The 72089-nt window shown below is 37.2% G+C and overlaps 4 pseudogenes; 3 read left to right on the top strand and 1 right to left on the bottom strand.

The window, feature by feature from the left end:
- Positions 1 to 9332: 9332 nt before the first annotated feature.
- LOC143386237 (transformer-2 protein homolog beta pseudogene) lies at positions 9333 to 10042 on the bottom strand (annotated as a pseudogene).
- A 31701-nt stretch (positions 10043 to 41743) lies between these two features.
- Positions 41744 to 42229, top strand: LOC143386225 (stathmin pseudogene; annotated as a pseudogene).
- A 10566-nt stretch (positions 42230 to 52795) lies between these two features.
- LOC143386215 (adenosine receptor A2b pseudogene) lies at positions 52796 to 53896 on the top strand (annotated as a pseudogene).
- A 4105-nt stretch (positions 53897 to 58001) lies between these two features.
- Positions 58002 to 69733, top strand: LOC143386203 (trafficking kinesin-binding protein 2-like; annotated as a pseudogene).
- The last annotated feature ends 2356 nt before the right edge of the window (positions 69734 to 72089 follow it).

Below are 72089 nucleotides of genomic sequence, written 5' to 3'. Positions count from 1 at the left end.
ACTGGTGCTCTTCAGACTGAGACTTTCTGTATCAGCAATCTCTTTCACACATATATAAAAATGACACATGTAGTTAGAATTTTATTTATATCATTTAATATTTTGTAACATGGTAAAAAGAACCTGTCATCAATAAATTTTGTATGACATTTTGTGTTATTCTTTTTGGAAGGTAATAAGTAAAGCCCAGTTTATTTAAAGATTGAAAATGTAAAACATGAATTCATTTTGCCATGTTCCCCCCAAAAAAGTGGTTAAGAGATCTCTAGTTTTTTAAATTCAGGCTTCAGATGTAATGTTAGATGTAATGTTCAGATTGTGTTAACTGCTATCCGTTAAGCTCAGAAAACAATATTAAAATTTTATGAAATAATATTTAAGAAAGAGGAACAATCAGTTTCAGAAAAAAAAAATGACCTAAGAATTGTCAAGAGGACACCTCAACTGAGTTAAGATTCTGCTTCTCACCTTATTCCATGTCAGGATGAGTCCAAAATACACTAAAATTCAGTTAATTTAAAGTTAAGTTCAAAAAATAGATTTTTGTTATACAGATTACTGTGGACTAAAATATACAGGGAATATTATATATAATTAGTAGAAGTTTGTGACTACAAAATATTGTTTTTTGGTTCATAGCTATTATACCAATTAAAGATGCATTTTCTCTTATTAATTTTATTTTGTATTTTCCTTATAACACTTTGGAACTGCTGTCTGGGTGCTTTAGAGAAATACAACTTCTTATTCTATTAATAACCTGAGTTAATTTGAGATAATAGACAATCACCTATAGGACAGATAGATAGAATATAAGGCTGACTTCCAGTACTTATATTGATGTCAATTAAATAGAAGGGGTAAGTTACTATAAAATTATACACATTGTTTCAGTCTGTTTTTTTTCACTGCTGTGACTAAGTACCTGACCAGAACAACTATAAATGGGGAAAGATTTATTTGGGGGCTCACGGTTTCAGAGATTTCAATTCATAGACAGCAGGCTCCATTTCTTGGGGTTCAAAGTGAGGTTGAATGTCATGACAGAAGAGAGTGGCAGAAATGCTGTAAACATTGATGTGGCTGTGTCACTATTCTATACTGATTTTAACTCCTTTGGGTATAGACTGAGGAATAGGATACTGTGTGAAATGGTGGTTTCATTTCAGGTTTTCTAAGTATTCCCCACACTACTTTCCATAGAGGTTGCACCAATTTGAAATCCCAGCAGAAACATATGAGTGTACCTTTTTCTCCACATCCTCACCAACACTTATTATTGCTTTTATTCTTTATAATTGCCATTCTGATTAAAGTGAGATAAAATCTTAGAGTGGTTTTGATTTGCATTTCTCTGATTATTAGAGAAGTTGAACATTTTCTTCATATATTTGTTGATCCATTATATATCTTCATCTGAGAAATGTCTGTTCAATTCCTTAGCCCATTTATTGATTGGATTATTTATTTTTGGTGCTAAGTTTTCTTAAGTTCTTTATATATCCTGGAGATTAGTGTTCTATCTGATGTGCATGTAGTAAAAATGTTCTCCCACTCTGTGTGTACTATCTTCATGTTATTATTTCCTTTTCTGAGAAGAAACTTTTTAGTTTGAATACATCCCATTTATTAACCTTAATTTTATTTATAGCACTTTAGGGGTCTGGTTAAGGAAGGCAGGACCTATTCTGAATTGATGAAAATTTGGGCCTACTTTTGTTTCTATTAGGTGTAGGGTCTCTGGTTTAATTCCTAGGTCGCTGACCCACTTTGAGTTGAGCTTTGTGCATAATGAGAGATAGTGATTTAATTTCATTTTGCTGCATATGGACTTTCAGTTTTCCCTGAAACCAAAATCATATCATCTCATATATGATTCATATACGAGAGTTTACCTCATATATGAATCATTTCAATCAAAACAATCATTTGTTGAAGAGGCTATCTTTCACCAATGTATGTTTTCAGTGCCTTTGTCTAATATGAGATAACTGAATTTATGTAGGTTTGTATCTGTGTCTTCTATTCTTTACCATCATCCTATATGTTTGTTTTGGTGCCAATACCATGCCTTTTTGTTACTATAACTCTGTAGTATAGTTTATGTTCTGGTATTGTAATGCCTCTTGCTTCACTCTTCTGGTAAGGGTTTCTTTGGATATTCTTGGTCTCTTATTTTTCTAAATGAATTTCATGATTGATTTTTCTATTTCTATGAGGAATGTTTTGGGGATTTTATTTGAAATTGCATTAAATCTATATAATGCTTTTGGTAGTATGGCCATTTGGACAATATTAATTCTTTCTATCTAAGAACATGGGATATCCTTCCATCTTCTAAGGTCTTCAATGTGACAGTTGTATTTTCAATATTTTATAAAATAATTACAAATTGTGCAATATACTTAAGGAAGAACATAGAAGACATTGCTGGAATGTATTTAAAATAACTAATTAATGGGAATAACTGTCATCATATTCATGGAGTTTCCTGGATTGGCAAAATACTGTTAAGTCATCATAACTACCCAAAGGGGCATACAGAATCAATTTAATCTCTATCAAATTCCTTATGTCTTTTTATGCAATGTGGTTTTGACAGAAAAACTCTTTCCAATGTTAGTATAGAAATTCAAAGGCTCCCAAACAGTCTAAACACTCTTGAAAAGGAAGAACAAGTTGGAAAACTCAACTTTCTTATTTCAAAACCTTCTACAAAGCTTCTATAGACAAAAACTATCAGATGCAATTTGTCCTTGATAGAGTAGTGCCTCATCTTGTTTTCTTATCTTTTATTTTGCTTTCTTTTACCCTCTCTTCTTTTCTCATCTTGCCTTTTTTCTTGTCTTTCAGCATACTGAGGATAGAAGAGATAATGAGTATATTCTTTTTAATCTCCTGGGCCATTCTGTCTTGGTTTCTCTTCAACATCGCTTATGGGTGGATTTGTGTCCCTGGATAGACATGGTGAAGTGATCAAAACCAGTACTTCAAAGTGGAACATGTGTGGGTTAGGGTCATTGTGGATGGGATTAGTTAAAATGAGGTCACACTAGAGCTAAGTGGTTCCTACATCCAGTAATGGAATCTAGCAGGACTCACAAAGACTGTGTGAAGATGAAAGAACAGAGAACACATGTGTCAAGGAACAGCACTGAAGAGCTATAGCTGCATCCAAAGAATTCTTAAACTTTACTGGAAGTTAAGAAGAAGGAGACTACTTCCCCAAAAGATTAAAAAAGATGGTGGCACTGCCAACACCTGTATTTCAACTTTTAACATCCAGAGAGATGAAAGAATAGATTTCTCTTGCTTTAAGCAATCCTGCTTAGGTTTATGGGTCTATAAGCCCTTGGAAATGTAAATAAGGGCCTTAGGTGTTTATAGACCTCTCATTTCAGTTGCCATACTGATTTATAGGGAATAACAGGGCAGAGAATAAAGATGATTTGCATCTCCTAAATACCTCCTGAAATCAAAGATAAAGGGAGAAAGTTAGGTGTGAAAGTTACCAAAGAGAGAGGTAATAAATTTTAAATTAAGCAGAGAGTGGATAATGTTAGGAAGATGAATGGATGTGTAATGTGGGGAAAGACTTGAAGGAGGTGCAAAGAGATTTGGGGAAAAATGGTACCAAGAGATATAAGCAGCTTAATGGAAACAGAAAGCATCTTGAAGCCAACAGGTGGCATGTAAGCAAGGGCAACAATAGTCCCAAGGGAAAGTGTGAAAGTCCCAGATTAGGAAAGGCTAGATTCAGGATGCCCATCCTGTACTTGTCCCACCTGCCAGTCATCTGGCTGCTACTGATTCAGTTGTCCAGAGAAAACTACACCAAATGGACGAATCCAAGACAGCATCATGATCTTTGTGTGCACCGCTTGCGAACAGAATCTCCAAAGTCCAAGAGAGCCATCCAAGAGCCTCTGGGACACTCAGAAATGAGGTGGCCTGATTGCTGCCTTTCTGCACTTCTCAATGGCTGCCCTCAGAGAACTGAGCAACTAGAATGGTGGTCTGGACAGCAAGGCAAGTTCTTACTGGGTGCATGTGCTGAGATTACTCCCTGCTATAGTAGATGCCTAACATTTGAGCTTTTGTATTTCACGTGCTTGGATTCAAATGGTTTCACTGGGAATCTCACCAGTAGGAAGGAAAGACATGGGATGAAAAGTGCTCAGTATCCTCACCTGGAACCCAGTATGAGAAGGTGGGTATAGGAGGAAGCCATTGTGGAGGTGAAGTATCAGAAGAAATTTGACATTAGGTGGGGCTCATTTCCAGACTGGGAAAGACTGGGCCAGTCAAATACTAGACCAGCTGGATATTGGGCACCTGGAAGAGCCATCTTTAATTGAGAGGAAATGTAACTATAGGTGACATGGTTAGCAGGTTTTCAAGACTGTTTGTGCCCAAATGTACTCTGAGACCTCTTTTTGAGGTCCTATAATGAGGGGCAGAAAAGGTTTTGCATTAATTTGCATTTAATTTAACTCCTGGTCAAGAAAATGGCTTGTCACCTATCATCATATGCAGACTTATCTGTCCATTGTTTGAATTTGGTCTTGTAACTCTGTTGAGAAAATGAATGGATGAGAAACAAGAGTGTTCACTGACTAAAGACAGCATTGAAAAGGACCAGAGAGAACTAAGCTTGACCTTGCCACCATCCTAGCTGAAGATCTGAATAACACTTTCAAATATAAATCTGAATGAATTGTTTTTAAGAGTTAAGAACTAAGGAAAGTTCAATTTAAGGATAGTATTTTAATCTTTTTCAAGTCACAGGGTAGTATTCATATACAAGAGTTTACCTTAAAACTGGCAAGGACAGATTTTCAAGGGAGATATATTTATTCAGTTCAGTCTATGCTAAATTCTGAAAAGCCTAAGTAAATTACCAATCATGTCTTATTTCTGCTGTCCATGCTATAGGTCTTATATAAAAAATGTATGATATACACAATAACATTTTAGAAAATATCAGCATGTCCTACATTTAAGTGCCCCCTATGTGTAGTCATTAAACACAGTCAGTACATTTACTCCCATCCTACAGCACTAAAAGCATAGTTGTTTACCTGCATTTTTCATCATAGTTTAATTTGTTTTGTTAAGACTTCTTGGAAACATACTACAATAACATTTTCACTCTAAGAATAAAATATTCCAGTGATTGTAGCATGAATTGATAATTTATACTTTTCTGCCAGAGAAGTCTCTTGTCCTATTTTATGAATGGTATAATTGCATCAATTTCCCTTTAATCTCCTCTACCTAGTGATGATTATAAAACCCTTACCACCTTAACTCACATAAACACTTTCTGTACATTGCCCACCACCAGGTACCTATGAAGGTGACAAAATACATTTACTAACCTTGTCAATTTAGACCATCTTAACATAATCACAATTCCTGTAGTCAAGTCAAAGTCCCTTTTCTGATGCTATAGTGGATAAATAATCCAGCTTGAATACAAAAATGAACTAAGGCACTCTGAGAAAATTACTGCTTGGGAAACCAGGCTGGCTTTCCAGGAACTTAATTGCTCCATTCACTCTTACTTTTTGGATTGTAAAGGACATTCCCTAGGCCCTAACTACTTCCCTTTGAAGTGTAAATGCCCCTGTAAAGTCTCCTTCTCCATGGATAGAGAGACCTTGTAAAAGGAGCCTCTTTTCCTTGATGCATCTTGCTTTAGTAAACACACTTCCTACTTGAAAACTCTTACAACCATATATCTTTTTTTAAAACCTTGTACACAACTATGTACCATTTTAGACTAGAAAATTTATGACACTAGACAGCCTGTAAATGTTGTGAAAAATTAGTAAAAGATGCTCAGAATCTGGAGTGCTGATATCCTCTGGGCCTACCCACATAAAATAAACTTTGGTTTCTCCAACTCTTTGAGTGTCCTTTGCCACTTCTTGCCTGATTCCCACAACATTTCTGGTGCATTGGCCAGGAAGCGACAGTCATGGTGGTTTAGAGCCACTGGGGTGGGAATGTGGTCCAGCCAAGTCCATGGTGTCCCTCAGACCAAACAGGAAGACACCATCTGAGAATTCTGTGATCTCCTTCACCCAGAGGGCCTGCATCTCTGGAACAGCTGCTGGCACCCAAACTTCCTGTAGAGTCGGACAAAACTCCTGCGCAGTATATTGAAGAAGGTAAGGTCCCGGGACCCAGGATCATAGACAGGCCTGTCCCTAAGGACAGAAGGAGAGACTAATCACCTTGCACAGCCACCCAGGACAGTGCAGGGACCCTTGAGGGAAGAAGGGTGGGGGAGAAAATGCTTTAAACTCTTAAGTGTCTGTGTTGGTGGGAGTGGAAGTGAGACTGTTTATGGCTCCTTGGCTTCGGATTGCAAACTCTGAGTGAGTCCTCAACCTGCACGTTCCATGGTGACTTCATAAGACGTAAGGGCAATTCACATTCTATAATAGGATCTCTGACCAAGCTTGGGGTTTATTCAGGTAGCCAAGAAGCACACCTTTCCTTCAGGGACAACTTCTCTGACGTCCCTCCTTGTCTCTTGCAACACCAATACAGGGTGGGACGTAGGAGGAACACAGTCTAAACCTATAGTCCTGGACTGTGTGATCAAGAATTTTAAGAAGGGCTATTCTAAGGATTACTGTATTAAACTGACAAAGAGCCAACTCCGCACTCTCTGTGCCATTGAATGGCCTGCTTTTGATGTCAATTGTCCTCCAGAAGGCACCCTCCATGTCCCTCTGTCAGGACAGTACACTGCATTGTCACTGGGACCCCAGATCACCTATATCAGTTTCCTTATGTAGACTCCTGGCTCCAGATTGCTAAGACTTTGCCTCCATGGATGCAATTCAGCCTTAAATCCAAGGGTCAGCGTGGGGTTATGTTAGCCCCAAATCCAGCAACTCCAAAGCCCGCCAAGCACACCCATTAAGGGGATCCTGAAAGGGAGCCACTGCCTCCACCACCCTACTTGCCCACTGCTTCACAACTGGCTCCCAAACAACCAGCCTCACTGCAGGATACCCTGTTGCCATCTGTCTTGCGGCTGCTCCCCCCCACCCCGCCAATGTCTGTGGATTCTGATATGTTGGTTTTCATGGGTAACCTAAGTTAGAAATGAGTAAATTAGTTTTAACAAAACTAGGATTAATCTTCATAAATGTGTTTGTGAAAGGAGACATCTAATAATTTGAAAAGTTATAATATTAAAACATCAACTAAGTGTAAATTTAAGTACTTTTGGCTTCTTGAATTACATAGGGTCATATATATTGGGTCTATTCAATGTATTTTTATAAATTTGGTATATTAAAAGAAAAGCTTAAGATTGCTTGTTTCTGGGTCTTAAAAGCAAGGTTTCTAAGAATTTAAATTCTAGCAAGTGTAATTCTATATGCAAGCAAAAAGTTTCAGCTGCGTTTTGATTAAAGTACTGTAAAGAGTAAAATATTTTATTAAAGGAGTACACTTTGTTTAAATGAAAAAAGGTAGATCTCTCATGAGGGGGAAAACTAGCAAAAGGTTTTTCCACTTGGGTATACTAGTCTGGGGTCTTACAGCTTCTGAATGAAGGCACTAACCAGAGTCTATATTAAATAGACATTTAAAAAGTGTTGGGGCTAACAATTGGAATATATGCTGTACAGGCAGAGGAGGATACAAAGGCTATTGAATTGGCCCATGATTTTCTGAATATTTTCTTTTAGCCTTGAGTTTAAAATTTTCTTTCACTTCCATTTAGGTCCACTCCAACCTCCATTTTCTCTCTGCTCTAAGATGGAGAAATTGACTGGAATTTTATAAATTTGGTAAATTTGGTCTCCAAGGATGACTTTTACATTCAAAAGGAAACTTGATTGGGGCTATTACACTGACTACCTGAAAATGGGCTAGCCTGTCTTGTTGGGTGGTGGGGAATGAAAGCTGCTGGCTCAGGAGGACTTAATAAATTTAGCACTCTTGGTTTGTGACTTGTGGATGAAAATGGTGTTCCTATTTAAGGGTCTGATTGGACACCTCATTTTGGCCAGGGTATATGCAACAGTGGGGTAAAGCAATTCTGCTGTGACAGTATCCCATCAACCTAAATCTATGAGGAGACTAACAAGATTAACAAAAATACCCAGAAAAGAACAAAACAGAAACTGAAGCCAACCTGTGTTTTGTTGGCAGCTTCTACAAAAGGGCCTTCATGCTGTTTTTGTTACTATAGCTCTTTAGTACAATTTAATTTGTACTGGTGTTGTGATCTCTCCTGCTTTATATTTCTTGTTAAAGATCGCTTTAGTTATTCTGAGCCTCTTATTTTTTCCAAATGAATTTCATGACTGCTTTTTATATTTGTATAAAGAACTTTATTGGAATTTTGAAGGGAATTGCATTGAATCTGTACACGATTTTGGTGTATGGCCATTTTGACAATATTAATTCTGCCTATCCAAGAACATGGGAGGTCTTTCCATCTTCTAATGACTTCTTCAATTTCTTTAGTGTTCTGTAGTTTTTATTGTAGAGATCCTTCATCTCTTTTATTAGATTGATTGTTCATCAATACTTAGATTGACTTCTAAGTATTTTTTGAGGCTATTTTGAATTAAATAGTTTTCCTAATTTCTCTTTCAGCTGATTCATCACTGGAATACAGGAATGCAATTGATTTATGTGTGTTAATTTTGTATCCTGCTACTTTGCTGAATTCATTCATGAGTAAAGCCCTGGGTGTAATCCTCTATAATACAAATACACACACACACACACACACACATACACACACACACACATGAAAGGCACTAGTGACAACTTAAAATAGTTATAAGCACAAATAAGTTAGAAGGAAAAGCAGAAATAAAATTGTTTATATTTGCTTTCTTCCTTTGGCAGCATTTTACACACAGGCTTTGATCTTTAGAATACACTGTATTCTATAGGAAAATTTTTTAAGTGAAATTTTGTACAATAGAAACCTCTCAACAGTCAAAACTTAGACTGTAAAATCATACTTGCAAAATATACTTTTCTGAAAACATTTAACAAACTACACCATACTACACAACTGCAGGAAAAATACAGCCTTTCAACTCTACCAAATGTAGTTCTCTTAAAAAGTGGAAAAGTCCTGCCTTCACTAGGCACTGTCACCTTTTAAACAGGATGCAATAAAAAATATCCCAAAGTATTATCCAAGTTCTATGGCAGATTTCAGAACATCTTCAACTCTATGTTTAATAGCAAGGATGTAAATGAGATCAAAATCTGGAATGTGACCTGTATTATTCATGACTATAGTAGTGAAAGGTGGCCCCTTCTGTAAATATGATTTCTTTCTAGAGCATTTCTCCTCCACTTCTTCTTCTGTATAAAGTACTGCAGTTATAATCATTATAGCCTCCATCATATCCTCTGTCACATAGTGAATTGCCACAGGTTGTTTTCCATGTATAAATTCCTGGTGTTGTTGTATGTGGTCTTTTTGTTATAGAGAAATTAACTGTGATTCTATGTCCATCAAACTCCATTCCGCTAGTACATACTTTAGTTTCCTTAGCATCATACATTTTCAACATATACAAATGCAAATCCTCTTGACTACCTAGACACATCAGCAATAGGTTCATATTTAGAAAACACTTCTTTTAGATTTCTTTCCATAGTATACCAGTTCAACCCAAACACTCCAAGACAACAGTTTTGGTCAGGATTTGTTGGATTGTCCATGTGAGGTCTTCCAGAAGACATGGCAGATTGACTGTGACTGTGTCTTCTGTGATAATATTGACTGTAAACCTGATAGAGGAGCTTATTTGGGAGTTAAATCAAGACTATGGCCTTGCATAATGCCTTTGAAATCTTCTTCTGAATCTAGACCTAGATTCAGATCTGACCTGAACTTTGATCTGGAATATCTGCAAACTACCTTGGACTAAGATCATGCAAGGGTCTGCCTTACAGGTTTCCCTGATCTATGAGCACTTACACTTCTGGAAGGAGAATGGGATTCATGGTGGCCATAGTTCTGCTCTCCACTGTGGATCATGACCCGTGACTGACAACACAGCTCACTGGTCTTCAACAGAAACTGCCAACCTCTTGCATCCTCTAAGGAGGCTCCACTCCACTCACAGGAGATACTGGTTTCCTAGACACTTAAAGCCTAAACATAAAACACCACTTTTGCATGAGCTCTAATTCTACAGGAACCCAAATACCCTTCAGATATTGTAACAGGTTCTTTGGGCAGTGTTTAGGCAGTTCATTGTCAACTTTGCATACAATGTTGATACCTAGATCAGATAGGAGAGGGACTCTGATTTAATTATTTCAGCATGAAACTTAAGCAAGAAACTTAAGTTTTCTTAAAACCTTTCTAAGGGAATCAAATGTGCCTTAACACTGAAGAATCACTGGTCGTATTTACTACCTCTGTTGGGTGTGGAGAACTTGGACTGATCCAAAACACAGATTATGTTATTGAGGAATAGAGTTCAGATTATTGAGGATGAATCCATTGGAAAGTTACCTTTTTGTAATATATAGTTGTAGGTAAAAAATACAGTGAGTGGTTGAAGAAACCATAATACATTCATATCATGGAATAATAGTCATCCATAAAAAGCAACCAAGTGTTGATACATACTTGTGATAATTAGGCTGGGTGAAAAAAGCCATTTTTTTTTTTAGGCATGAGTTACTGGTGACTGAACTCAGGGGCACTTGACTTCTGAGCCACATACCCAGCCTTATTTTGTATTTTATTTAGAGACAGGGTTTTTTTTAAGTTGCTTAGTGCCTCATTTTTGCTGAGGCTGGCTTTAAACTCCCAATCCTCCTGCCATAGACTCCTGAGCCCATGGGATTACAGGTGTGAACCACTTACCCAGAAAAAAGTCTATTGTTAAAGGATAAATGTTGTAACCTCTACTAAATATTCTTGAAATTATGATTTTATAGTAATGGAGAAGCATTTTGCCAAGAGCTAAGAGCCAGAGGAGGCCTGAGGAGCAAAGTAGGTGGGTCATGAGGATTCCTCTGCTATGGATGTAGTATTCTGTCTTGATTATTGATTATATTATTATCAATATACTAATTATGATATGTACAGTAGTTTCCTAATATATTACTATTGGGAAACCCTATTCAAGGGAAACACAGGATTTCTCTGCATTATTCCTGACTTCATATTTGTGCATCTACATTATCTCCCAAAAGTTAACACAACAATTTTCTCAAAGTCCTAAGAGTCATAAGGATGGACATGAGCTATTTGCTATTAGTCTCAGACAAAGTTAGGAATAAATGGAAGATAAGAGGGAGTTGAAATAATATTGGATGTGACATGAAAGTTCATAAGATTTTCCCTTTAAAAATAGTGAATTCAAATGTTACTAAAGTATTCCTATAACTCCAATGAAAAATTAATATATGTGAGCTCAGTTTCTTTTGTGTATTAAAAAATATATACAGTTAAAGTCATTCACAAATGGCAAAGGGATGAGAGCGTATCTCTTCAGATTAGGAACAAACCAAGAATGCATACCTAATGGCTTGTATTCATCAGAGTATAGTAAGTCCTAACCAGATCCATCAGTTAACAAAAGACATGGGGGAAAGGCTTGAAAATTGGAAGAGAAGGTGTAAAATATTCTCTGCCTGAAGATGATACAAGCTTATCTATAGAAGAAATTGAAGATTAATATACACTTAGTACTTATAAATAATTTCTATAAATGGGACTAAATTACATTTAAAAAATGGTTGCCAGTGAACTTCCAAAAACAAAATGGGAGTAACACCTATATTTTCAATATAAAAATAATTGTAAACTTTGGAATATATTTGAGAAATGTATAAAAGATATAAAAGCTGAAAGATATTCTAAAAGACATAAATTAATGGAAAGAATTACTATCATATTCATAGAGTTTCCTGAATTGGCAGAAGACTTAATATTGTTAAAATGTCAGCACTATCCAAAGGAGCCTAAAGAATAAATGCCATCCCTATCAAAATCCCAGTGTTATTTTATGCAATGTGTTTTTGACAGAATAACCCTTTCTAATGTTAATATGGAATATCAAGGGCTCCCAAGTAGAAAAAAGAATATTCTTGTAATGGAAGAAAAAAATTGGAGGACTCAACTTCCTATTTCCAATTCTTTCTACAAAGCAATATAATCAAAATAGTTGGGAATAGTATGTCTTTGACACAGTTATTTGCTTTGCTTTGCTTTCCCCTCCTTTTCTTTTCCTTCCTTTCAGCATATATAGAGAGGTAGAAAAGTTAATATAGTGACTCTCCTGGGCCATTCTGCCACGGTTTGTCCTTAACATTTGTTATGATAGAATTGTGTTCCTCAATCTGTGATAGTAGGAGCAAATGTGACTCCATTTTGTTTTATGACTTCATCTTGTAAAACAACCATGCCAAGTAGAAGAGTCATGACTGGAGCAAGATGTTCTTTTCCTTTTGCTATAGAAACCTTTAAGAACACGGAACTACCTAATGAGGTATTGTTTCTGAAACTAGGGTAACGGAGCCCTGTTTCTGTAACTGGAGTGACTGGACTAACTGTGATTGGTTAGGATTCCCTCCACTTGACTGCACTGTCCGGCTTCTGTAACCAGACCCCCTGAACATCCCTTTTGTGGTTTTCAGGCTTATAAGGAGTACCCTTGCAATTGTTCGGGGATGATCAGGGGAACAGCTTTATGTTCTGGTCAGCCGCCACCGGTGCGCTTCAATAAAGGCTTGATTCGATTATACGTGAGTGGTCTGGAAGTCAGTTTATGAAACCCTGGGACGAAGCTTTAACTATAACAAATCAACATATTGAAATCATAAACACCAGTACTGCATCATGGCACATGTGTGAATTGGGGTCATTGCAGATGGTATTAGTTAAAACGAGGTCATACTAGAGCTACATGGGTCCTACATCTAATAGAGTGGATAGTGAAATCCAGCAGGACTCACAAAGACTTGTGAAGATGGAAGAACAGAGAATAGCATGTGTCAAGGGGTACCGGGTTTCTGTTCTGACAACTAAAAGGCTCAGGGGTCACTCCAGTTGAACTGGGCTAATTGGGGTGCACAAAATAACCACATAAGAGATACAAATACCTTTTTTGGGGGCGGGGGTCACTGTGATGGCACACACTGACCCCTTTTATTGAGGAGAAGCTATTCAAATAAGGCAAGGGGTCAGGTTTCAGGGGGCTGAGTCTATCTTCATGATGTCCACTGTCAGCAGGTTGACTGACATCTGGGTAGGCCACACCCAAGGGCACAGTAAGAGAAGGGAACACATACCAGGTACTTCCATGGAAGATTCTATCCTAAACAGGGCAAGGGGTTATATTAAAAAGAACAGGTGAGTGTAGCTTCACCCATGGGGCTGTAGCAAGACATACTAATGCACGAGACACCATCCCTCGAACCCAAGAAGGGTGGGGAAAGCTCTGCCACATTTCTGTGACTGAGCGCCTCAGCACCCAGCCAGGGAGTGTGACTCAGTCACATGCAAGATTGGTCTCCCACAAAGGGGCAGCACTGAAGAGCTACAGCTGCATCCAAGGAATCCTAAAACTACACTGGAAGTTAAGATGGAGAATCCTCCACCAAAGTTTTCAGGAACATGGTGGCACTGCCAACACCTGTATTTCAACTTTTACCATCCAGAATGATGAACCCCCTGATTTCTCTTGCTGCTAAGTCCTCCCATTCAAATCTGTGGGTCCATCAGCCCTCAGAAATGAACAGAAGGGACTCAAACTACTCTAGGTGCTTATAGACCTCTTACCTCAGTTGTCCAACAGATTTAAAAGAAACCCTGAAACAGAGAATAAAGGAAATTTGCATCTTCTAAAATATTCCAGGAAGCAAATTTTGGATGTTTCATGGAGGAGAATTTTTATACTTTATATACCATTTAAGATTGTGAAGTTTCTCTACTATGCTGTTTTCTCATGTTTTAGTTATGTGCAAGGTACACATGGCAAGGGAAAGCTGGGAAATAGTCACATGTCCAGGTTGAAACTCATTGTGAGCATCATGTTTGTACTTACACATATGAAACTTAAGGACCCAGAACACTGCTTTTGATATAAAAAAAAAAAAAAACCTGAATTACAGTATCCTGAATGAAGAATCTCCTCTCTGAAACATCTATCATTTATTGATCATTATTATTGTGAAATAATATCACCTCCTCCTCTTGTTCTCAAGGAACAATGTAAAATAGTTTGGGCAAAGCAGGACATTCATTTCAGATGCTGCAGTACATTGTAAGCAGTTTTGGGGTGTGTGCCCTTACCATCCTACCATTCTGCCCATTCTCTGCCTAGTGTTCTTTATGAGAGACAAATCATGATCAGGATGCTTTCCAACACCCCAGGATGCAGCTAAAGTCCATATCCAAGATGAAGTTAATGACTGAAGATCCTGCCTCCCTGTCTCCATCTGCAGCAACATCTTGACAATTCTCATTACACTACCTGCCCTGCTACCTTACTGACTCATGGCTAGTTGTATCCATGCTGTGCTGTGTGCTCTTTCCTGTGCCTTTCTCCTCTTTTTCTTGAATATCTGCCAAGATCAGATTGAGCCTTGCTTCTGTTAAGGAAAAAATTTCAGATTCTTTTCTCTAATACCCATTGTTTCCTCTGTTTTCCTACTGGCAATGGTGGCATTAAACAACACCCCATTTCCTTGGGTTGATTTCTTTCTCAAGGATGCTCTACTGATATCATTGCATTCATTTTTCTTTTACTCATCAACCTCTAACATAGACTGAGATCTCCTGTAACTTGAGAATAGGGTTCTTGGCAGATAAATAATTGGTGCTCACAACACGCTACTAAAAGAAATCACACCTGATGAGGAAGTTTTTGCAGCTTCTGGAGTGAAAGGAGTATGCAGTACTAGAACATGCTAAAGAGTAAAAATGCACTGAGTGCCCAGGTTAGTAGAATTAGATACCACCAAGATTTTATTATTAAAATTCTGTGACCTTCATGACAAGTGCAGAAAGGGTATAGGAAGATTAATTGTAAGGTGACTTATCTCTTTGAAGAGGGAATCTGTTGCCCTCTATGTGGGTATAGAGGAATCCACAAAAGGATTGTGGATTAGAATGCTGGGGAGTAAGATGCAGGAGGGGGTTCTGTATTTGGTAAGAATCCATGGGTACAGGGATTAGAGATGTTAGAGATGCCTGTGGAGCTCCTCCAGGGTTATCATGCTTAACTCCTCCCAATACCCACCACTGTCAAGTGTTTTTTTTTTTTCTTCAATCTTTGTTCTCATTTTAAACAAGGGGAAGCTATTGCCCCAACTCCTGTATTCTTCTGTGATTTGAATATGCATGTCTCCAAAGGGTATATTGTAATTAAAGTGTTGGTCAACAGGTTGCTGCTGTTGGAAGATGGTGGAATCTTTGGGAGTTGGTATCTAGTGGGAAGCCAGTAGGGGCATGAGTTATTTCTTGTGGGATTCCTTTGGTATTTCTCTTGGCAATTCTCCCAAGAGGATTGTTATCAAAAGATCAGTCCTGGATCTGCTCTTCTTCTTTCTCTGTGCTCCTGTTAAAATTGTGAACTCTTTCTTTTACCACAGTGCCCACCATGATGTGCCTCCATCTACCACCCTCAACAGAGGCCAAACAAATGGGGATGGCTGATCATGGACTTTGAACCTCCAAAACTGTTATTCAAATAAAGCTATTTAAAAAAAAAAAAAAAAAAACTTTTTTCAAAAATAAGTTAGTTATCTCAGATATTTCATGGTATTAATTCAAAGCTCACTAAAACACATTCTTCCTACTCTAGAAAAGGGGAAAATACTATATTGATAGATCTACATGTGTGTGTGTGTGTGTATGTGTGTGTGTGTGTGTATGTGTGTGTATGAGTGTGTATGGGTTGATTGCAATACAAATGTTGAATCCAGGATCTCATACCTACTAGTCAAGTACTCTACCACTAAGCCACACCCTAGTTAGGCAGGAGGACCACAGGGGTCTATATACAACTGAATACACAGCTTAACTTAACCATTATCATCTCAATGGCTTGCTGGTGTCACCTCTCAACCACTCCCTTCTGGCAATATGCCATGCTTCATCCTAACTCAGCTGTGGCCCTCAACAAGGTATGGAAATGTTCATATCAAATAGAATCAGAAAAATTGTAAAAATTTGCCTACACCAAAATATAACCGTTGCCTTAATATAATTAAACATCAAACAAAATCAGAAAGCTTCCTAACACTTAAACAATTAAGGTGACTTACAGTTGGGCAATTTGAGGTGTTACCAACATTACCCTGTCCCCTCTGTGGATTTTTCCCAATATCTTCTAAGTGCTTATACCATGGCACTTTTGACTCTCCCTTACACTATTTTGATTGGTAATTTCCAACTGAAATGTGCACAGCATTGGAATTGGGAGATTTACTTTGTAATTACAAAATTCTCCAATAAGAGATATTTAGATAGTTACAGAAATCTATATATGTATATTCATATCCATATCTATATCAAATGTTATGCATGGATATCAGAAGTACTTTTTTATTTTTCTTACTAAATTTGTCAATATTTTCCAGGCTTTAAATAGGCATTTTAATTTACTTACTCAGAAAAGGGTAAAATTTAAAGAAAAGTTATAGCACAATTGATTTTTCTTCAGTTTGCATGAAAATTTTTCTTAGGTCTATTGTATATTTCCTTCATCTTATAGGTGAAGGAACAAAACCAATACAGGTTCAAATGAAAGTGTTAATTGAATAGGATAAAGTGAAGGGCAAGTTCCCATCTCTCTGGTCTCTTTCGATGCTCTCTTTAGTCACCATACAAGACGGAATTCAAACATTTGAAAATAAACATCAGCCAACAATATAGAAAAAGTAAATTTTATTCATGATGTAAATCCTGTAAAATGGAGAGGTATTTACTGTTTAAGATGACTTTGGTAGTCATCCGTTAATGACTTAATGTAATGTATGCATATAGCTTACAAAATGTAGCTCAGGATTTACACATTGCCTATGCAGAAACTGTCACTTATATTAAATGTAAAATAATAATTGTTCATTTATCTTGATTTTGATGACTAAGTATGAATTATTAGACTGAATAGAATAACCTCTGTCTCTTTTGAAAGCTATTCTTGCCAGTTTCATTTAATACAGCCTCCAGTTTATGAATACCCTGTGATTTGGAAAAGCTTAAAAAGTGTTCTGGAATCAAACTGTCCTCAGACTTAAAAAGACAAAACAAACAAATAACAACAACAAAATCAATACAGGTTCAAAAGAAAGTGTTAATTGAATAGGATAAAGTGAAGGGCAAGTTCCCCTCTCTCTGGTCTCTTTCGATGCTCTCTTTAGTCACCATACACACTTGTTTCTCATCCATCCCTTTTCTCAATGGAACTACAATGGAATTCAAACATTTGAGAGGCAAGACTTTCTCTGTGGGGGAAATAAATAAATAAATAAATAAATAAATAAATAAATAAATAAACAAACTAACTTTTAAAAAAAGGTAAAAATAAAAGGACTTCCTCAGTATGATGGGCCATGGCCCAGTGTCTCTACCAGGAGAGTTATTCAATGCAAGGCCTTTTCTGTCACTCATTGTAGGATTCTGACAGGAGATCTCAGAGTGCTGTCCCCCTTCCCATTAAGGCATAAAAAGGCTTGGAGATGCCCACTCCAGGTGCCCATTGGTATTCTTCTGGGGTCTGAGGCTGAGCTCTACTTACTGCTGTTCTTGAAGTGGTGCTTCATCTCCTCTGTGGCATCCCCCCCTAGTCACTCTATCAGGCTGATGCCAAGGTGGAAAGATCACCTAGCACCTCTCTTCCCTATCTTTTCCTCCCTCCAGTGAGACCCCAGGGATCCCTTCGAACACAAGTAAGTTACAAATCAAAAGCTCAAATTTTAGGCGTCAGCTGCAGCAAGGAATAAACTCAGCGCCAGAGGGAGGTCTCACTGTGAGTGATCCAGATGCATATAAATTGGTCTTCCTGCCTTTGGTAGCATGTGATTAGCAAGGTTCCTTCAAAAAAAAAAAAAAAAAAAATGGTGTTGTGCCACATAGTTTCCTCTTCTCATTATCTTTCTCATTATCCAAAGTTTACTCTTTGGAGATGATTCAAAACCAACCAGATTACTGGCAGGTGGGACAGGAACAAACTGGGCAGACTGCATCTGGCCTCTCCTGCTCTGGGCATCTGAGTCTTTCTCTAGGGACTTTCCCCTTGCTCTTCCCTACAGTCCTGTGCCTGGGTACCTATCCTGGTTCTTAAGCTGCCTTCTGTATGTAAAAAGAGGCTTTATTTCCCTAGAGCTGTCACTCAGCTTTTGAGTCAATGGTCCCAGCTCCACCCCTTCCTGATCATCTACAAAGAATTTTTTCCCTCAGCTCTGTGTACCCTCCCTTCTTCCCCACCCCTTTTCCCTCCATGGTCACAGGTTCTCCTACTCTGGTTTTATTTTGAATTTATCATTTCCTTTTTCTTTTCCACTTCTGTCTTTATTTTATGCTTATATAAAGGCATATCATGATCATCATGGAAGATATTGGTAAAGCAAAAATAAAATCAACTTCTAAGTTCATTCACTAAAGATAATTTCAGTTAACATGTGCTGTATAGCTTTCTAATATTGTTCCTAAATCCTGGGCATTTGTTTGTACTGATTCAAAGCATCAAAAGACTATAACTAGATCAGTTTCTGTAATGCCTATGTATCCATCCATAGCATCCTAACTGGATGCATTAATTCTTCACAAAAGAAAAAAAAAAACTGATGATTTGTAAAACAGTCCTATAAAAAGCATTAAAATAGCAATGACATCTTTCTAGGATTGTATGATAAAATTTTAAATGTATAATATACCTTCCCATTTACAATTGCAGAAAACCAGAATAGAAAACTCAAAATTCCATAGTTAATCCAGATATCCTGACAAGGATGAGAAAATATCCAGAATCTATGGGATTAACTCCTAAGTCAATTTATTTATCTATCCATATTGTGTTGTGATAACACACACAATATGGATAAATAAATGATAAAAGAGCATCCATTCTCCTTACAGTAAAGGGAAATCAGACTTTAAACCTTTCCATCTACTTTTCTCTTCAAATTTCAATGGGTGATTGGTGAATTATTACCAATTATCTGAATATTTTAATCTAGAATTATAATTACTATTTTTAGAGACTGGAGGGCACACACACACACACACACACACACACATGAGAGAGAGAGAGAGAGAGAGAGAGAGAGAGAGAGAGAGAGACAGAGAGGAAAAAGACAAAAAATTAGAATCTCCCATGTCATAGCATATGTTCATGCACAAAATTTTATATCTCTATAATTAATTTATCATACACTGCATCTGTTGTAATTTGCGAACATAAACTTTTATTCTAGGTAAAACAAATTTTAAGACATTTCAACAGTTTGGGATTAATGAGCTTATTGGATAACTCTTAAAGTATAGATAAATTTTAAATGCAAATAGGACCACATGTTTATAAGCCTGATTTGTTTGACTTGCAAATCTAGTCAGACCCTTTCACTCAAGTAAGCCTGAAAGTTTGCTGGAAGTTTTAGTACTTTTGAAATAAACTAATAAATTCTCTTAGTTCCCAGTAAAAAAGTATGACATAGGTTTCTCCTATTTGGAAGAAGTGCCACTCATTTCTCAAATACTAAGCATTGTGTAACTCTTCAAATAATAATTGTCTACGCTTACATACAGTCAGTCATTTTAGAAGTGACTCACCAGAGGTAGGTTCCTTGAACTTGCAGTTCCCAGCTTCAGAACTATAGAAAATGAATTTCTATTCTGTATAAATTACTACTCTCCAGTATTATGTTATCACAAAACAATATGGATAAATAATTTTTTTGCCCCTTTATATTCTTTTAAGAATTTTGTTTTAAACTCTTACACTTACTCTTTGATATATTCTCAGATAAATTTTGTATATGGTGTGAAGTAAGAATCAAAGTTCTTTTGACTGTTAAAAGTTTTTCCCATTACCACTTGCTGAAAAGACTGTTCTATTCCATAGAATGTTTTGGCAATATTTACTAATCATCATCAGTTTATCTCTGTATTCTCTATTGTTTCATTGATGTATGTGTTTTATGGCAATAATTCAATGTTTGGGCTACTATAACTTTGTAGAAAGTTTTGTAATCAGAAAATTTGAGTTCTCTAAATTTACTCTTATTTTTGAGGACTTTTTGACTATTTGGGGGTCTCCTAAGATTATGTAGTAATATTAGGAAGAATTTTTTTTGTTTCTGAAAAAAAAAAACTACAATTGAAATTTTGATAGGGATTAACTTCACAGACTGCTTTGGGTCATGTTGACATTTTAACAATATTAAGTCTTCCAATTCAGGAAAATCTTGAACATACTATGTATTTCTATTTATTTGTGCCTTATTTATAATTTTTCAGCAACATTTTTTAGATTTCCACTTACGTGTATTATAAGGCATTTTACTATTCTTGATGTATTGAAAATGGAAAGATCCTAGTTTTGTTCTGGATGTTTTTGGTGACCAATTTTTGCATGTTGCTTCTGTATCTTTTCTCAATGGGAATAATTTCCTAGTTCTAACAATTGTTTTCAAGTTTCTATATTTTCTTCATATATGATCATATCATATGCAATTGGAAAATAGTTTACTTCTTTCTTTACAATTTTTGTGCTTTGTTGTTGTTGTTGATGTTCCCTTTTTGTTTTTCTTGACTAAATGCTCTGATTAGGACTTTCAATACTGAATAGATGTGGTTAAAGTAGTTATCTTCACCTGCTCCTGATTAGAGGGGACAAACTTTCTGTTCCTTCCTGTTGAGAGTGATGTCATCTATGGGCTTTATATGCAAAGTAAGTTCTTATGTTTGTCATTTTCTCATGAGAGTTTTGGCATACTTCAGTAACTCTTCAATTAGGTATTCTAAGAAGTGAATTTGCTGCTCCTTTATATTTCACAACCAGTACTCTTTCAACCACCTCATGCCTTCTATGACTTCCTATTTATTTATGTGACTGCTCATAGAAACAACTCATTCTCAACTCCTATGATTTTCGGTCTTTAGTAATTTTTGAATCAGAAAATTTGAGTGTAATTTTTACATTTTGAGATAGTGCTGACTAATGCATATGAAGATAAGAAATAATGCAGACAGCCCACTTGTGTTTACCCCAATCTTGAGAAACTATATTATAATATCATACCTAGGATATCAGCACTGATGTAATTGAAATATAAAAACAATTTAATGCTGCAAGAGTCTTCATAGTTACATCCCTGGCCTTAACCCTTAGTAAAATGATTCTTCATCTGTATGATTTTGTCACTTAGAAATTTTTAAAAATATTTTTTAGTTGTTGATGGACCTTTATTTTATTTATTCGTATGTGATGCTGAGAATCGAGCCCAGTGTCTCAGACATGCTAGATAAGGCTCTACCACTGAGCCACAACCCCAGCCCAATTAGGAATGTTTTATAAATAAATTATATACTATGTACATTTGTAGGATTGGCTCATTATACTCAGCTTAAATCTTTGATGACTCTCCTAAGTTGCTCTGTGTAGCAATACATGGTTGCATATTTTTTTGCTGGTTACTATTTCATGATGCAGATATACCACATTTTGTTTAAGCACTCACTGAATTTTTAATCCACAACTAATTATTAGGAAAAAAGACTTTAAAATGATGTCCATCCTATGTGATCTGAACTCTCTTCTCCACTTTTATAATTGGTGCTTCCTATCAGCTTATGCTTCTCTCACCTTGACCATGTCCAATGACTCTTTGAAGTTACTGCAGTTCAAATCCCTTTAAAGAGCTTTTAATAAAAATCTCAAAGCTTATGCTCATGAAAATGCAAGTGACATTCTTCACTGAACTTTTGAAAAGGCCCTAAAATTAGTATGGAAGCACAAAAGGTCTCAAAAGGCCAAAGAAAGCCTGAGCAAAAAGAACAAAATTGGAGGCATCACAATACCAGATTTTAACACATACTACAGAGCCTGAGTAATCAAAACAGCATAAAAATAAACACTGAGACCAGCTACTAGAATAGAGTTCCTAGAAATAAAAAAAAAAAAAAAACTGATTCATCTAAAGCCACCTAGTTCTCCATAAATGTGTCAAACACACATATTAGAAGAGAACAACCTCTTCAATAAATGGTGCTGAGAAAATGGATAACCACATGCAGAATATTGAAACTTTTACCCAACAAAACAAAAAACTCAAAATGGATCAAAGACCTGAATGTTATACCTGAAAACATAAGGAAGAAAAACATCAAGTCACTGAGACAGGTAGGGAGTTTTCTGAATGGGAACCCAAAAGTTCAAGAAACAAAAACAAAAATTGGCAGATAGGATTACATCAACTAAAAAGCTCCTACACATCAAAGAAAACAAGAAACAGAATAAAGAGAAACTACAGAATGATTCTATACTTATATCTGCCTTCCAGAGATCCTGATGAGGATGAGAAAGCATCAGGAACGCTATGGTTTCCTGAACAGTCTTAGGGAAACACTATTTGGAGAGTTTCCTACAGTGGTGGGAAATTGCATGCTATTGTGAAGTGGTACCCCCTTTCTCCACAGAAAAGCCCTCTTCACCACCGCTGATTTTAGGACTGTCAGCAATAGAGTCTCTGCAAAAGAGTCCATTATAGATAAACTTCCTATTTTCATGTTGCCCTGTTTACTTGGCCACTGGCTGAGAAGATACCAGCACTCCAGGTGCTGGACACCCCCTTACTAGTTTTTCACAAACATATAGTACTTTGAAGAAATGTGCAAACAAGGCCTCTGGCCTTGAGCTGGGCTTCACAGAGATGTCTACATTTTTAAGATAAGTTACAAATGGGCGCGTGGTAACAGCTGGCAGGGGGAGGAAAGAAAGAGGAGAAGAAGCTCTCCCCTTCTCAGGTGTTGTCCTTGAAGGGTTAACTTGCCTAGAACAGTGAAGGAAAAAGTGCCCAAACTGTGAACTTCTGCGCCCCTTCCCTTACATGCTGGGTATAAACCTCTGAAACTCCCTGAACTCAGGGTTCATGGGATTAATTGATTACAGCAAAAGCTGTGCCCTCTGAACCTGGCTGCAGCCAAATAAAACTGTTTCCTGCTATCTTCAGTGCCTTGCCTTGTTTGTCCCTACAACAATCACTCCCTACCAATTTCCTACTTTCCTTTTATTTCTCTGGCACTTTCAGGTAGTATCATTTGTACTTGATTTCAGTGGTCTTGGACCAGTGGTCCACCTATATGGGCCTTTGTTCTAACCCAATGTTGTGTTGGTCTTGGTGGACTATGGACTTAGAATGTGACACAGCAAGATGGCTTTGGTGGTCATTTGTGTGACATAGTAGCCTGAGGCTTGTTCAACCACAGTTACTCTCTGGTCAAGGAAGAATAGAATTATACAGTGTCTGACCAAATGCTGGTTACTATCGCAAGGAACCTGGGCCAAGCCTGGCCCTAGAGAAATGATTATGGGGACAGACTACTTTTTCATATAAGAGACAGGCTTGAATTATCCTTCAGTACTGAAACAATTAACAACACATTAACAGCAGTCTTCTGGCCAAGCTGGACTTGGGTATCAACCAGTGCTGAAATAGTGGAAGTGACTATAGCATCACGGAAAATAAGCAGACTGGTTAGAATATATGGAATGATAGGGAAAAACAAACTGATTAGGGAAATTGAAATAAATACCTGACTTTTAAAAGCTCGGATGACTTCTTATATCTACAAAAATGAAGAGCTTTCAGGAAACCATAACTTCTCCTCATGCTCAAAATAAGACACCAGAAACTTATCAAGCAGTGATCAGTATGGGTGAATGCTCAGAGAATTTAGAGTAGCTGTTTTAAAGAAACTCAATGAACTTGAAAAAAAAAATACAGAGAAACATTTCAGTATTCTAATAGACAAACTGATAAAGAGATGGAAGGAATTTTAAAAGAAAGAAAAAATATTAAAAAGAAAAAACAGAACAATTTACATAATGACTATATTAAGATGTTAGCTGCTGGGAGCCATCAGCCAAGTTGGTATGACAAATTCCTTGCCAGCTTACTCCCATGCTGTCTAGTGGAAGGACTTCTGAAAGGTGACCTTGCTCAAGGACCAGGGCAGGATCCGTGTTTAGCATAATAGGAGAGTAGGGTGTTTCCCCTTTAGAATAGGGCGGTTTAGTATAATAGGAGATTAGGGTGTTCCTCTTTTGGAATAGGGCGTATCCTGCTGCTGAGTTCCTCTTGAGTGCTTAGGGTCAGACAGTATATTTTGGGAGACAGAAGCCCATGCGGAGTGAATTTGGGAGAGAGTGGATTAGGGCAGAGTGTGGATTTGGGCAGAGAACGTGGATTCCCCCAGAACGTGTTTGTAGACGGCCGGTGTGAGTTCGGGAATAAAGAATTGCTGTTTGAATCTACAAGCTGTGTGGAGACTCGTGATTTGTGCCCAGCCGAGAGACTGCGGCATCTTGGTGGCTCGTACGCGGAACGTCTGAAACTTGAAGGTAAGTGAAATTGCTCGCCCCTGAGGGAAGGCGAGAGAATGGGTGACCATTTCAGAAAACAATGTGTTCTTCTTTTGATTTATTTTGTTTTTCTTTCAAGCTGCCTATCCCTAGAAATTTCTCAGGCAAACTGGAAAAAATGGTTGACTAAAGGTTTGAAGTTTGTCGGCCCTGAGGAAGAGAAAATTGATACAACGATTTTTTATTCTGTTTTTGCTTCATTCAGTTTCGGTTTTGTTTTGTGTTATCTTATTGGGTTGCGTTATCTTTATAGTAGATTAAAACAAACTGAAAAGATGTTAAGTAAATTGTTAGAGGTTCAGAACATGGTGAAAGACATTTTAGATCAAGCAAAAGAGAAGGTCTCTCCAGCTAGTCAGACAGAGGAAGAAAATTTAAAGGAAAAGGGGTTATTAGAAAAAAGGCCACAACAGGAGGCTGTTACTAACTCCGTTTTATCACAAGAGGCTTTAATTCAACCAACAGCCCCACCGATAGAGACAGCTGAGTGGCCCTCAAACCCCTTAGTTGATAATTGGGATCCTGAGACAGGACCTCGAAGATTAGCATGCCCTGTACTTGAGCAGGCAGGAGGGCAGCGAATTCACCATGCTTTAGATTTTAAAACAGTGAAGCAGTTAAAGGAGGCTGTAACAACCTATGGTCCCCAAGCTCCCTTCACGGTGAGCATGGTCGAGTCCATTACTAACTTGGACATGACGCCAGCAGATTGGGCTAGCATGTGTAAATCTGTGCTAAATGGAGGACAATATTTGTTATGGAAGGTTGCCAATGAGGAATTTTGTGCAGAGACAGCTAGGAGAAATGCAGCAGCCGGTTACCCTCAAAGAAATTTAGAAATGTTGCTAGGAAAAGGACCTTATGAGGGTCAGCGGCAACAAATTGAATATGATCCTGCTATATATGCACAAATTGCTGCAGACGCAGTTAGGGCATGGAAGACTTTACAAGGACATGGAGATTTACAAGGTCAGCTATCTAAGGTAATACAGAGAGCTAATGAACCTTACGCTGACTTTGTAGATAGGCTAATTCAAACGGCTGCCAAAATTTTTGGGGATACGGAACAAGCAATGCCATTAATAAAACAACTGGCTTATGACCAAGCTAATCGTTGCTGCAGAGAGGTTATTAGACCATGGAGACATGAAGATTTAAACACATATATTAAATTATGTAGAGATATTAATGAACAAGGGCAAGTCTTGGCAGCTGCAGTACAACAGGCTTTAGATACCAGGCCAAAAACATGCTATGATTGTGAACAAACAGGACATTTTAAAAGGAGTTGCCCCATAGGAGGAGGATTTAACAAAACTAGGTATCAAAGAAATAGAATACCGGGTATTTGCCCACGATGCCGTAGAGGGAGACATTGGGCTAATGAATGCCGTTCTCAAACTACCATAGAGGGTACTCCCTTATCAAAAAACGGACAAGGACCAGGTATTTACCCACGATATCGTGGAGAAAGGCATCAGGCTCCATTGCCAAAAAACGGACAGCCGGGCCCAATGCTCTGGGGCCCACAACCACAAATATACGGGGCAGTGGAGGAACCCAGCAACACCATCAGAGTAGTGCCCAGGACACATTGTCCATTAAATCCCTCATCAGACAAACCCGAGGGAGCGCAGGGTTGGACATCTGCGCCTCTGCCAGAGCAGTACTAACTCCAGAGATGGGAGTTCAAATCATTCCCACAGGAATAAAAGGACCTCTTCCCCAAGGGACAGTAGGCTTATTATTGGGACGTAATTCATCTACATTAAAAGGACTTATGATAAGTCCTGGGGTAATTGATCCCGATTATGTAGGTGAAATAAAAATTATAGCCAGTTCTCCAAGAGGTATATCAGTAATTTCACCTGGAGACAGAATAGCACAGTTGTTAATAATACCCAGCCTACATAATAAATTTCCTAGTCATAGTGTAAAAAGAGGTTCCAGGGGATTAGGCTCCACAGGTGTAGATTGGGCTATGTTGTCTTTAAATTTAGATTCTCGCCCAATGTTAAAACTAAATATTCAAGGACACGACTTTAATGGGCTACTGGACACAGGTGCAGACCTTAGCATCATATCTAGTAAGGAATGGCCAAAACATTGGCCATTACAACAAGCCACTCAAACGCTTCGAGGCCTAGGAGTGGCTACTAATCCCCATAGAAGTGCAATGATATTAGATTGGAAGGATCCTGAAGGTTGTGAGGGAACTATACAGCCCTATGTACTGGATCATCTTCCTATAAATTTATGGGGACGAGATGTCCTAGATCAATTAGGTTTGACATTAACAAATAACATCAATCCTAATGCGCCCACTACTAGGGCTAGACAAGGTTTTAGGAAAGAAAAAAGATTAGGAAAACAAGGACAAGGTATAGCAGCACCAATTCAAATAGATCAAGGAACAGACAGACATGGGTTGGATTTTCAGAAAGGGCCACTGAGACAATCAAAATTACTTGGAAATCAGAAAGACCAGTGTGGGTTCCTCAGTGGCCCCTGACTAAAGAAAAGATACAAGTAGCCCATGATCTGGTCAAACAACAATTAGCGGAAGGACATATACAACCTTCCATATCTCCCCATAATACTCCCATTTTTGTCATTAAAAAGAAATCTGGTAAATGGAGATTATTGCAAGATTTAAGAGCCATTAATAATGAAATGGTTATTATGGGACCTGCTCAATCAGGGATTCCTCAATTGTCTGCTTTGCCAAAAACCTGGCATGTTTTAGCCATAGATATTAAAGATTGTTTTTTTTCAATTCCAATTCATCCCGAGGATAGTCCACGTTTTACATTTACTATCCCTGCATTAAATCATGAAGGTCCTGATCAGAGATATGAATGGAAAGTACTCCCTCAAGGGATGGCTAACAGTCCAACTATGTGTCAAATATATGTTAATAAAGCAATCCAGCCACTTAGAAATCAAAATCCTGAACTACAAATATTTCACTATATGGATGATGTATTATTGGCACATAAAGATAAAAACATATTGCTGGAATGTTATGCCACACTTACAAACTTATTAAAAAATTATAATCTAGAGATAGCAATAGATAAAGTACAATTAAATTTTCCAATTAATTATTTAGGAGTTCTATTATCCTCAACCATGGTCCGTCCACCAAAAATTCAAATACGAGTAGATCAACTCAAGTCACTTAACGACTTTCAAAAGTTATTGGGAGACATAAATTGGATAAGGCCTTATCTAGGCATACCAACAGGAGAGTTGGGACCTTTATTTGATATTCTAAAAGGTCCATCAGATCCAAACTCACCCCGCATGTTAACGCCTGAAGCAAGAAAGGCATTGAAAATTATTGAAACATATATGGAAAATATACATTTGGATAGAATTGATATAAGTTTGCCTTTATTATTTATTGTACTACCAACAAAAAATATTCCTACAGGAGTATTTTGGCAAGAAGGTCCATTATTGTGGATACATTTATCTTATTCTCCTAACACTATTCTTACTAGGTATCCTGAGGCTGTAGGACAATTAATACTCAAAGGAATAAAAGCAGCGAAGGGGGTGTTTGGAATTTCTCCCAATAAAATTATTACTCCATATACTATGGATCAAATTGATGAGTTAGCCAATGAGTTAAATACTTGGGCAATAATCATGTGTAAATCTAATGTTGCATTTGATAATCACTTACCATCTAATCCTTTGTTGTCTTTTTGGTCTAAGCATCCTGTAGTTTTTCCAAAAATGACAAGAAAAACCCCTATCATGAATGCTCCAAATATATTCACTGATGGGTCAAATAATGGTACAGCAGCAGTAGTTACCCCTGATCAAACTTTTACATTTTTAGTACCCAAACAATCAGCTCAAAAGGTAGAGCTTAATGCAGTATTACAAGCCTTTTTAATGTTTAAAGATTCTGTATTTAATTTATTTTCTGATAGTCAGTATGTAGTTAATGCTATAGTATCTCTTGAAGATGCTGGTAGGATTTCCCCTTCTTCTACTGTTTTCTCTTTGTTTTCCTCTATACAAAGTCTAATCTGGGACAGAAAAGATCCATTCTTTATAGGACATATTAGAGCACATACAGGATTGCCTGGAGCCCTTAGTTTGGGCAATGATTTAGCAGATAAAACTACACATGACATACATATTTTCTCTACACTAGAAGAAGCTACGAATTTTCATAAAAAATTCCATGTTAATGCTAATACTTTACAAAAGCGTTTTAAAATAACTAAGGAACAAGCCAGACATATAATAAAACAATGTCAAAATTGTGTGACCTTTTTACCACAAGTTAATCTTGGCGTCAATCCTAGAGGACTGATACCTAACCATATTTGGCAGATGGACGTCACACACTTGCCAGAATTTGGAAAATTAAAATATTTACATGTTACAGTTGATACTTCTTCCGGATTTTTGATGGGCTCCCTTCATGCCGGAGAAAAAACTAAAGATGTTATAGCTCATTGCTTACAAAATTTTGCCACTGTGGGCGTTCCTAAACAGTTAAAAACTGATAACGGTCCTGGCTATACCTCTACCTCTTTTAAACAATTTTGCTCATCATTTGGTATTACTCATATAACAGGAATTCCATACAATCCACAGGGACAAGGCATAGTTGAAAGAGCTCATCAAACTATTAAAACGTACTTATTAAAGCAAAAAGAGGGAATTGGAAAGGGGTATATATCCCCCAAAGATACACTTAAAATAACCCTTTTTACTCTAAACTTTTTAAATTTGGATTCATCAGGACTTAGTGCTGCGGAAAGGCATATGTATCCAAAAAATGTGCATAAGCCTAAAGTTCTTTGGAAAGATATTCTAACAGGACAATGGAAAGGTCCAGACCCAGTGATTGTCTGGAGTCGGGGCTCTGTTTGCGTGTTTCCACAGGGAGAACAGCAGCCGATTTGGATTCCAGAAAGACTAACTAAAACGATTTCTACAGATCGAAAAGAAGATGATTTGACTCAAATCCATAACAGCTGATATCCAGAACTCCAGCTTGGCCATTCTTACATCTGCGACTGTGATTAACCAGGATGCTTTTTTCAATATCTATTTTATTATTGCATTTTTCCACATCATAAGGTTCTATTTTTATTTTTTGAGCTCATACAAACCTAGGTTAATGTTTTTCTGATCAGTTTTATTTTTTTTTGACTGTGGAGTTTTTAAACATTGCAATGGAGATTTCACCTAGGTAAAGCTACAAGGCCTTTATTATTGTCTTATGTGTTGTACTCTTGTGTTTTGTGTTGTATGTCTGTGTGTGCATATGTTCATATTTCATATGAGGAGCGCTCATGAGAATATGGATCTGAATTTTTTTTTTATTCACGTGATTTAAATGGCTTAATTTAAATTAGGTAAACAGCTGTTAAGGATTGTTTTTAAAGGTGGTTAACAGATCTGCTTGTTTACTAATTTAAATCAGGTAAACAGCTGTTAAGGATTGTTTTTTAAGGAGGTTAACAGATCTGTTTGTTTACTTTCACCTTTCCTTTTCATTATATTTAATAATTCTTTTCAGGTTAATGTCTTTTTAGCATCATTGCCAGAATTCCTGTCTTCATCCCAATGAATATAACTCAACAAGTATGCTCAATCAAGGAGTCAACTTACTTTGGGAGGAAACGGACTTTGGGAAGAGACGGACAGATTGATAGATTCCTCCCCTTTGAACTGCTTACAGAACTTGCCTGGACTATGTAACTACGTTTAGTGCAGCAAATTGTGGTAATGCTGGCATATCTTTGCTGATGGTGTCACCAGTGATCTTTGCTGATGGTGTCACCAATGATGCAATTTTTCCAAAGGAACTGTCAATTGGCTTGGTGTCGTGGCATTTCTGTATCCTCCTCCCTTCTGCTAGTGATGGTCTAAATTTGGGGGCCAATGGCTATATGCTGGACCGGCAGTCAGTGACGGGTATGATCCAATTGCAATGGTATCAACCTAAGACAGGAGGCTGACGCCTAAAGGTCAGTTACCTAAAGGTCAGTTTTCCGATGACGGGTAAGAACCATATGTTGAATTGGACAACCTACCAGGCGCGGTCCTTAAGCCACATTAACCTCACTCCCCCACTGGCACCAAGGCTAAATTTGGGGGCCAACAGAGGTGAGGCAAAGAACCTCACCCCCCCACTGGTGCATAGACCTATCCACAAGTATGGCTGTATGCTGGACCGGTAGTCAGTGACGGGTATGATCCAGTTGCAATGGTATCAACCTAAGACAGGAGGCTGACGCCTAAAGGTCAGTTACCTAAAGGTCAGTTTTCCGATGACGGGTAAGAGCCATATGTTGAACTGGACAACCTACCAGGCACGGTCCTTAAGCCACATTACTTGTTGTTTAATTAATCAGAAGGGGGGAGATGCTGGGAGCCATCAGCCAAGTAGGTATGACAAATTCCTTGCCAGCTTACTCCCATGCTGTCTAGTGGAAGGACTTCTGAAAGGTGACCTTGCTCAAGGACCAGGGCAGGATCCGTGTTTAGGGTGTTCCCCCTTTAGAATAGGGCAGTTTAGCATAATAGGAGAGTAGGGTGTTTCCCCTTTAGAATAGGGCGGTTTAGTATAATAGGAGATTAGGGTGTTCCTCTTTTGGAATAGGGCGTATCCTGCTGCTGAGTTCCTCTTGAGTGCTTAGGGTCAGACAGTATATTTTGGGAGACAGAAGCCCATGCGGAGTGAATTTGGGAGAGAGTGGATTAGGGCAGAGTGTGGATTTGGGCAGAGAACGTGGATTCCCCCAGAACGTGTTTGTAGACGGCCGGTGTGAGTTCGGGAATAAAGAATTGCTGTTTGAATCTACAAGCTGTGTGGAGACTCGTGATTTGTGCCCAGCCGAGAGACTGCGGCAGTTAGCCATACACAATTACATTGAATGCAAATAGATTAAATTCTCTCATTAAAAGACATAAAGTGACTGGATCAAAAAAATTAACAATACCCAACTTGACGTTGTTTACAACAAATGTGTTTCATTTCTAGGACACATAAAGACTGAAAGTGACAGGATGGAATGATATTCTGTGCAAATGGAAACCAAAAGAATTCAGAAGTGACCATAATTATATTAGACAATATGGGCTTTAAAACAAATGCAATAAAAAGAGACATGGAAAGTCATTATATAATGACAAAGGAGTCAATTAAGCAAGAGGAAATAAGTTCTAAATATTTTTGCATCTAATACTTAAATACTCCAATATATAAAACAAGTATTCATAGGCATAATGCAAGAGAAAGATTCAGTGAATCATAGTTGGAGACTGTAATGCCCCCTTTCACCAAATATTTACAAAACATTCCATCCAACAGCTGTTAGATAAACAACATTCTCATCACACAAGAAACATGCTCCAGGGTAGATTACGTGATGGGCCACAAAACAAGTCTGAACAAATTTAAGAAAATTGAAAACATATTGGGTAGCCTTTCTGACCATAGTGCAATAAAACAAGAAATCAATAACATGAACATTTTTGAAAAGTATAAAAGCACATGGTAATTAACTTATTTTGGAACAGTGGATGGATAGTTTGTAAACAGTAAAAAAGGAAATTTAAATATTTCTTAAAATAAATGAAAATGGAGACACAACATACCAAAACCTATAGAACAGAGCAAAAAAAGTACTAACAGGGTTGTTTATAGTAATCAAGGCCCACATCAAAAAATTAGAAAGATCTCAAACAACCCAGTACATCTCAAGGAACTAGAAAAACAAGGACAAACTAAGACCAAAATTAGTAGGTGGAAAGAAGATCATAAAGATCACAGCAGAAATAAATAAAATGAAGGCTAAAAACATGATACAAAAGATCAATGAAATAAAGATCTAGTTCTTCAAAAAGATAAAAAGATTATGTAATCACTTAGCTTGACTAAAAATAGAAGATAAAATACTCAAATAATAGTACTTTAGTATTCAATGAAAATGGAAAGTTTTCTTTTTGAATTTAGTTTGTTTTAAACTTTAAATATAATTATTGTTTGAATTGGATGAGTCAATTATTTTAGTATCAACATATTTGCATATAAGAAACAATTGAATAAAGTACCAAGAATCATTTGTTCAGAGCTGGGTGCAGTGATGCATGCCTGTAATCCTGGCAGCTCACAGGTGAGGCAGGAGGATCTCAAGTTCAAAGCCAGCCTCAGTAATTTAGTGAGACCCTAAGAAACTCAGTAAGACCCTGTCTTTAAATAAAATATATAAAAATGATGTGGCTCAGTGGATAAATGCTCCTGGGTTCAATCAAAAAAAAAAAATTGTTCAGCAATAATTTTGAACATATCTCATATATGCTAGGATTCTCATAGAAGATAAAAGTTAGATGTAAATTCAAGAACCATAGATTCTATTCAGACATACATCCTGTGCCTTGACTCTTGATGCATAAGAGCCAAATGGATCATGGAGCACCTGTAAGCAGAACATAACATAGAGAGAAAGAAGGGGGAAAGAGTGCACATTCCTTGAGCACTCATTTGCACCAGACACTTCCCATAGACAGTTTTAAAGGTGACTTCACACTGTCTAGTCAAGTGGCCATTTTTCCATTTCACAAAGGATTCATGTTGAAATGGTCATATGCTTCTTCGGTGCAACAGTGTCTGGTCGTGCCACATATGGGCTCACCCTTCTGTGAAAATACGTAAGGAGCTTCTAAGTCGTCTTTCTCATTTTCACAACACAATAAGGACTGAGTACCTGAAAACCAACAATTCTTTAGATTCATCATAGAATTGATGTCCAAGAAAAGACAGCTCCCTCAAGTTGGAGAGACAGGAGATAAGCTGCAAAGTCTTAATGGCAGATTCAACTTTTGTCAAGGCAGTCCTTGCCTCTGCTGTAAGCTGATGAGGAGAAGTTGGAGAAGAATCTCCTTGTAAAGTTTGAAATAAAGAAATCAAATCTGCAATGGTTAATTTTAAACTTGGCTACAGCCAGTTAATACCACCTAGTAATTTTTGAATGTCATTAAAAGTATGCAAACCATCTGTGGATGAATCATATGTCCTTTGATTGAATTGCCTAAACATTGAAAAGGAGAAGCATTTTGTACCTTCTCAGGTGTTATACAAAAACCCATTGCAGTAAGTGAAATTTCTAATTGAGCAAAAATTTTAAAAAGCACATCTGAACTAGCATGAGCCAAAAGCATTTTATTTGTGTAATGGATTATATATGCATCAGGGCATTGTTCTTGTACTGAAGCCACAGACTGTGATACAAAATTTTGATATATTGTGAGATTATTGGTTATATATTGAGGCAACACCTTCCAGCAAAATCTCTTAACTCATTCTTTGAAATTTATATCTGGGATGCTAAATGCAAATCTCCTACAATCATCCGGATGTAATGGTATAGTGAAAAAAACAATCTTTTCAATCTATTACTTTTAATTGATAATCAACAGGGATAGCTGTAAGAGAAGAGAATTCAGACTGTAAGGCTGCTATTGGTTCCATAGTTTGATTGATGGCTCTGATATTTTGTAATAATCTTCATTTGATAGACTTTTTATTTACCACAAAAATTAGAGTATTCCAAGGGCTGAAAGTAGGCTCAATAGGACCAGCTTGAACATGTTCTTGAACTATATTATGGGCTACTTGGAGTTTTTTCCTTTTAAGGGGCCATTGTTCAACCCAGACAGGATCATCACATCGACAATTGATTTTCTCTGCTGTTTTCTGGGCTGGGGAACAAACTAATGCTCCCATTAAAATTTTTGATTAGATGAATTAAATAATTTAAATTTTCTTTGTTGAGAAGACTAAGGCATAGGTAAATACCATTCTTGTTGATTTCCTTGTAATCCTTTAGTGAAAATAGATCCTTGATTAAGCTTCTGAGATGACACCATAAAATTAGGAGTTATTAATAAAACTCCTAGGATGCTCAAAATACCTCACCTCCATAAACTTACTGGCAAAGTATTGAAGACCTAAGGTTTACAAAGCCCTATATTGCCATCGTTATCTTCCCATCAGAGGTCTTGAGCACTTTGAACAGACTGAGAGATCTTTCCAATGCCTTCTAAGTGGGCAGGTGCTGTATGTAAAGCCCAATTCTGGGGCCGGATTTACTGGAGATCACAGAGACATCTGTGTAAACTTGTACACATTGGTTTTGCTCATCGAACTGCTCAAAAATTGGAAATAATTTGAACCCGATATATCTTCTCCTGCCTCTCTAGTGGTTCTGAGACCCTGCTGGAGCAGAGAAATTTTTGTGATAGCCACATTTAGGACTCTGAGTTTTAGGCTTTCCTGTGGGGTAGGGCAAATTGCTGGAGCAGGACCATTCAAATGCAAATTACAGAGGTCTGCTTCCGATTCAATTGTTTCCTCACAGAGTCTTTGAATCCTGCAGCATGACCCTTCCCCCATCTTCTTGTATCTCTCCTTCTAATAAAATGCTTTCTGGGCTTTTTCCCTGCCTTTCAGGGTTACAAATAATGAATTGCCCTCTGGCTGTGCCCCCAGGCTGTTTTCCTGTCTCTCACTTTCTATGAATAAAGTACCCCTTGGTTCTGCCCTTAGGTCATCTCTCTGACTTTATTAAGCTACAAACAGGGCATGTTCTAGTTCTGCCCTTAACTCTTCTCCCTGTCTCAGATGTGTTATTTCCTGCAGACAGAGAAGTCCTAGGAGCTAGACAAAAGTGTTTACTGGGCTAAGACTTTTAACCGCATTTCTAAGGCCTGTGATTAAATCTCCCAAGGACCATCATCCAATACCTTGGTCCAAATATAAACAAGTCTCTATTTACCATACAATTTTTTTCTACATTCTTGATTGTATTCCTAGACATGTTAACTGAAATACAACCAGGATGTAGCTCCCTGCTGAGTTTTTCCCAAGTATGCAAATCAAGCGGGTCCTCCTCACAAAACCAGGGACAAACTTCCCTAGTCACTTCTAGGAAATGAGCAAGTTGAGTTTTTTTATAGACTTTCCCTTTTTCTTCATGATCATCTTGAGAATAGCAAAGTAAATTTCCCTGTCTGTAGACAGCAAGTTCCCCATGCTTAACAACATGCAATAAGGAAACTGCCTCTCTCCTCTTTTTCCCAAAAAGCTAATTGCATATACACTTCCTGCAAGAGAGGGCCCCGAGCAACCACTGGTTACCATTCTCTTTGGTTTCCTTGCAAAATGTCTCCTGTTCTCCTCAGCAATTCTCACTCATGTCCCACGTGGGTAAGGGAAAAGGTTCCCCTCCAGAGGGAGGGCTGGCTGAGAAATAAAACTTGGAAAATAGTACTACAAAATAATCACAGGCCACAGAAAAATAGTTTCAGTGCAGGGGCAGCCATGGGCCACACTGATCAGACTGGTGCAGCTTCTCACAGAGAAAGAAGCCGCTGCCTAATTTATTTATATGGGAACAGATCAAAGGGATTCAATAAAAAGTTGTTCACACAAACAAGATAGTGGTGGGGGCAGGTAGGCTGCTTGGTTCCTAACAGGTCATGCTCATCTCTGGTGCTGCGCAGAGGTAAGGGAAGTTCATGTGTACTGGGCCATCTTGACAACCGGATTGCCACTGTTAGATCCCAAATAGCATACCTTCCCCCTCATTGGCTTCAATGCGGAAAAGCTCCATACACATTTCATGGATGGCTTCCCACAGACAGTAGAACTAATCATACTTTCCTGTCCTTGTATTTGAATACACTGAAAGGGGAACTACACATCATGGACAACCACAAGCACAGGATCAAAATTGGTATGAGTTATACTCTATTATATATACTATGCCAAAATGAACTATATTGTCATATATATCTAAATACAATAAAAATAAACAAATAAGCCAAACCCATAGCTGAAATCATTCTGAATGTTGAAATTTTGAAAGCTTCTCTTCTAAGATCAGGAGTAAGATGACAAGGTCCACTCTCACCACTTCTATTCAACATAGCATTGGAAGTCCTTGCCAGAATATTTAAGAAAAAGAAATAATGGGCACCACAATAAGAATGAAAAAGTAAAAAAATTTTCTATATGTAGATGACAGCAGTTGGCCGAAAATCCTAAGGAATGCACCAAAAATGAAAAGAAAGAAGACAACTGGTAGAATTGGTATATCAATTCAGTAAAGTTGGAGGATAAAATGCAAAATACAAAAATCAGTAGCATTTCTATATACTAATAACAAGCTACCTGGAAAGATAATTTGAAAAATAATTCTATAATAGCAACAAAAATAAAATAAAGTGAAATTCTGAAGTGTAAATATAACCAAAGAGAGCTTAAATAAAACACTGATAAAATTGAAGAAAACACAGATAAATGGAAAGACAATCTACCTTTGCAGGTTGGGAAAATTAACATACTTCAAATATGTACTGGGCCATCTTGACAACCGGATTGCCACTGTTCTATACAGAACCACACTGATATCTACCTCACTCCACTTACAATGGCAGCCATCAAGAACACAAACAATAATAAATGCTGGAGATTTTGTGAAGAAAAGGGAACACTTATAATGCTGGGAGGACTGTAAATTATCACAACCATTTTGGAAATCAGTATGAAGTTTGCTGAAAAGACCAGGAATAGCACTACCTTATGACCCAGCTATACCATTCCTCAGTATTTATCCTGAAGAATTAAAGTCAGGATACTACAATGATACATGCATACCCATGTTTATAGTATCACAATTAATAAGCAAACTGTGAAAGTCCTCTAGATGTCCTTCAGGGGATGAATGGGAAAAGAAAATGTGGTTTATACACACAATGCAGTTTTATTCAGCCACAAAAAGGAATAAAATTTATGACTGACTGAGAATGGATGGAACATAAGAACATTAAAAAGCCAAATTCAGAAAGTTAAAGGTCATATGCTTTCTCTTATATGTGAAAACTAGAGAGTAAAAAATGTAAGAAAGGTAAGGGTGGGTCTTATGAAAAGTGAAGGAAGGCAAGTAGAGTGGAAGAAAGGGAGCAGAGTGAATGTAGGAGGGGAGAGAAAAGGAGAAATATTGTGGATGATATTGGCCAAATTATATTGTTACAACATTTACATGTACAAATATGTAACAATGAATCCCACCATTCTGTATAATTATAATACAAAAACTAAAAAATATGGAAGAGAAATATAAAACCTTTTACAAACACTACAAAAATGTCTATTCTACTCAAAGTGATCTGCAGATCCAAAGAAATCTTGATCAAATATTTAATGCCATTTTTCAGAAAAATGGAAAAAGGCTCATTGTTTTTTAAAGTCATTGATTTTTTAATTGAGCCACTGAAGATACCAAGTAGCCAAAACAATCCTAAGAAAGAAGAACAAATTTGTAGGCATCATACTTCAAACATCAAAGCACATTATAAAGCAGTTATAATCAACAGAGTACTGTACTGTACTGTCTGGAAACAGACACATTCACTCCTTGAAGAGGACTGAAAGCCCACACAGAAGCAAATTCATTTATGGTCAATTGATTTTCAACAAAGGTACTAGGAACACAAAATGGGAAGGGACAGTTTCTTCAACAAATAGTGCTGGGCAAAGTGGCTGTCCACTGAGAAGGAATGAAAGTAGACCCTATTTCCTGCCACATGCAGAAGCTAAATGAAAATGGATAGAAGAGCTTAGAATAAGAACTGAGGAAAAGCTTCACAAATAGATTCAGTAACAATTTCTTTCAATATGACACTGAAACCTTAGGCAAGAAAAGAAAAATAGACGGATGACATCAAACAAAACAGCTCTACACAACAAGGGGAACTATTAGTGAGATGAGGAAACAACTCACTAATAGTGGAAGAAGATATTTTCAGACCATCAATCCAATAAGGAATCAACACCCAAAACACATAAGGAGTCTGAACAACTCCACAGCAAGAAAATAAGCAACCTTGTTTTAAAACCATCATAGAATCTAAACAATGCTACATGGTCAACAGTCACAGGAAAAAATGTCAGGCAAGCATCACTAGACAAAACAAAAAGGTAAATTAAAACAAGAATACCATGTCTTAGATCTTACAGGTGTTTTAATCAAAAAAGACAAAATAGTCTTAGAAAAGAGGGGAGAAAAGTAGTAATCCAAAGGATATCTGCACTTTCATGTTCATTGCAGCATTTTTCACAAGAGCCAAGATGTGGAAACAACCTACATTTCCATCAATGAATGAATAAAGAAAATGTGGTGTATATATACATCAGGGAATACTACTTAGCCTCATGAAAAAAGGAAATTCTGTCATTTGCTACAAAAGGAATGATCCTGGAAGACATTGTTTTAAGTGAAATAAAGTGGGCCCTAAAAGACAAATTCCATATAATCTCACTTATACATGGAATCTGAAGGATTGAAAATGATAGGTACCAAGGTTAGGAGTGGAGCTTGAGAATAGGAAAAATGGAGAGTTGTTGATCAGAGTATAAAATTTCCGAGAGGAGAAAAAATATTTTGAGATCTGTTGAATAGTAGGATGACCAGAGTCAATAATAATAATAATAATAATAATAATAATAAGAAGAAGAAGAAGAAGAAGAAGAAGAAGTAGTTGGTTATTTTCAAAATAAGGAAGAGAGTAAACTTCAAGTGCCTCACTGCAAAAATGGACAGGTAATCAAGATGATGGGCACATTAATTAAATTGTCTTAGCAATTCTATGTATTCTACAGATGTCAAAACATTTCATTGTACCCTCCTAAATGTCTACAATTGTGTTTTGTTAATTAAAAATAATAAAGGAAGAAGAAAGCATAATGAGACAGCATTACACATTTATTAGGATGTCTAATAAGGGAAATAACTAATGTTGTCAAGAATGCTGAGAAATGAAAAGCCTAGTTCATTCTTGGTGGGAATGTAAGATTCCTCAGCAAGTTGAGAATACAAGGATTATGGCCAAATGATACAGAAATTCTGCTTCAAAATGTTCATCTAAATGGATTGCAAGCAAGGAATCAAAACTCCATAAAGTTCAACAGGAGTGAATCTAACATAAACTGTAGATTTAATAATAAAAATACATCAGTATAAGTTCATAAATTGGTGCAAATGTACCACACTAATGCAAGAGTTTAATAACAGAGAAAACTGTTGGTTTTGGTGAGCTCAGAGTAAATTGGGGAACTCTTACTTTCCACGATATTTTTCTATAAACTAGAATGTAATAATTTCTGATTAGTTAATCATTTAAATATAAAAAACTGATTTCCATAAAAACAAATGAAACAAAGCACTTTGTAAAGGGAAAATAATTTTGTCCCTACTTATAGTTGGTTAGTGCATGTTCTGTGATTCCTACCCATGTCTACTGAATTCCAAAACCCACCTCCCTGCTGAGTATCACTTAGTCCATTACCACTTGGAGATAATTTCTGACAAAGATAAATTATTGAACACTTTTGTCTTTCAATGAGGTGTTATTGGTATGAGAACAGAGAACATGTGTAACCCTATAGGTTGACTTCCAGTCTGTGTTCCTAAAACCTTCTCTCTTGTCTTCAGCTCTTAACTCACAAGCATTGAATATGATTTCTCAGTATCTCTTGTAGGCAGCAGTGTCCCTGTGACACAGTTCTGGCTAATACAACAATAACACAACTTCCGAGGCTTTTTATTTCCTTCTGAGCCATTACTAACCATTCCTATTTCCCCCTCTTTACCTGCCTAAAACAGACACTGAGAAAGGGAGATGAAACAGCTATCTTGGGACCAAAAGGTGCAGAGTATCAGGAAGGAGCCTTATATGCTAAGCATGGCTGACTTGTAAAGGCAGGAGGATCCTGCCTGCATCATACAGAGGCTAACCAGTGTTGAATGCTTATTCTATAGGCATTGTTTAAACCACTGTTTTAGTGTGTTCTGTTATTCACAGAGAACAACATCCAACCTGATACATGTGTATGAACAATAATTTTTATGTAGGAATTGCATTGGGCTAATATGATAAGTTTCTCATGGCATTTAGGTAGATATTTTTAATTGATTTTTTAAAAATAAATGGCAGAGGAATGCATTACAATTCTTATTACACATATAAGAGCACAATTTTTCATATCTCTGGTTGTATATAAAGTATGTTCACACTAATTCATGTCTTTATACACGTACTTTGGATAATGATGTCCATTATATTCCACCATCCTTGCTAACCCCCTGCCCTCTCTCTTCACCTACCACCCTTCTTCCCTATCTAGAGTTTAGTAGCACAAGCCCTGGATGTATTAAAGATGCTAACTGGTTGAGTATTGGTAGTGATGCTGCCATTTACCGGTAATGAGTTATGCTTCCTCACATGTTGAAGTATAACATTAGAGAAACATGCTAAGGCAAGCATATAAAGCTGGGTTTACTTTATAACAGGTAGTATAGACTTCTCTCAGGGAGGAGAAGAGTGCCAGAGCTGGTATCCTGGTATCCCAAGAAGTGAGTGCATTGTACCTCTTTTATGTCATAGGCTTCCTTTTTTCTCCTGCTCTCTTCCCATTATCTCTCTCCTTCCTAGGCCCAGGAGATGCTAAGGTGGGATGGAGAAAAGGTAAGAAGCAGATGGGCTGTAGGAGCCAAGGTGGAGTGACATGGGCAGGAAGGGAGAATAATTAACAACTCCCTGTAGAGAGGGACAATCTCTGAAAACGTGAAGAGTATATAGTGGCTTCATTCCAACCTTAAACATAGGTTGGAACAGGGGCAGGTTATCTTGATAAGGGTGGAGGAAGGGCTCTGAAGGAATTAGCATGAAATCCCTCCAGTCTCTGGATCTGACCCCTGCCTATCTGCCTGTCTGATTCTGGCTTCAGTAGTAGATGGCTAAACACAAATTGTCTTTTGCTGCTTTACAAGTGGTTGATGGGTAAGAACTGTCCAGTTCAGTGCAGCCTCCACTTGCTTTATATTGCCACCCTATTGCCATGGCCACATATGAGTTACCATTTGTCATTTGACTTGAACTGTTGTTATTCAAGTAGTGGAACATATTTTTTATACATAAGAACCTAACTAAAGTGTGGCGAGTGTGTCCAGATGGCTTGGACTGAACAGGGCTTTCCTTACCCGTGGATTGTGTAGAACACACTGCCAGGCTCTTGTCTTATATTCACCATGGCTTCTTCTGATCTCCAGGTGAAAGAACTGGAGAAGCATGTCTCAGGCCAGGCATTTGAGCTGATTCTCAGTCCTCGGTCAAAAAAATCCTTCCCAGATTTTCCCCTTTCCCCTCCAAAGAACAGGTATCCTTTATCTGGAGGAAATTCAGAAGAAATTAGAAGCTGAAGAAGAAAGTTGCAAGACCCATGAAACTGAGGTCTTGAAGCAGCTTGCTGAGAAATGACAGCATGAGAAAGAAGTGCTTCAGAAAGCAACAGAAGAATATAACAACTTCATTAAAATGGAAGAGAAACAGACCCACAAAATAGAAGCTAACAAAGAGAACTAAGAGGCACAAGTGGCTGCCAAGCTGGAGTATTTCAACAGAAGGATAAGCATATTGAACAAGTGCGGAAGAGCAAAAAATCCAAAGACCCTGCTGATGAGGCTGAAGCTGACCAATTTGTCCTGAGAACTGACTTTCTCCCTTCCCCTTCCTAAATAGCCAACGAGAGTACTGGCCAGTGTTTTTTTTTATTTTTTTTCCCTCTTGACAAATATTCTAGAAGCTGATGTAGGACTGTTTAGGTAGATCCAGACTGTAAGATGTTATTTAGGGGATAAAGGGGAGAAACTGAAAACATCTGAATCTTTTTCTAAAGTGTTAGTCTTTTGAATGTAGCTATTTTTATTGCTGCATCTTTTCTACTTCAGTGCACTGGAAGTGCTGGGTCAGGCTAATACTCTATTGGCTGTGTGAAAACATGTTTGTTAAGAGTATTTAGTGGCTTCTTTTAAAGTGTTAGATGCTGAATATCTATTCACTTTTCAATCTCAATTCTTTCCCAGTCTTACTAGATGCTACTGCACTTGGATGGTTAATAAGACTGCACAGTGCTTTTGGTTAAAAAAAAAAAAAAAAAAAAAAGTGGAGAAAAGGGATCGAAGAGGCCACATTAAAAGACAAATGGCCAGATCTTCAGAAGCAACAGATACACACTGATTACAGGAATGTTGCCTCCATGGATTTGGTGGATGACCAGATGTGGGACATGGATGAGGACAGGTTGATGAGCAGACTCCTGAATCTGGGTGTGGGCACATTGTGGTCTCTTGTATGTAGGTTTCCTGTGCAGTGTCCTCATTCATGTAGGTGAAAAGCTCCATTTTGGAAAGTGCTCTTTCTGTTTTTTTCCACCAGCTCATGGTCTCCAAGGTTTTACAGACATTTATGAAGATGGGCAAAGTGGCTTTGGTGAGGATTTAATAAATACTAGACGTTTTGTTATAATCACTTATGAAATATAAAAATTTCCGTTTTAATCCCTTTAAATTTTGATTACAGACATTTGAAAGAAGATATTACCCTGCCATTTAAATGCTACCTAAGTTGCATGTATAGTCAATTTGAAGGAACTGGCCAAATACTAAGATGACAGCTGTTACTTTTCTAACAAGTTTTCATATTATTCTACAATTGTTTTGCTCACAGGAATGGTTTGTAAACTCCAAAACATTAAATATAAAGTGAATTTCCTTACTAAGTTGGATTCTGAAATATACAGGACACTGAGTTGTTTATCCTCTTATTGTATGTCTATTCATTTTTCTCCTTAAAAATCATTTGCTTTTTTAAATTGTTTTGTCTCTCAGAACCTTTACCTATGAGTATGACCTTAGTTTGTATGTCCTTAACTAAATAAAATTAAGAGAAGGTCCAAACTGATTGCTTGCAATGAATGATTTAATAAGACACAAAAATATTTCAAAATTAAGAAAGTCAAATTTTTATAATTTTAGACATATTTAATTGAAGGATTAATGCCAATAAAAGAATTTTGGTCTATTTTATGTAATCACTATTAGGCATTGCATTAAATTGAGTTATGTATGAGTAAATTGATAAAGATTGAAATGAAATTTTAAATAATGGCACAAGAACCAATAATGCAATCATATGTTAAAAGAGACAAAAATGACTTTTTTAATATAAGAAGTATTTACAAGTGGTTGATGGGTAAGAAGTATTATTAACAGAAATCATGCAAGGAATTTTATCTTTCACATCAAATGAAAAATCCAAATATTAATATTCATTTCTCATATTCTAATAATCATGCAGCCAGAAAGAGGAATCAGTAAAAATATCATAAAGAATGCATGTGAACAACAGGTGATGTGTGCACTTTTAGCTTCATTTCAACAATATTTAACCATAAATCTTCTGGTACAATAGTTTCTATAACAATGTATTAACACGTCCACATTATTAAATAAACTTTTGGGGGAATGAGAATTCCAACTAAGTATTCTGGTTCTGAAGGGCTATTGTCTTCTGCTTCCCCTTGTCTATTGTGAAAGATACACTTCGACTCTTCAGGAATAGGCTTTGAGTCCTCTATTACAGGTTTATGTTGCTGTAGGTCTAATGATGACGGCTTCCTCTCACAAGGTGTTGTTGCCCTCAGCTGCTGTGGCATCATATTGAAGGCATATGCATCTTTTTTGAGGGAGGATGGATTGATATCTATTAAGTTGAAAAATGTTGGGGGGAAATATTGATGTCAAGGCGCATCAGAAAAACTGTAAACATAAGAATAGACAAAAAGGAAGGCATTTCCTCAATATAATTAAACATTAAAACAGAAGTAGCAAGTATCCTGATATCTAAGCAATATAGTTTCCTTATAATTGGGCAGATAAAAGTACTATAATCTTGCCAAGGTTCTGCTTTATTCCACGTTGGCCCAATGTCACCTCTCTACCTCATCATTCCTTCTTTGCTTTTATCGAGATATTTTCACTCTTTTTTTTTTTTTTAAAGATAGAGAGGGGAGAGAGAGAGAGAGAGAATTTTAATATTTTATTTTTTAGTTATCGGCGGACACAACATCTTTGTTTGTATGTGGTGCTGAGGATCGAACCTGGGCCGCACGCATGCCAGGTGAGCGCGCTACCGCTTGAGCCACATCCCCAGCCCCAAGATATTTTCACTCTTTGATATTGGTCTTTCATGTGTCTGATGTCATTGAAATCACTAATTTTGACACAGATGGATTTGGGGGAATGTACTGGGGATTAAAAACAAGAGTGCTCAAACACTGAGTCACATCCACAGTTCTTTTTGTTTTATTATTTTATTTTCATTTTGAAACTGGGTCTAATTTGCTAGTCTGGATTTGAACTTGTGTTCCACTGCATCATCCATCTGAGCCACTGGTACTGCACACATGTGCCATTGGGCCCTGCTTGATTTTGTTTATTTTCCTGAGTAATTTTCTCCATTGTTAAGAAAATTATGAATTACAAAAAAACTTTTTAAAGAATTGTAGTAACACTAATCTATCAATGTTTCATAATGACAACGTTGCTTCAGAATAAAGTTTAAAAGGAGGGATTTCCAAAAGCTCTGATGTAATCAACCTAGTATATGTCTGTGACTTCCCTCACACATCTCTTTGGGAATTGTTCTTCTCCACAAGAAAAAAAAGTCTTTTATATTAAAGAGAGAAATGGGTTAAAAGAATGCCACCTAACAAAAAGGAAAGGCAATGCAATCTAGCCTTCCCTGGTTTGAGTTAGTTAATTCATAGACTCTGATAGTCTTTTATTACTTTTACACAAGAACTATGTAATTAAGGCATAAAATCAATCTCTGACAAACAATGTAGAAAAGTACATGACTTTATAGTCATACTTTATATCCCATAAATTAAATGTATTTATTGTTTGCAATGATTCTGAATGAGGATCACTTGTGTACAACATATGCAAATAACCTATAAAACTTACTGGTGGTTTGTCATAAATTTCATACACCATATGAAATGGAAAACACTTAATTATTTGTGATTGAGTTTACTGAATTTAATAAAACCCATTACACTGATTATCTTATGCCTCTGTGAGTTTCCATGGCTTCTTTAACTTGGTTTCCAAACCATCTTTCTAAGTACTTTAGAACTAAGAAACATATTTTAAAGAATCAATCCACATTTGAATTGCACTCATTTCTGAGGTCTTGCTTTTAACAAAAGCTCCATTATACTTTCTAAATCTAGAAAGCAGCAATAAGGTCTTCAGTTATCATGATCTAAGAGGCAACCTTTACTTGTACCTGGTGTCCTTCAGTTTTTTCTTTATTCATCTACTCACTTGTTTCTCTTCCATCACCTCTGTCACGGTAGAACTACAAGATCCAGTCCCAAAAGATGGGGAAGCCAGGTTCCTTTCACAAAGTGCATTAAAAGTGGGTGGAGGTGATTTAAGGAGAGCAACTAAGAACTGAGCAGGGAGGAAGAGCATGAGGAAAAGATTAACATTAAACAGAGACGAGTGGTGGGAGGGAAAGGGAGAGAGAAGGGAAATTGCATGGAAACGGAAGGAAACCCTCAAGGTTATAGGAAATCACATATAAGAAGTTGTGAGGGGAAAGGGGGGGGAAAACAAGGGAGAGAACTGAACAACAACAGATGAGGTAGAGAGGGAAGATGGGAGGGGAGGGGAGGGGGGATAGTAGGGGATAGGAAAGTCAGCAGAATACAACAGTCACAAATATGGCATTATGTAAAAATGTGAATGTGTAACTGATGTGATTCTGCAATTTGTATTTGGGGTAAAAATGGGAGTTCATAACCCACTTGAATCAAATGTATGAAAGATGATATGTCATGAGCTTTGTAATGTTTTGAACAACCAATAAAAAAAAAAAAGTGGGTGGAGGTATTCTCCATGGCAGAGACCACTGCCAGATTTTTGATAAGGATTTTGATAAGGATTTTTTTATAAGGTCACTAAATCTAAGATGTTTCCTGTCTCATTTTCAGTACCTGGACAGACACCTCAGGTTGCTGCCATGTGCCTTTTGGCACAGAAACAAGCTTGACAACCAGCTCACCAGCTCATGTTTTGCCTCCTTTCCTTTCAATCAGAGATGCTCCATCTAGGGACCAGGTACCATCATGCCTGCCATTTGGCCTGCTCAGCCTTTCCTCTGGGGTCCAGGAGTGCACCTATCTTTCTTCTGTGGCTTCCCCATTTCTCCTCACTATTGACCTGGCGGCCAGGTGGGAAGAACACCAGGTGTTACCTGGATGAGGGTTTTAATTTTTTTTTTTTTTTTGTGATTCCCACATTTCCACTTCCTCTGGTAAGATTCCCAGTGAGGTTTTCAATAAAAGCAAGTTACAAGTAAAGGTTCAAGCTTTGGGCAACAGACACCTGGAGTCAAGGCTGAGCTCTGGTAGCCAATGTGATATCCAACTCAGCTGTGCAGCCCCCCATTTCACTAGGTTGGCAGCCCCAGAGCAACCAATGAGAAATGCCAAAAGGCTCTGGGGAAACAAGCTCTTACCTGCAGATCCTTCAGACTCTGCAGTCCCATCGCCATTTCCAGAGCTGCTTTCCAGCAAACAAGCATCTTTTCATGGAATAATCAGTGATCACAAAACCAAATAACTTTCTCCCACCATCCTGATGCAACCCTTGTGGGAGATTGGCCCTTTTCTCTCCTGAACCGGCAGCCTTTCTCTGCAGCAGATCTCACCCACAGACCTGAGCCTGGCTTCAGCCTGCTTTTCCTACCTGGCTCAACTAGGCTTTTATATTCTTGGGCTCTAGCTCAGCTCTTGAGCCAATGGTCCCAACTCCAACCTTTCCCCACCCACCTCCATGGAATTTACTCAGCTCTTGTTCACCCTCCCCATCTTTCCTCCACTACTCCATCCTTTTTCTCTGGGCCTTTTTACAATTGAACTTTTCTTTTCTTATCCTGAAAGTATTTTACATACTAATGTTATTCTGTATTCACAGACTTTCCTTTATTGTAGAGCAAGGAATGGCCATTGCACTAATTACATTGCCAAAAATAAATCACCTATCTTCTAAAACCCAAAGTTTTCCAACATGAACTTTTGTAAAGTTACCTTCTTGCCTAAACACGATTATAGTTAGATTTAATCCTGTAGTGTCTGGCATAACAATTCATAAAACCCATAATGCATGAATGGATAAATTGTTGACAGAAGGGAAAAGTGGATGACTTTTACTGTGAAACCTGGTTAAAACACACCATTATAGGCTTGTACAATAATGTCTTAAATTTATCACATACTTTCTCCATTTCACTTGCCTTCTTGTCTGGGAGACAGTTTGATTATAACCACCTACCCAAATATTGTAATGTGATATTATATTCTGTATCCTAATAGATTGGAGGGGAGAGGGGGGAGGGAGATAGAGAGAGAGAGAGAAGAGAGAGAGAGAGAGAGAGAGAGAGAGAGAGAGAGAGAGAGAGAGAGAGAAGGAAGAAAAGAAAACACAAAAAGGAAAGAGAAAGCAGTGGCATTCCACATTACTGAAAAACTATTGTGGTAACATGTTACAGCACCAAAATTATATAGTTATATATTTTTAATTGTAGACTATGTTTGCTATATTTGATCAGAGGTAATTTTGACACCTCTTATCTTTTAAAAACTTCAACAAAATTTCAAGTAATATGCTCATTAACCAAAGGGAAAATTTTTTTTCTTTTTTTTTTATTGGTTGTTCAAAACATTACAAAGCTCATGATATATCATCTTTCATACATTTGACTCAAGTGGGTTATGAACTCCCATTTTTACCCCAAATACAAATTGCAGAATCACATCAGTTACACACTCACATTTTTACATAATGGCATATTAGTGACTGTTGTATTCTGCTACCTTTCCTATCCCCTACTATCCCCCCCTCCCCTCCCCTCCCATCTTCCCTCTCTACCTCATCTGCTGTTGTTCAATTCTCTCCCTTGTCCCCCCCCCCATTTCCCCTCACAACCTCTTATATGTAATTTTGCGTAACATTGAGGGTCTCCTACCATTTCCATATGATTTCCCTTCTCTTTCCCTTTCTCTCCCCCCACTCATCTCTGTTTAATGTTAATCTTTTCCTCATGCTCTTCCTCCCTGTTCTGTTCTTAGTTGCTCTCTTTATATCAAAGAAGACATTTGGCATTTGTTTTTTAAGGATTGGCTAGCTTCGCTTAGCATAATCTGCTCTAATGCCATCCATTTCCCTGCAAATTCTATGATTTTGTCATTTTTAGTGCTGCGTAATACTCCATTGTGTATAAATGCCACATTTTTTTTTATCCATTCATCTATTGAAGGGCATCTAGGTTGGTTCCACAGTCTAGCTATTGTGAATTGTGCTGCTATGATCATTGATGTGGCAGTATCCCTATAGTATGCTCTTTTAAGATCCTCAGGGAATAGTCCGAGAAGGGCGATAGCTGGGTCAAATGGTGGATCCATTCCCAGCTTTCCCAGGAATCTCCATACTGCTTTCCAAATTGGCCTCACCAATTTGCAGTCCCACCAGCAATGTACAAGTGTACCCTTTTCCCCACATCCTCGCCAACACTTATTGTTGTTTGACTTCAGAATGGCCGCCAATCCTACTGGAATGAGATGGTATCTTAGGGTGGTTTTGATTTGCATTTCTCCCAACAGGGAATTTTCAACTGCAATTAGGTTGATTTTTTCCAATAATTTGTTTGCTCACATTCCTACTCAGATTAACTCACTTATAGCTATGGACTAAAATAATTCTAATTTCTAGTGTTTCAACACAACCCAGTCAGCAGTGCTAAAATATTACACACTGTATAATTACTCAATACATACCTGAAGAAAAGTGGAACAGTTAGAGGCATTGCTTTTTTAAAATAGTGTTGCACTAAGACAAGCATTTTGGTAGAGGCTTCTCTGAGGCACCGGGTTCGATCCTAAGCACCACATAATAATAAAATAAAGATATTGTGTCCACCTAAAGCTAAAAAAAAATTGTTTTTAAGTATTTGGGGGGTTGGTATTATGGCTCAGCAGTAGAGTTCTCGCCTAGTACATTGGAGGCACTGGGTTCAATCCTCAGCACCACATAAAAGTAAACAAATAAAATAGAGTTCTAAAAAAAAAGTATTTGGTGGGAAGAAGGGTTTAAGAGTCCCTGCAAAACGAATCCATTTGCAAGGCTGTCTTCCAAAGGAATTGCTTGTTGCTAAATGTAAATTTCCAGGAATGTTTTAATTTTTATTTGCTTGGATACTTTTATACATTCCCCACAACTGTCCAAAGTGGCCAGCTTCCCTTTTTACAGAGAGAGAGGAAATAAATTTAGAATGGTCACTTACTTTGTCCAGCATGTGTGTGGGATGTGGGTTTGTGACTGTTATTGTAACAGAAAAATTCAGGATTCTTAATCTTTTTAGGCACAATAAAACACATTTCATGTCTTTATACAACAAAACAAACACACAAGCAGAAAACCCTTTTAAGAAGAAAAGGTAAACAACCCATGCATACAACTGGGAAGTGCTAGAAATGGGATACCAACCCATGTCTACTGGATTTGAAAACACCTGATCCTTAGCAACTCTATTCCTTGAGTCCAGTTCCAGTTGGAGTTAAACATGAGTAGTGAAGCCTAATAGACACAGATCAATGTTTTTGAAAGAATCACTGAAGGTGAAAAACCTTTGACTCTTGAGGCTATTAAGTGCTGGTCATGATTTCCCAAGATCTCTTGCAGATATCAGGGTTTGTTTGACACTGTTCTGTCTAACACAGTGTAAGCACAAATGTGGAGGTTCCTGGAAAATCTTTTGCTTTCTCTATTCAAGCATTCAGCCTTCTTGTTTCTGTTTTTTTTTTTTTTTTGTTGTTGTTGTTGTTGTTGTTTCTTTGTTTGTTTTTGCCTGAAAAGACATTGAGAAAAGAAACTGAAGCAGTTCTCCTGAGACCATGAGATAGGGAGAATCAGGAGAAAATTTTACATGGTAAGCATGGGTGGCTGGAAAAGAGGGAGGATTCTGTGGGCATCATTCAGAAGGTGAACAGAGTTGGATGTTTATCCTGTTGGCCCATATGAGTCATCGCTTTAGTATTTTCTGCTATTTATAGAGAACATAATCTATTCAAAGGGCCAGAGGGGGTTGAGAGAGATGTAAATTTTTTAAATTAACATATTAATTGTTGCTTAGTCCATTTATTGATTGGGCTATTTATTGTTGTTTTATTATTTTTGTTTTTGTATTTTGGGTGTTAACATTTTTTTTGTGTATCCTAGAGATTAATGGATTATCAGAGGTGCAGGTGGTAAAGATTTTCTCCCAATCTGTAGGCTCTCTTTTCACATTATTTATTGTTTCCTTTGCTGAGAAGAAGCTCTTTAATTTGAATCCATCCCATGTATTGATCCTTGATTTTACTTCTTACCCTTTAAGGGTCTGAACAGACACTTTACAGAAGAAAAAATACAATCAATCAATAAGTATATAAAAAAAAGTATTTAACATCTCTGGTAATTAGAGAAATGCAACTCAAAACTATATTAATATTTTATCTCGCTCTAGTCAAAAGGGAAATCATCAAGAATACAGGCAAAAATAAATGTTGGTGAGGATGTGGGGAAAAAGGTACACTCATACATTGCTGGTGGAACTGTAAATTGGTAGAACCACTATAAAAGCAATATGGAGATTTTTCAGAAAACTGGGCATGGAACCACCATTTGACCCAGCTATTCCACTCCTCAGTTTATATCTAAAGAACTTAAAATCAGCCTGGTACAATAATGCAGCCATGTCAATGTTTGTAGCAGCACAATTCACAATAGGTAAACTATGAAACCAACCTAGGTGTCCTTCAATAGATGAATGAATAAAGAAAAGGGGTATATATATTCAATGAAATATTACTCAGCTTTAAAGAAGAATGAAACTCTGGCATTTGCCAGGGAATGGATGGAGTTGGAAAATATTATCCTAAGCAAAATATGCCAATTTCAAAAAACCAAAGCCTGAATGTTTTCTCTAATATGTGGATGCTAATTCACAAAGAGGGTGGTAGGGCATTAGAGAAGAATAGAATTGCCATATTAGGCAGAGAGAAGTAAAGGGGAGGCAGGGAAGGGAATGTGGGGATAAGAAGAACAGTAGAACGAAACAGACATTATTACTTTATGTATATATGCGACTGCATGACCAATGTGATTCTACAACATGTATACTCAGAACAATGAGAAATTATATCCCCTCTATGTATGATATATCAAAGTGCATAAATGCATTCTACTGTCATGTATAACTAATTAAAACAAATTTAAAGATTTTAAAAGTCAGAGAACACAAAATAGATATCCACTAATTGCAGTTACTTTTGCAAAGTATACAAAAATAAATAAATAAATGCAAAGGACCCAGAGCTTAGGAAAGTTCTATGCAAGGGAGAGATCCTCACCCTTCAGCATAATAACTTCACAATTAATTCACCCCCGATGGACTTGGCCACTTCCTTGTTTTTCTTTTAGTGGTTTTGGTAAATGCTGCAAGTGAAGGAAGGAAGTGATATAAACTGTAGTTTTCAGTGCTAAAATGTGAGCTGGAACCATATATCGTCAATCTCTGAACACCCCAACAGAGTGATTTTTAACTATTTCAAAACCAAGGATTTATAAATTCAAGCTTTTAGACAGATTTGGTGTAGCTAGCACAGTATTGTAAAAGGTCAAATTTGAATTTCCTGTAGGTGGGACATCTCATTTTGCCATAACCACCCATCTTCATATTATACTTCACATGTCTACTCTCCACACTTATTTTGCCTTCCTCATCAGGGACAGCACTAGAGTTTGTAATCCTGCTTTAGAGTGAGGTGATTGGAAAAAGGTAAATGAAGACCCTAGGTATAGTCACATATTAACTTGGGTAAAAGAGGCAGTTGTCTCAGAAATTACAATCTGACAGCTGGCTTCTCAATAGACTATAAATAAGACTGGCACATTCTGATTTATCCTCAGAAAGCTCTCCATAGAAGGAAATCACAAGTAATCTATAGAAGATTCCTGCCATTTTCCTACATACATATATGAATTGTAGCACAATGAATCTCCACATCATGTATAAGCACAAGACTGGGAACCTAATAAGAATAAGATGGACCCATGTTTGTATAAATATGTAAAAATATTCTCTATTTTCATGTATATCTAAAAAGAACAGGACGCGGCTAGAGGAGGCAGGGCATGGCTAGAGGAGGCTCCTTCTGGTGCTCCAGCAGTGCCTGGCAGGGCTCACGCAGCTGTCCCGCGCGCCGCAGGGTCCTGGTAGGTGACACCTGGGGCCCAGCTGGCCCGGCCACGCTGCTGGAGACTCTGGATGCTCTATATGTGGCGCTGGAACTCGCTGTCGCTGCGCTGTCAGTGGCGGGCAACCTGCTGGAGTGCGCGGCTGTGGACACGTCAAGCGCCCTGCAGACTCCCACCAACTACTTTCTGGTGTCCCTGGCAGCCGACGAGGCCGTGGGGCTGTTCGCCCTTTGCCATCACCATCAGCCTGGGCTTCTGCACTGACTTCCACAGCTGCCTCTTTCTCGCCTGCTTTGTGCTTGTGCTTACTCAAAGCTCTACCTTCAGCCTCCTGGCCATGGCCATTGAGGGTATCTGGCCATCCGCTTCCCGCTCAGGTATGAGAGTTTGGTCACCGGGACCAGAGCAAGAGGAGTCCTCGCTGTGCTCTGGGTCCTTGCTTTGGGCATTGGATTGTCTCCATTCCTGGGGTGGAACAGTAAAGACAGTGCCACCAACAACAGCACGGAGCCCGGGGATGGAACCATCTAATGAAAGCTGCTGCCTTGTAAAGTGTCTCTTTGAGAATGTGGTCCCCATGAGCTTACATGGTTTACTTCAACTTCTTTGGATGTGTCCTGCCCCTACTGCTCATCATGCTGGTGATCTACATCAAGATCTTCATGGTGGCCTGCAGGCAGCTGCAGCACATGGAGCCGATGGACCATTCCAGGACTACCCTCCAGTGAGGGATCCATGCCGCCAAGTCCCTGGCTATGACTGTGGGGATCTTTGCTCTGTGTTGGCTACCAGTACATGTCATCAACTATTTCACTCTTTTTCAGCCAGCCCAGGCTAAGGACAAGCCCAAGTGGGCAATGAACATGGTCATTCTCCTGTCACATGCTAATTCAATGGTCAATCCCATGGTCTATGCCTATAAGAACCGAGACTTCCGCTATACTTTTCAAAAAATCATCTCCAGGTATCTGCCAAATGGATGGCAAGAGCAGGAATGGGCAGGCTGGGCCACAGCCTGCGCTCAGTGTGGGCCTATGATCCAGGTTCTGGCTTCTTGGAGGCCAAAGCCTCCAAAGTGATACGACAGGATTGACTGATCCTCACTGTGAAAGACAGCTATACCTCACAAGCATCTGGGCTCTCTTCTGAGCACTTGTCTGGAGTTACCACATATCTAGCTAATATGTACATGCCGTTAGTAGACTCCAAGTGTCAACAAATGTATTTATGATTGTTCAGCTGCTCTTATTGTGTGGATGATACAGATGGCTTGAATGGATTCTAAAAGACTTTTGTTTTTGAGTCTGTCTCTTTCATGGAAGAAAATGACTGAAACTCTTTTACTGTGAACACTGTGAACTATTTTAATGCAAATATTTTTGAACTTAAAGGCAATGAAAGAATAAAAAGATGGCTGTACTAATGTACACTTATTCCCAGAAAGGCTGCCAAGAAAACTAAAAATGTAATTCTTTAATCAAGAAACTGCTGTATTAATCTGGGGATGATAGTCTCCTAAATTCTTAGGCAGAATTTTCATCATGTAACATTTTTAGGCTCCATTCTATTCCATATACAACTGTACTCTAGAGGAAGAGACTGGACAAACAGGGTTCCTCCTCTACTGGATTCCCCCTTTTTAGAGCTAGGTACTGAATTTTACTTCTCTCCTAAGTTCAAGTTTGTCAAAACTGTTGGAACTCAAGAGTGTGAGAATTTTCCTAAGCAAAATCATGTAGTTGTGTATGTATATTCAGTGAAATAAAACTTTTATTTAAAAAATGAAAAAAACTAAAATTAAAAAAAAACATACTAATGGGGTACAGTGTAATATGTGCATGTGTTGACATGCACATAGAGTGCGCTGATCAAATTGGGATAATAATTTGTTTCCCTCATCATGTCATTTCTTTATGTTTGAGTCTTAGAACTCCTCTCTTATAGATATTCATAATGTATACAAGTGCAGTATTGTGAACTATAGTCATTCCAGTGATGTACAAGAGAACAGAATTTATTCCTTCTATCTAAATGTTTTGGTACTAGTTATCCGATGTTTCTTTATACTTCCCCACCATCTTGCAAGAATCTACTTGTCAGTATTCTGCATGTAGATAGACATGTTTATTTTTAGCTTTTATATATTAGAGAGAACATGTGGTACTTGTCTTGCTATGTCTGACTTATTTCACTTAAGATACTATCTTCCAGTCCCATCCAGTTTCCTACAAATTATAGGATTTCCTTCATCTTTATGGCGGAAAAATATTCCACTGTGTGTCCATTCATCAGTCAGTGGCCACATGGGTTAGTGTTTTATCTTGGCTGTTATAAATTGGGCCTCAGTCAACATTGGATTGGAAGTGTCTTTGGTATGCTGATCTCATTTCCTCTGGATTTTATTCTTTTGGGATAGCTGGATCATATGGTAGATCCATTTCTAGTTATTTAAGACCCTCCATACTTTTCTGGATATGATTTACATTCCCAAATACAATGTGTAAATGTTATTTTTCTTCACATCCTTGCCAGCATTTAATTTTTCGTCTTTTTCATCATTGCCATTCTGGGGGCTGAGATGATTTTTCATCAATACCAACCTAACTCTTGAGATAACCACAGCCTAGCTGGTCTTTTTATATGGGTTCTTCCTTCCCCAATCCCTTCTAACTATTGATACTAAGCTAATAGTTCATAAGCATTTTATTTGCATCTCTCCCCTATGGAAAAGCTCCTCACTTTTTGCACAAGCCTAGCTATTCTGTAAGAATTTCCAAATCAATGTATTTATCACCAACCTAGTTTTCCACTGTTCCCCAAAAGGATTTCTATCCTGTCATTATTATTTCTATTCTGCAATTTTCCTCAGTATTTTCCCTTCTCCAGTCCCCAGGAGTTTCTCTCTTCCATGACATAATGGTTGGACTCTGGAGACAAAGTGATATCATTTCAAATCTTAGGCCCATTTCTTTTCAGCTCAATGTTTTGGAGCAGGTTACTTATCAATCTGGTCTTAACTGTATTCATGAAATAGGCATAAAAATGCATCAACATCATCACAGAATTGTTGTCAGGATTAAACAAAACAAAGTGTATACAAATATGACCACTTATATACATACTTTTTAATATGAGTTTTCTTTCCATCTACAAATTTTGATGGGTCTGATGCAAATTCCACCTAAAATCTCACCTCTCACACAAAATTATCAAAAATTTCAACCTTGCTTTACCCCCTCACTGAACACCAACAGTACATTATACAGCCCTTGATTTAGCATTAAATCACATGCTGCCTTACATTCCTTCCAAAGTAGTTTACCCTCTCAGTGTATCTCTTGGTCAATTATAAATTCTTTAATGATAGAGGACAACTTCTATAATATATGAGTTGCTCATAAATGCTTTGTGATCAAATAATTATATGATTACATAATTTATGACATAATAACACCAAGAGACATCCCAAATAATACATGGTGGCTCTCATTTCTCTTTCCTTTCTCACTTCTTTACCTTTTCAACTTTTCCTGTGCCTGACTTAGGTTTCTCTGTCCTGGTTTCTGTCCCTAATCAGAAAATTCTAGCCCATTTCCAGATTTCCAGATGTAGCATGGCAACAAGGCTGGATATAAGTGACTTTGTTATTTTTTTTTTTTGGTGCTATTATCAAAGCCTGGGCCTTATGAATGCATGCTAGACAAGTGCTTTACCACTGAAGTATGTCCCAAGACCATATGTGACTGTTTTTTAACATCCCTTTGATTTTGGCTTTGCTACTATTCACTCAGAGTCAGACAACAATTGCTTTGAAAAGAATTCTGTCTGGCATACCAAATACCAAGGCTTTAGGACAAATTACTGTTTCCTGATATAGAAATTTGAGTGAATCCTGGAGGACCTCCATTTTCTCAAATGTGAAATGAAAGCTTGGACTACAATATATCTAAGTTTTTTCCTTTGATCTTCAACATTCTTGAGTATAATTTCAGTAATGGTAAACTACAGCTGTTTTGAGTACCTCATGGGCACCACCATGGTTTTTATAAAGTGCTATGAGCAATACATCTAAAGGAAACTTTAACATTATCCCCCAAATACAAACTGAGATGAGAGACCTCCATATAAACTTGATTTATTTTTAATTTTAGTTTTCTTTTAACATAGGGCAGAGTTCTCTCACTTGAATGAAGATTTAAATATTCAAAACACTTAGGTATTATAACACCATAAACTGCATGTTTACTGTTATAAAATGATTGCTGAGAAAGATCTTCCTGTTGCAGAACATGTCTGGACCCATATTTATGTCCTTCAATCATGACTGAGATTATTCCTACATGTAGGGGAGTCTCTGTATTGCTTTGTCTGGGCCAACACTGTCTTGGGAAAGGGATAGCCACAGGTGGTAGGAGTAAGATTTGTCTGCAGATTACTCACAAGGACCTAGAGAGAGGTTATCTTTAATTTAATTTCTAAATATTTGTTCATAATGAGACCTTAGTTTTATATTCTCCTAACATACTTTCTTATGTTTATTTCCTTATTCTCAGAACAACACAAAAATGTGTGATGATTATAAGCTAGTTGAGTGAAGCCCATGTAAGTTTCAGTATTTAGAAAAATTGGAGGTTGAGTAGGTATTTAGGATTTATGAAAAATGAATATTAGTAAGTGCATAAAAGTATTTAATTAATATAAATGACCAAGAGGTAGCTTGAATGTCACAGCTGAAATGTTTCTCCTTTTAATATAAGATTAGTGTAATAGTAAGAGAGAAAATGCTTTGAATAATCAGCAATACCATAGACAATTGAACTGTGTTTTAGTATCCTTGCATCATTAGATTAATGACTCTACTTTGATTTTTGCCTCCCTAAATGAAATGGGAGCAAACAAAAATATAAGTGCACCTGTGAGTGTGCTTATTAGTGGTGCCTCTCTTGAGATAAAATTATGAATGAACTTATTTTTATCTGTTTTAGTGAGCTTTTTCACTGCCGCAATTAAAAGGCCCAACCAGAACAACTGTAGAAGATGAAAAGATTATTTGAGGACTCAGAATTTCAGACGTCTCAGTCCATTGACCACTGGCTCCATTCCTCCAGGCTTGAGGTGACACTGAAATTCATGGTGAAAGAGTATGGCGTAAGTGTTACATGTTTTTTGTCTGTACACAATATTCATGCATACATTCTATTTTGATGAAAGATGGGAGCAGTGGTACGTTTGTATTCCCAGCAGCTCGAGAGGTTGAGGCAGAAGAAGTATAAGTTTGAGGCCAATGTCAGTAACGTAGTAAGGCACTAAGCAACTTAGCAAGACCCTGTCTCAAAAAAAAAAAAAAAAAAAAGAAGTAAAGATCTGGAGGTGACTCAGTGGTAAAGCACCCCTGAGATTAATACATGGTACAGGTAGTGTGGAGGAAATTTGGACACAAAAAGTCACTAGAAATTCAATAGTACAAAAGAAAGACCATGTGAAAATCCATCAAGAAAATCAAGGAGAGAGAATTCAGGAGGAGCCAAACTTGGCAGCATCCTAAATCTTGGGCTCTAGTCTTTAGAACTGTGAAAAAATAAATTACTGTGGTTTAAGCCACCCAGTCTATGGTATTTTGTTTAGGGATCCTCAGAAAATGATCAAACAAGTCATGTTTCTCTGAGGGATGATAATCACATGAGAGCACTCATTGCTGCAGAGGTCATTTGATTCATTAGAGGAAAATTGTCCAAAAGAAAATTATCTATATAACTATATCCATATCTTTATTAAATGACATGACAGATTTTCTTTACTCTGATTCATAAAAAAGGTGTCCTCAACCAAAGCAAGAAAAGATTCTGCATGAGTCGTCCCAGAATGCCTTTTTCACATTACCAACAGGTGAAGAAAGCCTCATGAGTGACAATCACAGACACTTGGAGAGCACCACTGATGCTTGCTCCAAGGAGCATCTCCCTGAAGTTGACCTGGTGAATCTGCTAGAAGAATAACTGCCACAGTATAAGCTAAGAGTAGACTCTCTTTCTGCATGAAAATCAAGTCTGGGCACAGTCATCACACCAGCAGCAGCACACATCTGATGCCTGTCTCCAGTCTTCACTGACATACTTTCCTTTACATGATTCTACACACAGACAGGGGGGAGCAGATGACCAAAACACAATGAAAGCGACATGGTACACATCTCTTTGCAGAGAGAGATTGTGATCATGAGCTAGCTGCTTGAATTGGACAAATTCTCTTAATGTGGAACCATGTTTTATCTGTGCAGTAATGAAGACTTGGAAGAGCAATGGAGACAGGTTTTGATCAAGTTAGTCAGCTGAAACATGAGCTCTCCAAGAAATATGAGGTACTTTACATGGTTTCCATTGCTTTCAAAGAGAGTGAGACTAATCCCAGCTGTTCTAACCCTCTTAGGTTCAATGAATCCTTTAGTTTATCTCAAGGTTTGCTGCAGCTGAACATGCTGCAAGAACAGGTTGAGGAACTGGAAAAAAAGAAAATGATCCTTTGATCTAAGACCTATCTCATAAAGGCAAACTTTTACTTACAAAGAGAAGAAATGAAAGCTTGCCAGTGACTATGATAAAGAATTTCATGAAACAAAGGCAATATTCCAAAAACAAACCAAAATGAACAACAAAATGTGGGTTGAGATGGGAAAAACTTAAGAATAAAATTATGGGTAAATTAGAACCAAAGAAACTAGTTTTTAAGAATATATTTTCTGGATCATATGGTGGCCAAGGAAGACAAATGTTGATTACATGTCTTTCAAATTTCCTTGGAGGCTAGAAGGGATTAATAAAAAAAAACTCCAATCAATAGAAATTAGGTTATGTTTTATACTTAAATATGTAAAAATTTTCTTGTAAGGAAAGTTAGTCACACCTACCTTTTTCCAAAGTATGCTATGTGTATTTATAATGAAAGATGACACACTTTTACAAAAAATCTCAGGCACATTAAATTACTATAAAGTAAAGTAAACCCACCCCCCAAAAGCAACTCAAAATATATCAAAGACCTAACTATAAGGCAGTAACCATTAGAAGAAAAACATGAAGGAAAAACTTCATGACATTGGGAAAGGCAGTGGTTTTTCTGGATGGAACCCCAAAAGTGCAGGAAACAAAAACAAAAATTGACAGATGGGATTATGTCTAACTAAAAAGGTTCTGCCCAGCAAAGGACACAAGAGACAGAATAAAGAGAAACAACAGAATGTGTCTACATTTCCATGTGACTTCCAGAGCTCCTGATGAAGATGAGAAAGCACAAGGGACCCTGTGGTTTTCTGCACAGTAAGATGGAAACACTGATTGGAGGTCCTTCTACAGTGGTGGGAAATTACGTGCTATTACTCCCTACCAATTTCCTACTTTCCTTTCACTCCTCTGCCAATTCCAGGTGGCATCACCCATGCCTAGTTGCAGTGGTCTTGGAATGGACCAGGGGTCTACCCAAGTAGGCCTTGGTCCTAACCCAGTGTTTTGTTGGTCTTTGTGGGCTATGGGCTCAGAGTTTGACAGAGCATGGTGACTTTGACATAGGAGCCTGGAGCTTGTCCAACGCAGTGACTTAGCTCAAGTAGAGCAGATTTATGCAGTGTTTGACCACCTGCTGGAAACTGTGGTAGAAAGGCACCTGGGCCTACCCTGGCCCCAGAGAGAGGATTATGGGGACAGACTACCCTTCTAGGTGCTCCCTTTTTTCCTTCTGAATAATGCACCATCAGTATATATGGGACAAGTACATGCTTGGATAGTCCTCCAGTACTGAAACAATGACAACATATTAAGAGCAGACCCAGGCAAAGCTGTACTTGGGTACCACCAAGTGCTGCAATAGTGGAAGTGACTATAGCATCACAGAAAATAAGCAGACTGCTTAGAATATATGGAATGATGTGGGGACAAGTGCTTGGAATACTGCATACATGAGATACTTTAAGGGAGTCTGAATGGCAAACCACTCTCCAGTGCTACGCGTGAGAGCGTCAAACCACTTATCCCATAGGCACAGCCTTAGGCATGAGACCCCTTTTGCAGTCCCTGCGCTTGCTCCACGGAATGCTCCTGGATTGGTTGCTGCAGGGACAGTTGGCCAGAAATTCTAATGGTGGCTGCCTGTATTGTGCTTAGCTCCTGCCTGAGTATATATGCATGGTAACTGCACAATAAGATTAGACCTGCTTCCTGCTTGGTCTCCAGAGGTCTTAATTAGCGACTCCACAGTTACACTCTCCTCTACCCTGTTCCATGGACCTACTCCGTGGTCAAGAGAGAGCCCATGCAGAATGATAGGGAAAAGCAACCTGATTAGGAAAATTGAAATTATTACCTGACTCTTTATAGCCCAGATGATTTCTTACATCAAAATAATCAAGAGCTTTTAGGAAGTCACCTCACCTCACCTACTACTCAAAATAAGCTACCAGTCTGGGACTATAACCCCATTTGATCATACTGCACTATCTTTCTAATATGTTTTTGTATGCGATTTGCCAAAATTTTATTGAGAATATTTTATCTATGCTCATATAGGATATTGGCCCCAAATTTTCTTTCCTTGACATGTCTTTGGTTTTGGAATCAGAGTGACACTATCTTTATAGAATGATTTTAGAAGGGTTCCCTTCTTTTCTATTTCATGGAATAATTTGAGGAGTATTGTTGTTAATTCTTCTTTGAAGATCTTATAGAACTCTGCTGAGAATCCATCTGATCCTGGGCTTTTCTTAATTGATAGACTTTTTATGATGTGTCTATTTCATTGCTTGAAATTCTGTTTAAAGTGCGTATGTCCTCCTCGTTCAGTTTGGGAAGGTCATATGTATCTTGAAATTTGTCAATATCTTCAAGATTTTCCATTTTAGTGCAGTATGCATTTTCAAAATTTTTCTAATTATTATCTGTATTTCAGTAGTGTCCATTGTGATATTTCCTTTTTCGTCATATATTTTGGTAATTTGGCTTCAAAAATTCTAGAAATGCGAAAAAAATGTGAATATGTATAAATGTCCATGTACCATTAATGTCACAATTAAACAGAGAAAAGGAATAAAAAGAGAAAAGGGGGAAAAACTTGATGAAAAGGGGAAGAATTCTTTCCATTGGAGTTCAGAAGATCCTAAGTTTTTCTTTTCTTCCCAGTATTTTTAAGTGAAGATACCCTAAATGCGATGCTCCACCCTCTGTATTGCTGGAGTGAGAGAGGTAATGCTATAGGCAGAATTCCTGGAGGCAAGGGTTAGGCTTAGGTGGGCTCCAGGTACTTTGATAAATGCCAATTTGCCTGGAGATTTTAATTCATCTCACCTCCAACATCCAGCACTTGCTGGTCCATGCTGGAATACTGTGTCATGGGGATTACCCTGAGTTCCACTTGTGTGGTGGGAGAGCCAATGCTTAGCCCCCTATATCACCATTAGAACACACATTTCCTGGTACTGGGTTCAATCTCCAAACAATCTCTCCCAATTCCACCCTTACTAGTTCCCAGCTAGATACATCTCTTCTAGGCAGTTCTTAAGCAGCCAAATTGGAAAGGAAGGGGTAGAGTTGGGTGGGTTTCCATGACCAATTGTCCCCTGTATAAATCTCTCTTCATGTTTGATTGTCTCCTGGTCACATAAGCACACTCTGTGTCATTCAGTGTGTGTTTACCGGGCCTTTATTTTGGGCTACAACCCAGGTAAGCAAGGAATTAGCTCCCTCACTTGCTGGCCCCTGTGCTGTGGCTGCAAAATTGTCCCTGCATTGTCCTATGCATGGTGCCTAGAGAGATGGCAGCTTCTTTCCTCAAACAAGGATATTCTACAGTTGCACCTTTCAGGTTTGTAAGGCAATGGTCCTTGATCTCTAAATGTTCCATACCCAGACATACCTTAGGCCTCCCAAAAATGTGGGTTCCTTTAATTTCCTTTTCCCTTCTTTATGCTCATGGAGGGACCCCTCTGCCTGGTGCTTCTGGTCCAGCCATAGCAATAGCTGTGCTGCTGGGGATTTTTTCCTTATTTTATTGTATCCAAACTCCTATGTCCATAGTCTGCTTTGAGTGTCCAGTATTAAATTCCAGTAAAGTTTCTCCCATTTTAGTTTTGTTCACCCACCTTGTGGAGAAGCTGCCTTTCTGCTTTGTGGGTTTCACATCACGGAGCAGCCAGAAAAATAACCTCCTCTGTTCTGCCATCTTGTCAATCTTTAAAAAATATCAATGTTCTAATAGAGAAATTAACAAAGAGATGGAAGAAATTTTTAAAATCCTACAAAAATGATTAAAACCTGAAAAATATACTCAGTAAAATTAAAAATGTGATAGAAGGCATCAATAGCAGGATCTGTAAAATAGAAGAAATAGTGATCTCAGAGGAGGCTCTTTGAAAATACACAGTTGGTGGAGAGAATACAAAAATAAATGTAGAAGGATAAAGGTAAAGCTCATGGGACTTTACGACAGTATTACAAGAACAAATATTTTGGTGTAAGTGGTTCAAGAAGAACTTGAAAATGCCAAAGGTGTAGAGAGTTAATTCAAAGATATAATGACAGAAAACTTTGCAAACTTACAGAGAGATGTACTTATCCAGGGATAGAAAGGTCTAAGTTCATTGTTCAAATTTAACCCAATGAATTCTACCCCAAGACATCTTGTCCTCAAACTCTCACAGGTAAAAAAAAAATGAAAAGTTTTTCAAGGATGCAACACAACATAAACAAATAATAATAGAGGTGTCTCAGTTCACTTGACAGTAGACTTCTCAGCAGGAACTTTATAGGCCAGGGAAGAATGATTTGTGATTTTCTCTCTTATTTTTCTTTCATATTGTCACATTATAGATGTACACATGGCAGAATTTGCTGTTACATGTTAGTACACACACAAATACACACACACACACTATATATAACAATGTAATTCAGGCAACATCCCTTTCCAGTACCTTTTCCCTCCCTCACATCCTTTCAACCCCTTCCTCTATTCTATGGATATCCCTTGTCTTTTCATGCAAAAACCACCCTGTCCTTAAAACACACATATACACAAACATTTCTTTTCCTCTTTCCACTCTGGCTTCCACATATGGAAAAAATATGTGAAAAAAAATATGACCCTTGAACGGATTCTGATTTATCAAGTTTCAACAATTTTCCTGCAAATGAAATAAACTCATTTTTTTTTATGACTGAATAAAATTTCATTGGGTATATATTCTGACTTTTCTTTATTTATTCATCTTTTGATGGACACTGAGTCTAGTCTCATAGTTTGTGAAAAAATTGTAAATTTTACTGGTATAACCATAGGTATAAATGTATCACTATAGTATTATGATTTTAGATAAATATTGAGGAGTGATATGGCTGAGTCACATGGTGGTTCCATGCCTAAGCTTTTGAGCAACCTGCATACTGATTTCCATAGTGGTTGCATTAATTTACAATCTCCCCAAGAGTGTAAAAATCTTTTTTTTCCCTCCACAACCTCCACAGCATTTAGTTTTGTTTCCATTATTGATGGCTGCCATACTGACTGGTTTGAGATGCAATCTCACTGTTATTTTGATTTACATTGTTCTAATTGCTAATGTTGAACATTTAAAAAATATCTTGTGAGTCAATTGTATTTATTCTCTTGAAAAGTGCATGTTTACCTCATTTGCTTATTTATTAATTGAGTTATTTGTTTTATTGTTGTTAAGTGCTTTGAGATTTTTATACATACTAGGTATTAATGTTTTGTAAAATATTAGCTAGCAAAGATTTTTTTCATTCTGTAAGGTTCTCTCTTCACATTCCTAATGATTTCCTTTGGTGTGTGAAATCTTTTAACTTGATGCCATTCCATTTACTAACTCTTGGAATTATTTCTTGAGCATTAGAGGTCCTATTGAGAAAGTTATTTCCTGTGCCTATATGCTGGAGTGCTAACCCTGCATTTACAAGAAGTAGTTCCATAGTTTCTGGTCTTATTCATAGGTCTTGATCCACTTTGACTTATTTTTGTGCATTTTGAGAGATAAGGGTCTCGCTTCATTCTTCTTATAGATATCACTAGTTTTCCCAGCACCGCTTGTTAAAAAGATTGATTTTTTTTTCCCAAGTATGCTTTACCAACTTGTCAAGGACCACATGAGTCTAGATGTGTGGGTTTATCTGTGTATCTTTTCTGTACAATTGGTCATTTTTTCTATTTTTATGCCAGTACCACAGATTTTCAAACTATAGCTCTGTAGTGTAATTTGAAGCTAGGGATTGTGATGCCTTCAACATTGCTTATTTGACTTAAAATTGCTTTGGCTACAGTGGTTTTTTATTTTACCAAATGAATTTTAGGACTTCTTTTTCTACTTCTGTGATGAATGTTGTTGGTATTTTCATGGGGATTGCATTGAATCTGTAGAGTGCTTTTGGTAGTATAGCCATTTTAACAATATTAATTATGCCTATTCAAATCATGGGAAGTCTTTCCATCTTCTATGCGCTTTCAATTCTTTCTTAAATGTTATATAAATTTCATTGTAGAGATCTTTTGCCTACATTTTTCAATTGTTCCTAGGTTTTATTTGTCTGTTTTTATTTTTTAAAGCTATTGTGAAAGATTTTTATCTTGGTTCTTTTTAGCAGATTTATTGTTGGTATATAGGAAAGCTATTGATTTTTGTATGTTGATTTGTAACCTGATCATTTGCTGAATTTTTTCATTAGCTCTAGCAGTTTTTTTTTTCTTTGTGGTGCTGTTTAGATCTACAAATTCTAGGATCATATCATCTGCAGTGATGATATGAATTCTTCTTCTATTTTTATCCCTTCTATTTTATTCTATTGCCAAATTTCTCTCGCTAGAATTTCTAGCACTATATTAAAGAATAGCAGTGAGAGTGGACATCCTTGTCTTGTTCTAGATTTTAAAGGAAATATCTTCAGTTTTCTCCCATGTACTATGAATTTGGTTTTGGGTTTTTCATATATAGCCTTTATGATGTTTAGTTATGTTCTTTCTATCCCTAGTTTCTATAGTTCATGAAAGGGTCCTGAATTCTGTTAAAGACTTTTTCTGTATATATTGAGATGACCAAGTGATTTTTTCCTTAATTTTATTTATGCAATGTATTACATTTATTGACTTGTGCATGTTAAACCATATTCACATTTTTGGGCTAACACCAACTTGGTCATAATGAATTTCATAGTATGTTGTTGAACTGATTTGCTAATGCTTTATTAGGAATCATAGCATCTAAGTTCATGAGGAGTATTAGTCTGCAGTTTTCTTTTTGTGATGTGTCTTTATATGGTTTGGAAATGTGTGTGATACTGGCTTCATTGAATAAGTTTGGACATAATTTATCCCCCTCTATGTCATGGAATAATTAGAGAGACATTGGCATAAATTCTTCTTTATATGCTTGGAAGAATTCAGTTGAGAATCCATCTTCTCTTGAGCTTTTCTTTGGCAGGATTTTAATTAATTCTTTTTCTCATTACTAGCAATCGGCCATTTAAAATTTTCTCCTCACAGCTTGCATGTAAATAGAAATGCACTCATTTCTTATAGGTTTTCCAATATTACAGTAAAAGTTTTCAAAATAGTTCCTAATAATCCAGTGGATTTCTGTAATGTCTGTGGTGATTTTACTTTTTAATCAGTAACATTATTAGTTTTATATTAATTTAATGTTATATAATTCAATATTATATGTAATATTATATAATGTTTAATACATTCTTTAAAATTCTTTTTATTCCTATTCAATTAAATAATATAATTCTGCAATATTAATATATATAACATATATATTAATATATATATAATTCTGCAATCTGTATACAGGGTAAAAATGGGAGTTCATAACCCACTTGAATTAAATGTATGAAATATGATATGTCAAGAGCTATGTAATGCTTTGAACAACTAATAATAATAATTTAAAAAAAAGATTATTAATATAACATGTAATATTATATTAATTTAATTTTTATTTTTTTTCTTTTGTGTTTTGCTTTCTTTGGGTTAGTTTGACTAAGGGTGCATCAATCTACTTTATCTTTGCAAAGAACAGACTTTTTTGCTTCATTGATCATTTGCATTTTTGATTGTCAATTTTATTGATTTTGGTTCTGATTTTAAATACTTCCTTTCTTCTACTGGTTTTGAAATTGGTTTGCTCTTCTTTCTCAAAGAAATTGGGATGCATCATTAGCTTGTTTATTTGGATTTATTCACATTTACTTATGTGCTCAGAGCTATCAACTATCCTCTTAATGCTCCTATGTTCATGGTGTCCCAGAAGTTCTGGTATGTTGTATCATTCTTCTCATTCAAGTCTAAGATTTGTTAAATTTCTCCCTTGATTTCTTTATCACCCATTCATCATTCAAAAGTGTTTTATCCAATCTTCATGTGTTTATATATTTTCTGTAAGGTATTTTTATAATTACTTCTAATTTAATTCTTTTGTGATCTAATAATATGCAAGGAATTATATTTACTTGTGCATGTTAAACTTTTTTTTCCAATTCTTTGCTGTAATTGCTAAGAGTTGCTTTGTGGCTTAAAATATAATCTATTTCAGAGAAGTTTCCTAGTACTTCTGAGAAGAAAGTGTACTTAGCTATTTCTGGATAAAATATTCTATAGATATCTGCTATATCCATTTGATTTATAATATTTTTCAGGTTCAAAGTCTTTACTAAGTTAATTTTTTGATGACCTAACTAGTGGTGAGAGATGATGAATTCTGAAAACGTATAGGTCAGTGAGATGCCAGATTTTTTTGACAGAAGATAGCATTTTAAATTAATTAAACTTAATTTAAATTACATTAATTTAAATTAATTTAAATTAAATTAATTAAATTACATGCTATTACTACAGCTGAACATGCTGCAAGAAAAACTCAAGGAACTGGAAAAAGAGAAAATGATCCTTTGATCCAAGACTTATAAAGACAAACTTTTACTTTCAAGTAGAAGAAATGACAGTTTGCCAATGATTGTGTTATAGAACTTCATGAAACAAATTCCCAAATGTCCAAATGACAAAAGAATTGCCATGAAAGAGTGATGAACTGATTCAATAATAAAAAGAAATCTCCCTACTCTTATCTCAGATTGTAGAACTTAAGCACAAACTTAAAGAAGATGTGATTGAGGAGGAAGAACTAAGAATTTGCCTACAAGTTTCCAAAGTTGCACAGGGACAATTGATAATAGAGCTACACAAATTAAAAGACAGGAATATAGAATGTTCAGAAATATTACATGAATCAAAAGAATAAATAAAGAAATATTTTAACAGGTCTGGCCCTGCTGTTCATCTCTGCTTCTCCCAGTATTATGGAGCTTTTGCTGGGGAATTCTTGGCAGCTGACATTAAACTTTTTACCATGTGTATCTTATTTATAAATAAATAAAAATGGGTATTTGATAGTGTCAAGATTGCCAGTGATACATTAGGCTGCTCTGTCCTATTTCCAGCTGAACTACTAGGCAAAAAATATTTATCCCAAAGTCATGCCACTAGAGACCTACCTGTTCCAGCCATAATATACCTATCTACTGTTACCACCCAGTTAATCTGTTTAAGTGGATTAGTGCACTGATTAGGCTAAGGCTCTCATAACCCAATCATTTCATTTCTAACTTCTTGCATTGTTTAACACATGAATTTGGGAGATACTTCATATCGAAAACATAATGTGTGCTGATATAAATTACTTGGTCTGACCTGAGAGAAAAAAAAAATGTTTCCAAAGAGTTGTGAATATAGAAAGGGAAAAATGGTGTGTTATTGTTTTTACCCTATAGATTTGTGGTGCTCTTGAAGGGTTCCAAGAACTCTCCTTTGTGGGGAAGAACAATGTTAACAGATCCCTATATCAACACACCACCTATGAACAAATTGTTGTTGTTAAAACATTCAGAGTTTAGTCTCAATGTCCAGAAATGTTGAATTCAATTATTATTTAAAATATAATCAATAGTTTCATAAAAAAGGTTTACAGTTTCTGGTGGTGGACAATGAACTGGGGGTCAGGCATAGGATGATATGCTGAGGGGAAAAGATGTGAGGATATAGAGTTAATATATCTTAGGAAATGTGAAGGAGAAATCTAGTGAAGAGGGTTAGTAGCAGGAGAATACATAGGAGGTAGTTTGAGGTAGACAATGATGTGGGAAGACAGAAGAGTACATAAAACAAACACATATGTATTTAGAAAAATACAGGATGTAAAAATCATAAAATTTGGAGGGTGAAGGAAGAAGAAAGAGAAAAAAGGAAAGAAAGAAAGAAAAGAGAGAAGAAAAGAAACGCAATTCCTCTCTATTATATTATTCAGATAACTCTGAATAATGTAATTCAGAGGGCTGGAGGATAGAAGGGTAGAAAACAAAGAAGCAGGGAAAAAAATTCTCTTAGAGATCCATTTCTTTCTCTTTTCATCCAGTAGGTGGGGTTGTCTTATCCAGTAGGTGTCTCTGCCCTCAAGATGGTGTAGGTAACCAGGGTGTGAAGACTGGACCTGGTGTGGAGCATCTGGCCACTAGTCCTAACAGGGAAATAGAGCCTCACAGGTCTAACTTTGCAACCACTTGTCTGACTTGAGCCCCCAGTATCGTCTCCTTCTCTTGTCCAGAGATTTCCCAGATCCTGGTCTCTCTATTATGCTCCAGACCTTAGTCCCCTCCCCTCTCTTACTTATCAGGTCCCAACTGCAGGACCTCTCACCTCCAGGCTCACACCAGGTGGGCGGCACCCCGTTTGCACTGCACTCCTGTCCAACTGAGAGCTGTTTTTGTGTTGAGTGGTCACTGTGACGATTTACTGCTGCTGGAAATCAGGTACCTGCTCAAATGGTGATCTGTTCTGATAGCCACGCCCACCAAAAATGGCAAGGAAGGTTTTCCAAGATGGAGTTGGTCTGCCTCCAGTGCTGGGGGTGAGAGGGATGTCTGGTGATATGGGGGGAGCTGGCCGATGGCCTTGTGCTGTGGATAGGCAGCAACCAAGTGACCTGCATGGGAGCCCAGCCCAGTCTGGAGTTCTGCAGAGGTGCAGATAGGTAGTTCCGCTAAGCCGCTTGTGAGCTGTGCATGAGCTAGAACTGTGGGCTTGGGTCTGGAGTCCAGAGAACTACTCTTGCCCTTTGGGGTCACAGCATTAGTGATTTCCGCAAAAATCCACTATGTAGGGGTCTTCCCACATTCTCTGAGATGCTGTACTCTATCTAGGTGAAATCCTGTGGAGAAGCTGCCTGTCTGTTCTCCCGAATTCACGCCATAGAGCAGCCAGAAATAGGACTTCCTCTATTCTGCCATCTTCCTCCTCTGCCCCTAGAAAGGGGAAAATGGAAGAATGGAAACAAAAGTGGGATAAAGTCCTGATAGATGAAGTCTGGTAACTGAAAATAGAAATCAATAGGCCATGAGTGTTTGGAGACAGAAAAGTAAGAAAGGTTTAACACACTCTTTCAATTGAGTTTTCTTTCAGTAAAAATAAAAAGAGAATAAAAAATAAATTCAGTAATATTAAAAGGATCATAAAAATGAACTTGCTGGCATCATTGCTTCTGGGAAGCATAAGCAGTAAGAATATTATTTAGAAGTATGGGAAGAGAAAAGGAGCAACTTTGAATGTTGCTCTGATAAACCCATTGCAGAAGGATTGGTAAAATGAGTTCAGTCTGTTATTCAAACAGGAGTAAGATGCTTAAGGGTTTGCCTGCTAATGTCTGGTTAAATTATGTCTCCACCTAATCATGTGCTCACAGCATTGGCAAAACAAAGAATTTAATCTATTCCTTATATCATAAGCTAAGATTCCCTTCTTATTTTCTGTTTTCAGGCATTTGAGTAACTGTAAACTGAAAACATCATTCACATTCTTTTGTATTTATGATTACTGAAAGCTCATTTTAAAATTTGTATTTGTAGGCAATATTCAAAAAACAAATCAAAATGAACAACAAAATGTAGTCAGGGATGGGAGAAACTTAAGAATGAAATTATGGGTAAATTGGAATCAAGGAAACTAGTTTCTAAGAATATATTTTCTGGATAATACAGTGGCCAAAGAAGACAAATATTGATTGCATATCTTTCAAATTTCCTTGGAGTCTGGAAGGGATTAATCACAACCTGCATCAATGGAAATTAGGTTATGTTGCATACTTATGTAAGTAAAAACTTTCTTGTAAAGAAAGTTGGTCACAAATAACTTTTTTTCTGAAGTATGCTATGTGTATTTATAATGAAAGATGACACACTTTTACAAAAATTCTCAGGCTCATTAAATTACTATAAACTGAAGTAAACCCATCCCCAAAAATCAACTCAAAATGGATTGAAGACCCAAATATAAGGCCAGGAACTATTAGATGAAAGCATAAAGGAAAAAAACTGAAAACATTGGGACAGGCAGTGATTTTTCTGAATGGGACACCAAAAATGCAGGAAACGAAAACAAAAATTGGCAAATGGAATTATATCTAACTAAAATGCTTCTTCACAGCAAAGGACACAAAAAACAGAATGAGGAGAAACTACATAATGGGTCCATACTTAAAAATGACTTCCAGAGCTCCTGATAAGGATGAGAAAGCACAAGGGACCCTAGGGTATGTCCAAGGAACCCTGGACAGTCATAGGGAAACATGATTGGAGGTCCTTCTACAGTGGCGGGAAATTACTAGCTTCATAGAATGAGTTTGGAAGGGTTCCCTACTTTTCTATTTCATGGAATAATTTGAGAAGTATTGATGTTAATTCTTCTTTGAAGATTTTATAGAACTCAGTTGGAAATCCATCTGGTCCTGGGCTTTTCTTAATTGTAGACTTTTGATAGTATGTCTATTTCATTGCTTGAAATTGATCTGTTTAAATTGTGTATGTCCTCCTGATTTAATTTGGCTAAGTCATATGTCTCTTGAAATTTGTCAATGTCTTCAAAATTTTCTGTTTTACTGCAGTATATATTTTCAAAAATTGTTTCTAATTATCATCTGTATTTCAGTAGTGTCTACTGTGACATTTCCTTTTTCATCACATATTTTGGTAATTTGAGTTTTTCTTTTTCTTCATTAGGGTGCTTGATTAGGCACTGTAATAATTTATCAATTTTATTTCTTTTTTCATGGAATCTATTTTTTGTCAATTTTTGATTTGTTTTTCTTGTGTCAGTTTTATTGGATTCAGCTCTTATCATTAATATTTCCTGT

This window comes from Callospermophilus lateralis, chromosome 2, assembly GCF_048772815.1.
Source record: "Callospermophilus lateralis isolate mCalLat2 chromosome 2, mCalLat2.hap1, whole genome shotgun sequence".
Classification (NCBI taxonomy): domain Eukaryota; kingdom Metazoa; phylum Chordata; class Mammalia; order Rodentia; family Sciuridae; genus Callospermophilus; species Callospermophilus lateralis.
Note: the sequence above shows the minus strand (reverse complement) of the source record. Positions and strands in the feature narration are given on the sequence as shown.